We start from the raw sequence: 55,637 nt of genomic DNA, 5'->3' as shown, positions 1-55,637 counted from the left end.
CATATATTAATTAAATGACGTTCATTGAAAAATTTTTTATTTATATAAATATTTTCATTTAATTGAACAATATTCTGATATACCGAAGTATCTTATGTATATTAATAAAAATACACAAAATAGAAAAAAGCTTAAAATTTCTGATTTACTTTTATAGCCATATTTACTTTCTGTAAATCTCTATATGATTTTCATATAATCTATTTTTTCTAATGTATTAATTCTGTGGAATACGATGTGCGAATTACATATTCTATGGTATAGAATACTTAAATTATTTAATCTAGACTAGTAGATAACTTTTAATCCATTTCAAAATAGAAAATAATTTTTCCCCATTACAGCTAACACAAGCAGTGTTGAAATAAGTTTTATGAATCTTGTTAAGCTGGAGATTATGTGTTCCATTTGTAACTCGATGCGTTCAGCTTTTGACGATGTTTCGTCAGATGATGAGCTTATAGGTTTAATTACAAATACTCCTCAATTCAATATTCGATTATACAAAACCACACGATTAATTTTTCACGTGGATTTCATACTACTTAATTTTTACTCATATTTTTATGGTAATGATATTAAAGTTACATACTACTAACATTAGATTTCATATTACACATATTAAAGCGCCCCACAGTGGCCGAATAGTTAAGACCACTGAATACTGGCATTCGAACCCAGTCGAATGGGCTGATATCTGTCCCCTGTGGTAAATAGCCTTCGTATGCTTCGCCATATTCAAAATATAACGATATTTTAAATAAACGATACTAAAACACTTTTAAAGTATCGTTTTTAGGTGATTTTACGTTCATACATCGCCACAAAAACAGTTTAAAAAATGTGTTACTAATAACAAAACAAGATATAAAATAAATTGTTGGTAGTCCAATTTTCCCTACGGAAATATTGCACTGACGAATAATTCGTATTCATACGATAAATATTTATTTATCATTTAAATAGCAATAACAATGATGACAACAAACATCAATAACAATGACAAAAATCATCATAAAATATGAATTTAAAAAAGTTATCATAATTTCGCCGCTACACATCAGCTGTCGCGTAGAATATATCTCAGTGTGCTTATTTTTGAGAAGAAGAAAGAATATATGGATGTAATGAAATGGTATTGAAGCAGTCGAAAATGAAACTGCCAGCGATTTTTAAAAATAAATATGTATTCGGTTATTTTTTATTTTTACGGCCCCGTTTTTTAAATGCTTCCATAAAAAGAGATAAATCGCGAGTGACAGCCTCAACAAGATCACTTACTGGTCTACTCGCTTCCTTATTCACCGACAGGATTGGGAAGGCGAATCGTCGACCGTGAAGTTTGTGTCGTCTGCTGTTGTTGTCGACAATCGTCTACAGCAGGGGTTCTCAACCGGTGGTACGCAAGAGAAAAATAGGTGATATGCAAAGAAGCAAAGTTTTTTTAATTATTGAATTCTAAAATTAAAACCCCAACTTCCTGATTTAGTTTTTTCTCTAACACTCGTAAATTCATTCGATCTGGTGTGGTGTATTCAAGAGTGGTGGTGGTAGTAGCCTTTTGTAATGGTGGTACTAAAGGTTTTCAATTTTTTTAGATGGTATGCGTTAGTCAAAAAGTTGAAAACCACTAGTCTACAGTCATTTTTGCTTACTGTGCTTTCTGATTGGTGAACTATACTTGAGAAGTATTTAACTTGTGCCTGTCATGTGTTACATACTCTGAATTATAGACGTTGTTCATTTTCTATGAATACCGCTCATGCCAAAGCTTCTTAACCATTTTTGTTATTGCGAAGATGATAATTGAGATGAAGAAGCTGCCAAAATTTTCCTTTTTGCTTAAAGATATTGAGAGCTTAAACATAAGTTGCGTACTGGAGTTTATTGCTTTGATGGTTGAAGAAAATCTCGATTGTGATCAATTCAGAGATCCTGACAGATCGAATTTATTCAAGGAGACGTCAGTTGTTGCTGTTACTTCCTTAAATAAAGACCGGATTATTCCTACAAAAGTTTTCAAGAGGATATCAGTCTCTATGCTCTCCTGCGAATAACCAGTTTGAATCTTTAGATGTTGGCATTGCTGAAGATAATAAAAGGGATTGGCAAGATAAAATTATGAGTAATGAAAATGAACGCATCAGTGTTACGCTTATGACGTAACGTTAAATCTTAAAAAAGAAAGATTACCTCCGCTAATCTGCCCAAAACCAGAGATTACATGGAAAGAGTTACGAAGCCTTTTCTCTGAATGAATATGGAATACAAGGATACACTGGAACGCTCTCCAGAGATTTTTCGTTGACGCCAGTTGAAATCGAAATGCCGTACTTGGACTCTTTCTCAAGAACAGCATTCCTTTTAGTACTTTTACTAGAAAGGCGGATACTCCTATTAAGGTTGTTATCCGTGGTTTACCTTCTGACCCCAAAGAAATTGAGACGGAATAAATTGCGAAAGGATTCCCTGTGGTAAAGGCAAACAAAGAAACAGGGCAGTTAACAAAGAAAACTGAAGACACTGGGATGAATCTTCCTGCATTTTTCGTTTCGGTGAAAGAAAAGAAAAAGGCAAACGCAGCTACTCCCTGAAGACTGTTTTGGACCTGCATATCAAAGACGTTACAGAGAAGGTAAAAATGCCATGATTTGATTTCGTTGTTAGAGATTTGGCCGCAGTCTGCAACCATTTTAGAATGTATGAAGTATAGTCAGGGTCACCTGACTTATACATGTACTCTCCCTAAAGAATGAAACTACAGTACGTCCTTTCTAAACTGGATCATGTGGCCTTCTCGAAGAAATGTAAATTCTACACCAAATTCCGCATTAAGAAGGAAGACAAAACTCACGGAGACTGAAGAATCCTCCTAATAATGATTCTTAGAATCATAACAACCCAGAACCCGAAGATGTCGTTACACTTGCGCAGTGTTCGCTACAAATGAAAAGATTAAATCCCCTAAAAACTGAAGATCAACTTAAATTAAATGACTGGATGAAGAAGAATATAGGGAATTAAATAATTAATAATTTCTTCAGCAAAACAAATACAAATTGCCGGAAAATGTAAGAATATTAAAACCATTGTGTCACTTAGTATTGTAGACATGATTGCTGGAGCAGAATTTTAAGATTCTACTTCTTTGTTAGATGAATATTTTTTCGGACTTTCTTTTCCATCCTATCAGATCAGTGAACTTATTAATCATTCCACTGGAAAATTACTTAACGAACTTTTTACGCGATGTACTAAAATTGCATTGCTTTAAATAGCCGCAGCGATATTTGAATTCGCAGCGGTACTTCAACAAATAGATACATATTCGTCACGAGCGCTGTAAGTATCCACAAGTTAATGTAGTTTTCATTTCCAAAAATATGTTTAAAATGTTTGATTTAATTAGAAATAAAGAAGATACGAAGTCTTTCTTCGAAGAAACACTAATTTTTCTTCGCATTCGAATATACAAAAATGGGCATAGGATGGAACTATACATTAATGAAAGCAATTGAAAGCACAAAGTGAAAATTCGCAAGTGAGAAAAAAACATGCATTCTGACAATGGCTCCAGTATAACATTTGTAACAACGCTATGATTTATTTATTGTTAACAGAACTGACGTTGTTGTGAGTGGTGAGCAAAACAACTCAAGCTTTGCAAAAATACTTCTTAAAAAGAAGTAATATTTTCTGTACATTTAATTCGACAAACAAAAAAGCTAATAGGTGGCTCTGGGGAAATTTGTAAATCGACAAAAGTCTGTTCGTTCAGCGAAAAACAACGCCTACAGGGATAGATATTTAGAGGGAATGCCAAGAATTATGCGAAGAAATTGGTGAGGCCTTTTTTGCTCAAGTTAAAAATACTACACTCATGGCAAAAATCTAAGAGGGCTTGATCAAAAGCTAAATTAAGCAAGGTAATCTCACTTCATTTTGCGGATCTGGAAACGGCTGCTCATACACAAAATATTGAAAGATTAGCGCTCCTCTATGACGCGGAATAAAAATCAGTGAGGCACTACTCATCTTCGTATTGAGTCCTATATTGTGGAATTCATGTGGCGAAAGTCCTTGGGATTGGATTGGGTTCGAGGACGATCCGGTCCACCTTGTCAATGAAGGCGTTATAACCAATATAGGTCGTCTCGAGTCCTTGGGAAGAGAAAATGCTTTTGATTCCATATTAAAGGCAGTCGCCAAAATATGGAACCGAGGAACTGTATGTGAGAAGTAAACACGAAGGTGGTGATAACCTTGGCAGCATCATGATGGTGGCCATAAAGATTAAAGATAAGGAATTTCCTTTTTTCTTGAAAAGAAATCCTTAAGATAAAAAATATGATATGTACACCACATAACTTCCTTGTACGGAATATTAAATTATATGCATTGTTTCTTGCATTTCTTTTAAACTTCTTGGATTGAATTAAATCTACTTCGTCGATAGCGTATAAACCACAATAGAATAAATGCACTCTTTAAAATTCCCTATATCTCGCGCATACATTTTCGCTGCAATTTTTTACGGCCCTCGAAACGGAATAGTACCGGACTTTCTAAGGGAAAATGGCTCGTATACACGTTACACATGAGGAAAACCACGAAAACACCCATGCAGCCAGCCCATTCGTGGGATTCGAACCTCAATCTTTCTATATATATATTGAAACAACTTATATATTATATATGTATGAGTCATGCATCAACTCATGGCAATTGAAATTGAATTGTTAGTAAGCAATTAATGATAATAAGATGCATTACTGATGTATCTAATAAAATTTATTATTGATGACAGTATATGAAATTAATCAAAACTGCAAGATATCTGGTTAAAAGTTACTATTCTATTTTCGGAACCAGATTTTGTATTTTCTTTTATTATTAAAGTGTGTGCATTTTTCTGATAGGCCTTTTATAAACATAGATGAATTTTAGTTTAATAGGACCGAGGGCCAGACCACCAGCACCCGAGTGGTAAATTCGCTGAATACTAGATATTCAGTCCAGGGTTCAAATTTTGCCAAATGCGCTGGCTGCATGGGCGCTTTCCTCAAGTGCAATGTGTTTAAGAGCCAGTTTCCCTTTGAAAGTCCTCCATAAAAGCATCTCTCCTGTTAAGCAGATAGCACTCGAGTGCTTTGCATAATTAAATAAACCGAACCAAACCAAGGGCAAAAAATATCACTAAACCGAGGGCACTAAATCATGCTGCTTGGCCGGTCAAAGGGATAATATGCAAGAACTTAAAACAGTATTAAAATTAATACACTGCATTTTTGTGGATGTCAATTGCCTCGTATTTAGTACACATTTCTAATTAGCATCTATGTACCCCAAAGCCTTTTATCATTTGAGCAAAGGATCTTTTGTCAAACTTGGGACTATCATACATTTTTCTGGTGGATTTAAAACTGTGTAACTTCACGTTCCTTTAAGTCAGGGATGAATATTCCATAACATGTGAAGAAAACATATATTTAATTTCTCATATGTCGAACTTTGTTTCAGTATTATACTCAAATATAAGACTTCATACTATATTTAAAGTTTATATATATATATCAATATACCAGATTACATTAAAAAAAATCACATCACAGGATACGAAATTTGAGATTAACATTACATGATATTCAAATTTATATAATTTTAATTTCAGCTTCAACATTATTCATTTCCTAGATTAAATCTTAACATGGACTATTTAGATATGTTATGTCCTACACTTGGAAAACACTTCCTTCCCTGCAAAAAAAAGGGCCCACCAGCGTCAAGCGGTTAAGTCGCTGAACACTGGTAGTTCGGTCTGAGGTTCGAATCCCGCGAACAGGCTGGTTGCAAGGACGTTTTCATGGTTTCCCCCGTGTGTAACGTGTATATAAGCCAGTTGCCCTTAGAAAGTCCTCCATGAAGGCATCCCTCTGCTTAGGCAGATAGCCCTCGAGGCATTGCCATAAATTACATAAACCAAATCAAACCCTGTACAAAAGTTAGGAACAGATTATCATTTTAACACAGTAAACCTTTTCTTTGTGATCACTTCTGAAATTGACTTCTTCTCCTCAATATACAAATTCTGGTACTGAACATCTTTTTGAAATGACAAGCGCTACACAAAATTAAAATCATGTAGAACTGTTGGTGGTCATCTTAGAGAGGGTTCACTGTATTTATTAACGGTCAGAAATTTATTCAACTATTTCTAAAAATGCAAATTAATCAACACAATCTGGTATTAAGTACTTTGTTTCTGTAAGCATAATTAATAACAACTTCAGAGTTTGATTTAGTATGTATGATGACAGTTTATTACATTAGCGAATGTCATTTGCTTGACAAATATGAAGAATTTCTTTTGAGGAGCTGTTTTGCTTGGAAGGTTGGTTTGGTTTGTTTGATTATGGAAAGCATGCAAGGTCTACGTGGGAGGGATGTCTTTGTGGAGGATTTTCTAAGGGGAAAAACTCTCATATCCATGCTACGCATGTGGAAAACCAGGTAAGTGCTCATGCAGTCAGCCTGTCCAACTGGAATCAAACTCAAATCGAACTATCAGCGTTCCAGTCACTTTACCGCTCAGCCGCTGTTGGGCTGTGTGTGGAGGGTCATGAAGGTTAGGTTAGGTTAGGTTATTTAATTACGCCAAAGCCTCGAGAGCTATCTGCCTAAGGGGAGGGATGCCTTCGTGGAGGACTTTCTAAGGGAAACTGGCTCGTATACACGTTACACATGGGGAACACCACGTAAACACCAATGCGGCCAGCCCGTTCGCGGGATTCGAACCTCGGACCGAACTACCAGTGTTCAGCGACTTTACCGCTCGGCTGCTGGTGGGTTCGAGGGACATAAAGGAGAATAATTACATGCACTGAAAACTGAATTCTAAACTAAATGTATAAAGAAAGCAATGGAGATTCACTTATCAACACTAGTTCTTATTTAAATTAAAATACTGCATAAAATAAATTTATAAAGCTATCGAATGAAAATTTTCTGTTAACATATTTCAGACATGTGTAAGGAATAACAGATTAATTATTTCTAATATTATTAAGTAATTTTCTTATAAAGGACTTAAAAAATAAAAACAAGCAAAAGCTTCTTTAGAGAAATTATTCTACTATTAAAAATCATATGTTACTGGAATTAACATCCCACTTTATCCCAAATTAAATAAATGCATTTTTAAATGATAAATCAAGTTGTGCAGAAATATTAAATATGAATACAATCATCTTAATTATTTAAAAAAACTGAATGTGAAGATGTGAAAAATTAATAGAAAAAAGCTTTGTAGATTATTTGCTAGAAATCTGACATTCTGAAAAATGAATACACGCACACTCACTCATATTTATATGCATAAAACACACACATATTGATAGATATAATTCGCATATGATTAATTATATATTGAAAATAGAATACACACTCACGCATATAGTGAGACATTTTGTAAAGTTTGAGACATATATTTATATTCCTTTTGAGCCAGTAAGGAAATAATACTTTAAAGGAAAATTTTAAAAAATAATATCACTAGAACGAATTTACATTGCAAAGTAAAAATGTTTTTCATTCAAACAACGCACTTCTTAACGCCGAATAGCAGAATGTAAACAAACGTCAGAAATGTGACATCACTCATGTGGGCGGAGTTAATGGTGACCCTTATCTGGATTGTCATTGGCCAAACTCAAGCCGTTGTCCTAACAGTGTACATTTTGCTTATATGCATGCCGGAGCGCAAAAAAGGCACCTCGTTCTAACCTTTTTACATTGTGCATGAGAGAAAAAAAGTAACTGGGTTTCTACTTCCAAATAATTTTCGCAAAGTGTCTAAACCACATTTGGTGTTTTATCGCTTTCAACAAACATGCCAAATTTCAAAACGCACCAATATATGAATTCACGTATACCTTCGGAAATTCTGAATAAAGAACTTTAATTTTTTGCAGGTATGCTTAGAAATACGTTTACTTTAAGATGATAGCAAACATTTTATAGATTATAATTCAAATTTTTTCAAAAATTTATAAAAATTATTTAAAAATACAAATTTAAAAAATAAGTCATAAAAAATGAGTGAATTTTGTTCCGGATGAACCTAAATTTCGAAATGTGAAAGGAAGAATCAAATAGGTTTAATAAAAAAAGAAAGATTAATAAATATATACCAAATTCAATTCACATTGAGGAGCTAAAATTTTAAGAGCTTATTTTGTAAAAACTACTCGTGCGATTTTTACAAAACTTGTTAGTTTGGCGTAATTTGAGTCTTAGAATGGAAATATGGAAAAAAAATGGTATGTTATTTCAGAAAAAGTTCGATTTTGTGTCAAGATACCTATGTTAGAATAATGCTATATATAAACGTAATATATATATATCCTAAGTCGAGCTTTCGAGACTTGAAAAAAGCAAGCTGAATTTTGTCAGTCGGCCTAGTAGAACGAGAGGTATAGAACTGCCCTCCCCCTTTTTTTGCACAGTATACATGTGTGAAACGGCTTAGTGCCGACTGATACTGTCGCAATATAATTTTAACAATCTTGCTCCCATTTGAGCGACAGAGGAGAAGATTCAGCAATTTTATTCCCAGTTCAACGCGACTGAGAAATATCTTCTACATTTCTTTTAGCAAAGGAAAAGTAAAATGAAGTGTTTTCAATTATCTACCTTTTTTCTTTTAGGCATGGTCTATCATGTTGGAATATGATTGTAGACGAAAACAATATTGTGTAATAATTTTGTTCTGAGTGTTATTTTGGGGAAATTTTGTTCTGAGTGTTATTTTAGGGAAAGCTATAAGATATATTCTCCCTTCCTTTCCATGTGCCTTTGTGATGTATCTGGAAGCACACTCGGCGTGTATTCAGGAGGTCCGGAGTTCGAATCCTGGTGAAGGCATTGCGAATATCTTAAGCTTCCTGGCATACAAAATTTCTGCGAAATGACTCTGCGAAAAGGTGGTGGACGATAATTCGTCACCTCCAAGATTTGGCGATTGGGTTCCATCTCCCCAGTCGCCCTTTAAAAGACTGAGTATATAAGGTAGTTTCTTCTCTCCTTTTCTGTGTGCCTACGTGATGTAACTGGAAGCACACTCGACGAGTGTTCGGGAGGTTCAGGTTTCGAGTCTCAGCGAAGGCAGTACCCATGTTTCATATTCCTGCGTCGATATAACCTAATGACTCTACAAATTTATTTTAAGCGTTTAAGTATTTGACACACTGTCATAATTTTGGAGATATGATAGAGCTTTAATAAAGAAACAGCTTTTTTTAATTTCAAAAGTCAAGTTCTGAAAGCATTTCCGTTTTAGAAGTTCACTGTAAAAAACCATAAAAGAAACTTTAATTAGATGCCCATTTCAGAGTACATTACGTGAGAAAAAGTGACTACTCCCTGACTAAACTCTCCCACCTTTTACGTTTATATATAGGAGTAGCAAATAAAGGCTATTTCCAGTTATGGCTGAACTGGGAAAAAAATCGTCAAGACTGTTTTATGAAAAGCCTCATTTGGGACATTATAATGGAAAAGATTAAGGTTTGAAAAGTACAGCAGGTTTACTCAGAACTCGCTGCATTTTCTTTGTTGTCATAGAAGCTCGTGACATTAACATTTTCAAATTTACTCTTATTATTATTATTATGTATTCAATTTTTATTCATCCTTTCTGAGTGCAAACACTACCTTTAGAAATTAAGCCCGTAGTAATATAGAAATAAATATATCTTAAAAATAAACAAAGGTATAATTAAATAAGCAAACATGTTGATGGTAACAACAAAATTTATTTTGGGAAATATTTGTTATAGTAAATATGTGACATGAATTAATTTTTCATTTTATTTCCTCAAAAATAATACCAACCATAAAACTATTTAAAACATTAATGATATTACAAAATTCACACAATACGCCTACATATATATACATATACACACACATACACATACACATAACCACATATATTGAAAACGTAAGAAAATCTTTGATTTGTAGGTAAATATTCAATTCAAAATGGAATACGTTTAAATCTTCAAAATAAAAGTACAAATGTTGTAAATGAAACAAATTTATTAAATTCGAAACGAATTGCGACATCAGTAAAATATGCTTTGATTCCATAAAAAGACAAAGAAAAAATTCTTGCCTATTATTAACAAGTTATAAAACACCTGGTTGACACCCTTCTTGTTCGTATATATATATATATATATACGTTACATACGGACAAGAACAAGGCTTAGCGTCATTTTCTTAAATACCCATGCATATACTTCAGATACTAAGCTCCTTAGAACAAGGTATACTGTTTTTTAATAAACAATGTAAGATCTTTTATATTATCTCTGTAGAATAAAAAGTTAAAATATTTATTACATATTAATAAATGAAAGCAGAAGTTTCGATGTCTTTACACGCAAAATTTTTGGAAGAATTTAAGAATGAATTTGAAAATTCTGTCTTAGGTTTAGGAAAAAGTAAAAAAATAAAAACGGTTTGTTTTGGCGAATAAAAGTTCTGTACTGGCCGCATCAACACACCAAAATAGTTAACCATCCTTTATTTTGTTAATCACACAAAGATTAATTATGGCGTAAATGAAAGTCATAAAAAATTAAACTACAAATATTTTTCATTTTTAATTAAAGCAAATAATATTGGCTACGTGCTAATTCTGAAGCTCCCCCTTGGTTTCCGGAATGCGAATTTTTACAATTTTTTATAAGATCCTGGGAATAAAATCTACTTTGGATGGAAGGGAAAGAAAGAAAAGGGAGAAATATACTGATTTATTACACTTTCAATACAACCTACATAGAAATGCCTTTCACTTTATCTATTAGAACCGGAAACATTTTTCTAAACTGATATTTTATTTTTAGTAACATATAAACGCAAATACTTCGCTCTTCCGTTTAGATGTGACCCATGAATACGATAACCAAATTTAAAGTGAAATATCTTGGCGAATTTCGACGCCCAGTCGGTATAGTAATCAGGGAAGCTGACTGCGATGTCGAAGGGCCTGTGTTCGAATCCGGAGAAGGCCCGTCCCTTCATAGGAAAGGCGATGGTGGCCCACCTATTAGATGCCTCCATAATAAAGAAACCACCACATCCGGCCATTGTATAGATTAATGGACTGAGTTACATTTATAATTGTTCCCAATCTGCCATTGGGGAAAAAAAAAAAAATTTGGTGAATTTCTGTCGTACGGTATTCACAACTTTTGTATTTCATTTTTAATGGTATATTTAATTATGGCAAAGCACTCAAGGGCTATCTGCCTAAAGGAGAGATGCCTTCGTGGAGAATTTTAAGGAGACTGGCTTGCATACCATGAAAATGCCCATGCCACCAGCCCATTCGCCCGGACCGAACTATCAGTGTTCAGCGACTGTACCGCTCGGCCACTGGTTGACTATTTTTCGAATGAATACAGAATCTTCTTAAGCATAAGTAGCAGAACCGCGAACACGTGAAAAAAAGATATATTTCGTAATTTTTATAAAATTGAATTATTTTAATATAAAAATGCCAAAACATGAATATTTGAATCATTTAAATAATTTTTCTGACGGGGAAATATTTGTGTATGACCAATAATTAGGAAAATAAAGGCCAGTAAGAACGTTATCATACGCGATGTATACTGAATTAGTATCTGTTTCTGTGAAAGTATTAATTACAGATATCTCTGTAGTTTATTTTATTTTTTTTATTTCCAAATAAATGTCTTGTATACATTGTTTTATTTAGCTTAGTAAGACTTAACGAATATTTGACCATTTGGATATTTGCTCTGTGAGATCCTTAGGTAAAGTTCACCTGTAGTGCCATCTGATGTGGAGCAGATAATTTTTATAAAAAGTTCGATTATTATGTATTTACGAAATACTAGCACATCAGTGTTGAAACAATTCTCATAGAATTCACTGATATATTTTTGAGAAACTGTAATTTGAAGTACGTGCTTAGGAGTAAAAAATAAGGCCTGCAATCGCCATTTTCGAACATCCTGTGTATAAGTGCAGAAGCAATATTCAGAGTATGCTTTAGATTTCAGTTTTATCCACCTTTCCTTGATAAGAAAAGATGTTTCAGTCTTTCTTTTGACAAAACTTTTCTCTGACCTTCATTAAACACATGCTTCTTCTTCCTCAGGCAGTGGTCAGCAAATACATTGTTGATTCTTTATTTGCCTATAAAATATCCACTGAACTGTGAGCCATTTAAAATTTCCAGAGGAAATTTAGAAATGTTGTCTACGTTGACTGAAACATATTGGTTTACCTAAGGGGAAATTTTTTTATTACAATCATATTCATAAAATGCAAACTTACACAATATTTATTAGTCAATATATATAAAATCTTTAAAAAGTTCGATCAACATGTAACAATATATAAACAAGATTTATGACTTAGAAAAGCTAAAAAACATAATGTTCAGTAGATAAATGGGAATACATTGTGACCGTGATGAAACATAGATTTACCTAAACGACTGCCAAAGAAAAGTCTTCCTTATCGAAAATGAAAGGAGAAGAAATGCACAAACCTGGACAGTGATAAAACATAGGTTTACCTAAACGAAAAAAAATAAAGAAAGTATTTATTATCTATAACGAAGCACCGTACTTGAATTGTTTCACGACTTTACTTCGCAACTGTTATGTCAGCTACGTCGGACGGACTTCATGTCTTCCATAAGGCAAAATTCTGATGAAAATATGCATAGAGATTTCATGAGAATTTTGTCATAAGATCCTCTTTAACGTTTCTTCGGTAAATTATCGTTAAGTGTTTTCTATTCCAAAGGAGAAATCTCAGACACGACTGGAATAAGTAAGCCTCTTTATAAATCAAAATTAAATGTTGGATAAATTTTAATCAAATATTAATATTATTATATTTACAAGAACCAGCCTAAGTTGCGTAAATGTGCATATATATGATGTCGAAAGTTAAACAGAAGTTCTTTATTTAGCTGCAAGAGGGAAAAAAAGAAGCGAAAAACATGTACTCACCAGATAACAGCAGACAAAAATTTGAGGAAGTTCCAACAAAGGTATAATTGTGATCATTAACTAGCACTGAAAGAAATTTATGAATGTGAAATACCTAAGGAAATCTAATTTAATAACAAAAGATGTTTTCTGAGTAAGAGAACAAAAAGAGACAAAAAATGTGATTTTTTTTTTTTTTAACCAGCAATGTTACGAAAAGGAGCATTTATGTGTTTATGTTTTCCCTAACACATGCCACATAGTCCTTAGTGGGAAATTTCAAGGTTCTCCAAGTTTTACAATGTAAGCCACACTGGGAAGGAATACTATATGCACCCCCACATACTTCATATCCGAAATACAGTCTTTTTATATGGAACTACGAATTTTAATATTAGGGGGGAAAATGACATGAAAGTTAAACTTCTGTAAATATTGGCTCTGTAAATTCTTTTCCTCTTAGCCCAGTCAACTCTAATGAGAATAACTCGACTTCCCTTTCCCTCAACATTTGTCTAACGCGATTTGTTATTGTCTACGTTGTCTTATCCTCTTTATCATCAATATCCCTCTCATTCTTAGCCTCGTCCTCATCCTCATCATGACATACCTCATTCTCACTTTCATTCTCATCCTCCTCTTTCTGTTTTCTTCTTTCTCTTCATCATCATACTCATAATCCTCTTTATCATCCCTATTTGCATCCTCTTCATTTTTATCCTTCTCGCATATCTGTTCCTCAAACTCATTCTCATCCTTCCCTTCATTCTCAGCCTAATTTTTATCATCATCTTAAGCTTTATCGTCATCATCCTCAGCCTCCTTTTTCTCCTTCCACCTCCCCATCATACTTTCTGTTCTCCTCATCTTTTTACTCATCCTAATATTCATCTTCGATCTCACATCCTGGTCTGCAACCTTTTTATCTTCATCATTAATCTTTTTCGTTTTCTCCGTCCTCTGCTCACCTCCATCATTTTGTTCATACACCTCATTCACATCTCCATTCACATTATCTTACTACTGAATCTCATCCTCACCGTCCTGATGCTCATCCACATCAACATCCGAAACATCTTTTTTATATCCTCATCTTCCTCATCCTGCTTACCATCATGATCATCACTGCCATTCTTATTCTTCTTATCCTCACTTTCATCCATTTCCATCAACCTCATTCTTATCATAATCATTCTAACGTCGTTATTCTCATTCTCATTTTTTTCTGAACGTCATCATCCTCATCCTCTTATGCTTATCTTGATCCTCCTCACCCTAATCACTCACTCAAACACCTTGTCCCGGTCTCTTCATTATTTATTCTCATCATAGTTAAGTGAAAGCAAATCCATATATTCAGGAAAAGAAGACCAGGAAAGAAAGTATATTTATATGAAAACATTTGATCAAGTGCGCAAAACAAATTAGCTCTACATTATAAGGTATTTCTCCAGCTTTCTTAGCGCGCCTTCGTGGTGTGGTGGTCTGGACGCTGGGCGCGTATTCCATAGGTCTGTGGTTCGATTCCCGGCGAAAGCGCTGCTTCCAATTAACCTAATGTTTCTACAGTGCCCGAACTAAAAAGAGTGGTGGATGATGATCCTTCACATCCAGGATTTGGCGAATGGTAGTGGTCAGCATGCTCGACGCATATTCGAGAGGTCCGTGGTTCGATTCCCGGCGAAGGCGTTGCTCATTTTTCATCATTCCTTCTTCCAATTAACCTAATGTCTCTGCACCATATTAAAAGAAACAATTTACGAAATTATTAGGAGATCAACTTACAGAATCGCTATTGCAAGCGAAAGCAAGGTAACACATCCATTTTTAGTCCATTACCTGAAATGTGGACTTGACTCTACAGAATATCTCTCTTACGTAATTCGTTATACTCTACAGATGGAGAGATTATAATGATTGTTTCACAATCTGCTATATTTTCTTCATCACAGCTAATGAAAACAAATCTTTTTTTTAGATTTTTTTTTTTTTTTTTTTTTTTTTACATTTTAATTGTGTATCTCTCGTTTTCTGTTTGAATTACCCTTTAATCAGGTAAGGAACTTTGATCTTATTACAATAGTTGCTTATCATCAGTTAGGCTGGGTTTAGATGACAGGCAAATCTACTGTAGGTTTCTTCAACACGGCTAATGTAGACTAAAATTCTCAAACAGTGTCTGATAAACTTTAAAAGAAGTTAAGAGTTCTATATTTTTTAGTAGAATTTTCCATTTTGGCTATTTATCGCCAAATACTGAAAATAAAACTACCTCATATAAAACGGAACAAATAAATAAAAACCAGCTATTTACGTTTTATCGTTGGATCAATCAGTTTAACTGATAAACGCCTGAGGAGACATTTGTGTAATTTATTCAGATGCAAAGACTTCATTGTGAGAAGAGAATAAATCATGAGGGACTCTTCCATTTTTACTTTTAATCTCAATATTTGCCCCAATATTGAGTGTCCCAATATTTCAGATTTGCGTATCTCCTGAAAGAAACATTGAACAAAAACTGTCAAAATAACAGTTTCTTCTCCTGATTTACTCTCGGATTATACCATGCCCCTCTATTGCACATTATTTATAATGAAACCTCTTTTATATATTTAATTCGTGTAATTTTAAAACGGGTGTGCAATTATAATCTAACAATGGAAGAAAAGGTTGTAGAGACATTAGGTAATTTGGAAGCAGGAAAAGTGAAAAATGAGAAATGCCCTCGCCGGGACTCGAACCACGCACCTCTCGAATACCTGTCGAGCGTTTTGACCACTACACCACGAAGGCATGCTTAGAAGGCGGGAGAAATACCTTATATACTTCCCCCTTTTGAAGGGCAACTGGGAATTAGGGGACCCAGTCGCCGAATCCAGGTGGTGAAGAATTATCATTCACCACCTTTTAGTTTGGGCGCCACTGTAGAGACATTAGGTATTTTTTAAAAGCAGGAGACGTGAAAAACGAGCAATGCCCTCGCTCGCTGGGACTCGAACCACGGACCTCTCGAATACGCGTCGAGCGTGCTGACCACTACACCACGAAGGCATGCTCAGAAGGCGGGAGAAACACCTTATAAGGTTACTACTAAGTTCTTATAACCGCTCATTATGAGAGCCTGTTTATTGTACTGAGACGAGAATTTTAACTGCTAGATCTAAAATTCACAGTTAAAGAGATCATTCCCGATATGAACTTCTGGTGTCTACACTATTCTTGGCCAATACGGCTTAATATACATTAGTTCAAACTAAAAGAGGCTCGAAATTTCGTACTAAAGAGCACGGAACATACGCTAGGAAAAAAGAAAGAAGTACACACAATTACATTTCCAATTTCTCTAGTCAAAATTATTTAAAAACTCCGTTCGTAAATTAGATTTCTTAGAGGCCCTTTAACAGTCATAAAAATGTTCCAGTTCTAGTTAATAATCCCAAACATGCCACTTTGCCTTAAAGAAATTATTTCAGCTACTTTGTATAAATAGATGAAGTCAGGAGCTTCGTTTCCACTTCTTTAGCTAGGAATTTCCTGATTTTTTTTTTTTTCTTATTGTTATTGCTTTCCCTTCGCCAATTTTATTGTTGCAGCTGAAGAGGCAGATTATATTTAATCTTGGAAATAATGCCCTTGCAAATTTATGCAACTTAAGGTAATTCTTGTTATTGTAATATATTTAACATTTGTTCTTGAATTGTTATTTTTGTTATAAGAAAACTCATTTCAGTAAGAATTAGGTTTCCGTTCAAAATATATTTCCTCTTTCAAATAACTATGCTTCAATGACTTTCTCATATTAACAAGAAAATTTTAGTTCGCGCTTTGAATAATTTTGAATAAATCTAAACTTAATTTTAGATTTAAATAGAAAATTGTGTACCGATAAAACACAGGGATGTGCCGAAAGTCACTTTTTTTATTTTTTTTAATAGCTATAGCTCGGAAAAGTTGTTTACTGCCTAAATGAGCAAAATGATTTTTTTCATTTTTTTGCAAATAAAATTACGTTTTTTATTTGCGCATTGCACTCAGTTTTAAAAACGCAAAATTTGGACATTTTCCATCATTTCTGTATGGTTACTAAACTCAACTACTATCGAAACGCTATATAAATAAGCTCGAAACACTATATGAAAAATTAGGGGCATGAGAAATACGAAAAAGTTAAAATCTCTAAATTCAAATTATCTTGTGAAAAAGCTTAAAAAACATATATATATATTTGTAAAAATGGCAATTATTTAGTAATTTAGTGCTACAGACCTTTTTAAACAGTGACCTTATAAGGTATTTCTCCCGCTTTCCTAGCGTGCCTTCGTGGTGTAACGGTAGCACGTTGGGCCGGTATTCCAGACGTCCGTGGTTCGATTCCCGGCGAAGGCGGTTGTTAATTTTTCATCTCTACGGCTTCCAAAAATCCTAATGACTCTACAAGTGGCGCCTGAACTAAAAGGGTTGTGGATGATGATTCTCCGCACCCAGGATTTGGCGACTAGGTCCCCTAAAACCCTAGTCGCCCTTTAAAAAGGGAAATATATAAGGTATTTCTCCCACTTCCCTAGCGTGCCTTCGTGGTGTAAAGGTAGCACGCTGGGCCGGTATTCCAGAGGTCCGTGGTTCAATTCCCGGCGAAGGCGGTTGTTAATTTTTCATCTCTACGGCTTCCAAAAATCCTAATGGCTCTACAACCTTAATTATCAAATATTATACAATTATGTTGCATAATTGTAAATATTATGTAACTATGTATGTGATAACTAATTCAGACAATTTTCGCGTATTTGGCAAAAACAAAATAAGAAGAACCAATTAATATAAAAACAATTTAAAATCAATTTCTACTTAGGTCAACAAAAAAAATTTTTTTTAAATAAAAAAAATTTAAAATACAAAAAAAATTTAAATACAAAAAACAAATTCTTAATATATGAAAAAACTGCATTAACATCAAGTGTCATCAACTACAAGTTTAAAAAAATGTATTTGAACTTGAGTGGATGAATAAAAAACATTTTATTAACGATTGAAAATTAATTAATTAATAATTAATTAAATAAAAGAATTTAATGTCAAGTCCTACTTATGTCAACAACAAAAAATTAAATACAAAAAAAAAAAGTTTTTTAATTAAAAGATTTTTAAAAAATTTAACATGTAAAAAGACTGTATTAACATCAAATGTCATCCACTACAGGTTTAAAAAAATGTATTTGAACTTGAGTGGATGAATTAAAAGTATTTTTTTAACGACTGAAAATTTGAGCTAGAAGTAGGAATATAAAAAACATGTAACAGAAATGATTTCTAGAATGAAACTAATAAGGAAACAACGTGATCTGTACCAGATGGTAGAAAAGACGACACGATGGTTGTTTATGTACGCACTAATGTACACTAATCGAATCACGAATGTCGCTGCCTACGCATCTAACTATCCAACGACGTATCTAAATGCCACATCTAAATTTCTGCAAGCGGTGGTTCAGCTATAATTCTATGATCAAATACTCAATCTAGTTTTAAAAGGATTTATTAAATACTAAACAAATTAATCTAATCTAGAATCTAGAATCGAATCTAATGTTACATCGCAGGAGCAGCGTTCTAGCTGCGTCATAACAAATCGAAAGTCAAGTTCTCACTGTTGCCATTCTGAGGCAGAGAAAAGTTTGTTTATAATCAAACCGGAACATCGGCATAGTGAAAGTTTCTGGTCAAACCGGAACATCCCGGCCCCCGTTGGACAATTGTCCAACATCATTTGGAAATGGGAGTGGGGTGATATTGGAGACGGCTCGGCGAAAGATTCCATCTGAAGTTCTGACGTCTACGAGTCGTACTAGTCCATTTGCACCAGGAAAGGTCTCCTCGATGCGAGCTAGTGTCCACTTCATGGGTGCCTTGTTTTTATCCTTTAACAAGACTAGTTGTCCTGCCTTGAGATTGGATCTCACTTGATTCCATTTTGAGCGGTTCTGCAAATGATTAAGATATTCCACGCTCCAAAGGTTCCAGAAATTAGCTCTAAGTTTTTGAATTAAGTTCCATCTAGAAGACAAGGTCAAAGAATCTACAGAATCATTCGGTTCTGGTATCGACAAAAGTGGAGCTCCTATTAGAAAATGACCTGGAGTCAAAGGCTGAAGATCTGTTGGATCAGCCGAAATAGGTGACAGAGGTCGAGAGTTCAAGCAGGCTTCTATTTGCGTAATTAATGTATACAGCTCTTCAAAGTTCAAAATTGTCGTTTTCGCGACCTTTGTCAAAATTCTCTTCACTGATTTTATATTAGCCTCCCATAACCCGCCAAAATGCGGGGAGGAAGGAGGAATAAATCTCCATGTTATATCTTCTTCGGAACTAAAGCGCTGAATAGGATCCGATCTACAAATTCTAAAGAGTTTATCAAGAACATTCTTCGTTCCCTTGAAGTTCGTAGCATTATCACTCCAAACAATGGACGGTTTAGATCGTCTCGCAATAAACCTTCTAAGGCATGCTAGAAATGCTTCAGTAGACAAATCCGATACTACTTCTAGATGAATAGCCTTTGTACTGAAGCAAACAAATATCGCGATGTATGATTTTAACGTAACTCTAGATCTTTTCAAATTAGGCTTGGTGATAACTGGACCTGCAAAGTCCAGTCCTATTTTTTCGAATGGTCTAGTTATTACAACTCTATCTCTAGGTAAGTCTCCCATCATTTGGTTTGTGGTTTGGTCCCTTGTTCGAAAGCACGTCATGCATTTATTTATAACGCTTCTAACTCTATCTTGTCCAGAAGGTATTCAGTATAATTGTCTAATAAGAGAAAGTGTTGTTTGAACGCCCGAATGAAGAGATTTTTTATGATAATAATCTATGAGTAATTCAGTGAAATGATGTCTTTTGGGTAAAAGAAGTTGATGTTTGTGGTCTTCTGAAAGATTGGAGAAACGTAGTCTCCCACCAACTCGTAAAAGTTCATCTTCATCCAGAAATACATTTAAGGATAAAACCTTACTATTACTTGGAACTGATTTTCGACTGCAGGCACTTAATTTCAGGTTGAAATTCAGAATGTTGTACACATTTGACTAGCACCTTTGTTGCATTCTGTAGTTCAGAAGCACTCAAAAAACTTTCTTTTCTTAATGGTGGATTGGTTCTACAGTTGTTCGCAAACCTTAAACACCACGCAGTAGTTCTAATCAATTTGCTGAATGACGAATACCTTTTAATGAATTCGTTCTCAATGGAATTTTCACCTGTGACTGTTGAGTTCACTACAGCTCCCCTTCGAAAATCAAGCTCTTCGTGATCCTTAAAATCTCTTACTGATTCTGCAAGTTTAGGCTACGAATCGATGCTCTGTAACAGCCACTTAGGTCCATACCACCACATGCCACTGTTTCGTAGTTCAGATAACGTTATTCCTTTCGTGGAATTTGTCTTTGTTCCTCTCAGCATATCAGCCGGATTTTCATCTCCAGGGCAATAATTCCAGGACTCAGGTGATGTTTTCTCTCGTATTTCCATTACTCGATGTTGGATGAATGGCTTCCATTTATTTAAATCGCCCTTTATCCAATGTAACGTAACAGAAGAGTCTGACCAAAAATATACATTCATCTGGAGTCTTTTCTCTAACTGTTCTTTCACATTCGAGGCTAATCTTGCTCCGATGAGCGCCCCCATCAGCTCTAATCTTGGAAGGGACAGCTTCTTCAGTGGAGCTACTCTGGTTTTGGAAATGACAAAACTACTTCCTATTTCACTGTCCGTCGTGACGTATCGCAGGTATATCACAGCTCCATATGCTTTCTGACTTGCGTCGGTAAAGCAATGCATTTGAATATCTCTCAATTCAGACTTGTTAGTCTTTCGGAAGTAATGTCGTGGAATGTTTACATCCTGAATCACTGACAGTTCATTAATCCATTTTTTCGTTCTTTTTCAAAGTCCAATGGTAACGGATCATCCCAATCTACTCCAAGTTGCCAAATTTCCTGCATTAGTATTTTTGCCCTTATAGTGAATGGACTTATAAATACAATGGGATCGTAAAGCTTTCCAATGGTTTTAAGAACTTCTCTTTTTGTCATTAACTTTGTTTTCCCTTGATTAGTTAGATTTTGTGATTCTATCTTCAGAAGGTCTTTCTTGTAATTTCATTTATATCCCAATACCTTCTGTTCCAGAACTTTCTGGATGTCACCATTTTCGTATTCGTCAAAAACTTCCTGCAGATTCCCACAATTTGTTTTCCATTTTGACATGTTGAAACCAGCAGCCTTCAATATATATCTAATATCTTCATATATGAGTTTGGCTTCGTTTTCGTCTTCATCCCCACCTATTAAATCGTCTACGTATAAACATTCGTTCAATAGTTTAAATGCTTTCTGATTTGTTTCTTTAAAGGTATTTATGTGATGTTTGATAGTAGCGGCAAGCAAAAATGGGCTGGATGTAGCTCCAAACAAAACGCGAGTCATCCTAAGTATTTTTGTGTTAGGTTTCCCATCCTTATCTGTAAGGTTATTTCCCCACAAAAATCTTACAGCATCCCTATCTTCAGGTGACAGAGAAATCTGGAGAAAGGCTTGTTCAATGTCGGCAGTAAATGCTATGCTATGTGTACGAAATTGTATTAATATCTCTAACAATGGAGGATTTAAATTAGGACCGGAATAGAGACAATCGTTTAAAGAGTATTCATTTTTCGAATGGCTGGATGCATCAAATACAACTCTCACGGGTTTGTCAGGTCGAATAACTGGCTGGTGAGGCATGTAATAAATTCTTCCTGTTTCTTCAGAACTTGGATCAATTTCCTCAGCTATACCCATTTTTAAATGCTGTTCTATAACTGAGTGATACTGCTGATGAAGCAGTGGATCATTTCTCAACCTTTTAACCAGTTTATTAAAGCGAACTTCTGCATTTACGTAATTCGTTTTTTAATTCAGACGAATGTTCATTCCAAGGGAGTTTAACCTCATATCGCTTTTCTTTAAATTTGATAGTTCTGTTAAATTCTCTAAAATGTCATTATCTATTTTACTAATTTCCTTCCCTTGTTCTATTTCCAATGTTTCTAATTCCCAAAACTGCTTTAACTGTGTTGAGACCAATTTGTCGTCACCAATAATGTCCATGTTTAACAATTCACCGTTAGAATCAGTCCGGCCTTGAAGGCACCATCCAAATATTGTTTTGGAAGCTATAAGTTTATTTTTAAAACGTTTAAGTCTACCAGTTATTACTTCATGATAGTAATCTGCTCCGATCAAAACAGCAATATTTTTATCACTGAATTGACAAGAATCAGCTAATTGTAATCCTATTAACTCTTTGTTAATTTGGGAAACTGGGATTTTCTATATTTAGGGATGGTTTACTTCTATTTTCTAGTTTAACTTTCACAACATTGTAAGTTTAATTGGAAGATGAAAGATGAGAAGTTGCCTGGTTAACCCCAAAGGCAAATACGGACAAAGTCTCCTTTCGAATAACAGGTAATTTACACTTCTCTGAAATGTCCCGAATTATAAAACTTCTCATCGATCCATTGTCCAATAGAATACGAACTGGTTCTAAATTATCCTTCTCAGAAAACGGACGTATCATCACAGTACACGTTTGTAGCAATGCACTGCGGAAAGTTTCGGTTTTTAATTGACTAATCTGAACATCTTCTTTACTGGATGGAATTGTCGACACGACCTTGTTTTTCTCCGATTTGGTTTCGAGTTGGAAACAAATAGACCTATTGTGTTTTTTATTACATATTTCGCACATTTTTCTTTCCTTACACTGCTTAATTTTATGCTGAGATTTTAGGCACAAAAAACATCCGGCTTGAGATTAAAATATTTCTTTTCTCCTCCACAGTTTTAATTTCGCAGCGCTCCGAATCGTGTAGTTCGTCACAATATATGCATTTACTGCTAGCGACTGGAGCAACATATTCATACGTTTTAGGCGAACTTCTTTCAAACTGTTTACTGCGCTTGTTGTTTACATTATCGTGAGCGGAGTGGAGACGATCGTTTGATTTATGCCTCCAGTTATGAATCATTTCCGCTCGGTGTTTTGTTCTTGTTTCTCTACTTTCATTTAACTGCGTAGCTCTTTCGCGGCTCGGACTGAACATCAAATTAATTTCTTCCCAACATGATATTACGCAATCGGAATCAACAACTGCCGGTATTGGGAGAATAAAGAACTAAATAACTGTGTTTTAATTGTAATTTTCAACAGACGGCGTTAAATAAAAACAGAATCATTCTTCGCTTGGGTTCATAGACCCCAGAACCTTTAGTCCTATTCAATTTCTTTACGAATAAATTCCATTAATTCGTTAACGTTCCATGTTTGGTCACTGTTTTACTGCGACTGTATTCTACTCTCATGGAATTAATTTTAACAATATTGGACAAAGTAAACTACCGTAAGTTTCTGATACCACGTTCACTGACTTTAAGCATCTAATTAGAGTTTCACACTGATCATATAAATTCCTAAGATTTTTTATATCCCTTACATTTCTAACAGGGAAAAGATTTAACAGTTTATCCATGTGAGCATTTATTACCAAATCTTTTCTCCCAAACCTGTTAATTAACAATTCTATAGCTGAATCGTAGTTCTCATTTGTAAGCGAGAGTCCGGAAACGGCATTATAAGCTACCCCACCTAGTAATGACTTTAAGTAACTGAACTCATTTACTTTTGATAATGAGTCATTGTTATGGATAGCTGCCTCGAATTGACTCCAAAATTCCTGCCAATTGCTAGAATCACCAAAAAATTTAGCGATGGTCAATTTTGGAAGACGAATAATTTAATTATTTTCAAGTTTGGAATCTATAGCGGTTTCATTAGGATCCGAATTTTCGAGTTTGTGTAATTCCCTCCATTTTTTTCTTGCTCTAAATTGCCACAGTTGGATTTTTTCTTCATATTCTAAAGCGGATGAAACTTCACGTTCAAATTCATCCTCTGGGACCTTCAAATCCTGTTCTGTTTGAGTGTTTAAATCACTCAGAGTTAAATCACTTTTCGTTTAATATGTCTAAAGTTTCTTCTATTACATTTATACTATCTTTTGTTTAATTCTGTCATCTTTGTTTAATTCTGTCTCAATTTTCTTTAGTACCTTGGACACTGCGGTCCTTAATACTTTGCGTTTCGATTTAAGCTTAGCGACAGGATCTTCCATAATTACACTTTAAATAGAAAACTTATCCTACCTTTGCAGGCTTCGCACACTTCACCGTGATAATCCATATTTACGAATCCATATTTCGAATATTAGCCGACTTCCCGGCATATAGCACCAAAAAATGTTTTAATACGCACTAATGTACACTAACTGAATCACGAATGTCGCTGCCTACGCATCTAACTATCCAACGACGTATCTAAATGCCACATCTAAATTTCTGCAAGCGGTGGTTCAGCTATAATTCTATGATCAAATACTCAATCTAGTTTTAAAACGATTTATTAAATACTAAACAAATTAATCTAATCTAGAATCTAGAATCGAATCTAATGTTACATCGCAGGAGCAGCGTTCTAGCTGCGTCATAACAAATCGAAAGTCAAGTTCTCACTGTTGCCATTCTGAGGCAGAGAAAAGTTTGTTTCTAATCAAACCGGAACATCGGCATAGTGAAAGTTTCTAGTCAAACCGGAACAATGGTAATTAAAAAAAAAAAAAAAATCTTTCGAAGAATTTTCGAAGAACTGAAAACGAGAACCATTATTCTCTATCAAATATGCGTTACGTTATACACCCAAAATAAATACACGAATATAGACGTAGCGTATAAACGTGCCCAGTCTTTGTATACCCATAAATATACACATATTTTTCGACCTATGCTGCCTTGAACTTATTTACTTTAGGTCATTATAATGATATTTGCAGTACCTTAACATGCAAACATAAAACATTTAAATTCATGTCTTCTCAATTTTTAGTCCATATATTTTTAAATATAGACAAAAGAATATAATGTAACCATACTTGCAAATATAAGATTCCATTTGCTGCTACTGTCATCCTTTTCCCAGGTTCTTGAGGTGTTAAAGTCTCTATACTCCTGAAAAAAGAAATATTTTGAGTAAAAAGTCAATAAAACAATTTTATACGTTGAGATCTTTGTGGTGGTATTGGAGGATTCAAATATTTCCTGTTAAATTGTTGAAATTTCAAACACAATTTTCATTTCAATTTTTTTATAAACTTCTTATATTGTAGATATAAGCAGAGTTAATAAACTTTTAGTATATAACCAGTTGTAAAATATTCAGTCCACTTTTGTATACGTGTGTTACCTTTAGAGCGTTTCTTTAGAATTTCCGTTACACAGCCTTGCGCGCTGGAGATAAAAATGTTCTTTTTTCGTACAGTGTTACCATTGTTCACTTTGAAATCGTTAAATTTGCTAATAAAAAATTCATTCGTTAAAAATTCGTTAAAGTTTTACAAAATCTGAAATAGATAGTAAAACAAATTCCAAATTTGGGCTTCCAGATTCATATATTCAAGTGGAGGACTACATAATTCAAAATTTAATGTCTGTAGGTACCGTTGTTTTATTACAATGCGAGAAACATACATACATTTTATGTAAATTCTTCATTATTTAATTTCTTAAAATATAATGCAGGTCTTTAATATTTGGTGGCAACAAGTTGAAAAGTGAAACGCCGTTTACAGTGAACCAACGCAAAATGCCAAAACGAAATTAATAGGCCTACTGGGCTAACGCCATTTGGGGTGAAAAATTAAGGAAACACATTTAGAAAGCATTAATAAAATATGTGTAAAGTAAATAAGTTCAAGGCAGCATAGGTCGAAAAATATGTGTTTTCATGAATATTTAAAAGAAGTTCAAATAAACGATGTAAAAGAAGTGCGACAGTATGCTCGGCAAGTATGTAACCTCCATAATAGATTACGAGGAAAAATAATTACAGGAAAAAGAATACAGGCCTATCCTTATTTGTAGTTTATCCCTTTCAGGGGCGCAATGTTATGATTTTTCAAAAGTTATGAAAAAGTAAGCATAATGACATGCAATGGTCCTATAGACAACATAAATGAGTTTGAAAAAATTTTTTCGTCCCCCTTTATGGAAAGGGGACCGGTTTCGCCTTGCAACCAGCGCCTCTCTAGAACATTTAAGACTAAACATTTGCTTATTTATCTTTACTTTGCTGAAAAGTATCTGAACGTAACCCAAACTGCAGATTATACTAGTAAATTACTGAACAACTAATGAAGTAATATTTGCATAAACACGCATTTTTAATTATAAATAAAAAATTTAAAACAGGAAACAAAAAGGTATGAGACAAAAAGTAACTAATAATGCACTAAATTACTTACATAAAACTACGAAATATTTTTAAAAATTATGTTAAAAACTAAGAAAATTATATGTAAAAATAAAATAAATTAGAATGCATACAATTATTTTACTATGAACTAGAACCATGAGAAAAGCGACCGCTAAGAGAAGCATAATAGAAACGCAACTGTGAGGGTTTTTCAGTGTGCTCTCTGTCTCTGTAAAAAATAAGAAATGTTTTCCCTCTCACAAAAGCTCCATAAATCCTCATCTTTGAAGCCACTCAAATGAAGATATGGTGCAACTGTTTACAGCAGTCATCCGAAAGCAATAAACACAACTGCAAAAAATCTCGCGACTGCGTCATCTGATCTTTTCTTCGATGTCTCAGAGGGGCCATGAAACCATTCAAAATTAAAAGGATTCCATTACTTTTTTTGTGAACTAAGGACATTTCATTACTCATTGATGCCTGCTTATAAAATATATTGTGCAAAAATTAAAAATTTTCGGGTTTTTTGTTTTTAAAATGGGGCAAAAAGAATAGTGTGGAAAAGAAGCTATTTTTGAATGATTCGTATCAATTAATGGATGCCCAGAAAGATTTGGTGCTGCCATCTCTTATCAGCTTTAAGTAGTAATTTAATTTTAGCAGCGGTTTTGAGGGGGGAAAAAAAAATTTTCTAAATTAAAAAAAATGTTGAAAATGCGGTTTCAAGGCGAAACCACCGCCCCTGAAAGGGTTACTGCATAACCATAACAAGTACTATAACCATAACAAGTTTCCTAAACAGATTAAAAAAAAAAAACTAAGAGAAACAATTATATAGTAATAAACATTATAGCATTAATTTATTACCAAAAAGATTTAAAGAAGTTTCATAAAAAATATATATTTTTGGTTTTGCTTTTGTTGAAGATAAATAAATTATTGGTTTTAGCGTAAACGAACTGAAAGAAAATAACTTTGGTGCAATGAAATAAAGATTAGATTAGCGTGTGTTTACTTTTAAGGCATATGCTTTAATAAAAATACACCTTGGTTTTTTTTTCTAAACAAAAACTCTTTGTTATAAACGGATAAAAATAATTTTGGATAATCAAATGAAAACAAGATAAATGCATGCTTACTTTTAACATTAACTAAACACATAGTAATCTTGTTTTACTAATCTTATCGTTTTAACAAAAATAGCCAAAACTGTTTGTCCTAAATGAATAAAAAAATAATTTTGGTGTAATAATATAAAAACAAGATTAATATGCGTATAATTTTAAGACATTAAAATCAATACACTCTAATATTGCTTATCTGAACAGTGATTCGACGCAAAATGCCGTTTCGAGACTAAATAAGCCTTCCGGGCAAATAAATAAAGAACTACAAAAAGAGTTTAGGATACAGTGAAGCTTTCATTATATCGATTTCAGTTACCTATAATTCTCTTGTTTATCTTCTAAGCCCATTCAAAATTAAGCTTTTAATTAATTTGTTTTTAATTTTCCTATCAATTTAAATAACATTCTGCATAGCTTTCGCTGTTATCTGCGGTTTCAGGTATCCGCGATAAGTTCGGGAACAAAATTGTAAATTGTGCCCTTTTTGCTTTAAAAATGATTGAATTATGTTGTTCTTATCTTCTTGTTAAACGTTTTCATGCCTTTCGTAAATCTACATGCAATATTTGTAGAATTATCAACAATTTAAAAGTTGTTTAACTGCGGCTAAGCCTAATTATTTTTTTTATGGCGGCCATGTGTGTTTACATTTGAAACTTAGCAGAATAGCAGATTTGTTGCCAATCTAAAGAAACTAAGCTTCGCAACAACAAACATAACGTCCTCTTTTGTTATTAGGAATTAAATCATGCTTAATCCATTCTGGAATTTATTCAAGGAAATAAGTGTTTAAGATTTACTTTGCAATTTTTAATATAGATATTTTGAGTTATGTTTTTTTGCCTTGTCGCGAAGTGAGAACTGAATTAATTGAATAAGAAATACTGAATCGTCTCTGATAAACTGTTTCTTTTCTTTTCTTTTTGTTTGCTTAATTTCTTTTATGCATCGTTTTAGATTTATTAGTGTTTGAACAGAACACGTGGCAACGATTAGGTAATTCTTCAAATGATATAAATTTATATGCATTCTGAGTTATAATATGGAGGAAATGTAGCGCTTTTAAATCAACCTAGCGCCAGAGTGTCGCTATAGTAAACAAATATAGTGACTTTTAAAGAGTGCATTTATTCTATTGTGGTTTATGCTCCATCGACGAAATACATTTATTCAATCCAGTAAGTTTAAATGAAATGCAAGATAAAATGCGTGTAATTTAACTTTCCGTACAAGAAAGTCATGTGGTGTACACATCAGATTTCCCATGAATTTAAATAACATTTTGCATAACTTTCGCTGTTATGTGTGGTTCCACGTGTTCGCGATAAGTTTGGGAACAAAATATCATGGATACGGAGGCATTGCTGTGTTTATATCTTGATTCCGGATAATTGGAGCGGTATTTCACAAGATTAAATGCATTTGCCCTAAATTTGATCAAGTTTATAACTTACATATTTCCCTGACAGTTAGATTCGATGCAAATAAGAACGGAGAAGAGTCTATCTCTAGGTGAGAGATTCCCATTTTTCTGAGACAAAGCCTCCACATGCATTCTCACGAAGAAATTATAAAATCCAGAATAAGGAGCGAAGAACTTTCCAAAACTGGGTAGAGAATTTCTAGTGTTCCGGTTCATACTGCCAGCTCTGGAAGACTGAAAAAAAAAATAAATAATAATAATAATAATAATAATCAGATTACAATAAATGGAATTAGAAAACTGATAAAGCCATTATGAAACATGTCCACAAAAATCCTTATCCTTAATTAGTTTTCTATTTATTTCATATTTTATACAAGTTGAATGAATTTTCGATTAATAAACTCAAGGATTTAAAAGCAGATTGTTGCCTCTCGGCAAAAACCTAAGATATTTACGTTTTAAATTTAATTAACAAATTCATCGATTTAAAAAAGAAGTCATTTGCGACTGTTCGAAATATAAAACTTTTGTCTTCCCCTCGCCAGTGTCTTGCCATTCAGAAAAGTGTAAGATATTTAATTTTTCTTTGAAATTTAACCTCTCTATTATAAATTAACAAAGTAAGCGATTCCAAAGAGTTAAATCTAGTTCTACTTATGTATTATTATTAAATACTAAATGGCGCCTTTGAAATAACACAAGCTGGACTCATAAAAATCGTTATATATTTTATCTGTTTTTATAACAACTATTTTATGCTACTACCGCGAAAGAGGTTAGCATCTAAAATAAATACAACTTGCTAACTGCTTTTCTTCATCGCATAGTAATTTTAATGATTTGGAGGGTATTTTCGGAATGTAGGACATCTAATGTTATGCTTCGGTTAATTTTTGATGGTTTCATTCCGTTCAACTTTTTATGATTATTACATGCTTGAGTTCGTTAAACAAAAATTCGTTAAAGTTTAAAAATATGAAATCTCTACATATAATAAAAGAAAGAGTCTGTCTGTGTGTGTGTGTCTTTCGTTCGCGTTGCGCGTAAGCTAATAGACCCACGGCTACGAAATTTGGTACATAGGTGCATTTAGACAAAAGCCAGTGCACCTCGAAGCGATTTTTTCGAAATTAGAATTAGAATTTTTTTTTATTTTATGTTTTGTGACGAAATCGCATCATTTTGAGACATAATGGGCTATAGGAAAGCGAGATTTTACTCTACGCACTCCATTTTCACATCGTCATGAAACGTAGGCACTTAGCTATTTTACGAACTTAAAATAAATTTCGTGTTTCAATAAATCGATTAAGTACGAATTTCTTTAACAAAGGGAGCTTAACACCTTTTCAACGGGATTTTTTCTAAAAAAGTTTATTTTTAAAAATGTACAAATTATTTTTCTTTGATTTTTGGCCACCTTAAACTTTCATCCTTGCGACTGCTTTTGCAAAAAGAATTTTGAAAAAATGATAATATTTTGTATTTTTAAAAAAAAATTTTAATGAAGCTTCCGAGTACACTTCTCACATCTCACATCTTTAAAAATATGATTTTGGCAACAATTTTCCTTTCTTATTGTTGACAGATTTTTGATGAAATCGCATTATTTTGAATAGTTTCATTCTTTTGGTTTTTGGGTTTGGCAAAAATTTTTCATCGTATTTCTTATGTCACTGTTTTTAAGAGATTGGCATATTTCATTGTCATTTTTTATATATATAATACATTTTTATTTATTTTATTTTTTATTTTTATTTTTATTTTATTTATTTATTTATTTATTTATTTATTTTTCGATAAAGTTGTTCTGTAGAGTAAAATTCTGTGCGGAATTTTTTTTTTTTTTTTTTTTTTTTTTTTTTTTTTTTTTTTTTTTGAGTTTCTTCCCTGTTATTTTTTGCTTATTTCACTATTTGTAAGATATTGAAAGGTTTTGCAGATTTTTTTTCTTCAATGGAAAGTTGGTTAATTTTTTTATTAGGATAACTAATATTTGTATTAAGGGATATATCTTATTTCATTGTAATTTTTTTCTCTTGAAAATATAAGGTAAAATATCATTAATTATACTTTGCTTTTCAGAATTTTTTGTTTTTTGTATTCTTTTATGTTATTTATTGCTCATTTCACCGTTTTTGAGATATTTAAAAGTTTTGAGTGATTTTTTTAGGAAACGAAGTTCTTAATCCCCTTTATACCATTTGAGTTCTTAAGATTTTGCAAAGGGAAGTTGGTTAATTTATTTATTAGGATAATTAATGTTTGTATTAAGGGATATTGTAATATTTCATTGTAATTTTGTTATACGTAATAACTTCGTTTTTATGAAGTTGTTCTGCAGAGTAAAATTCTATGCAGTTTTTAAATTTAACGTTTGGTGTTCCCTTCAGCCATTTTTTCGGTACATTTAAAAGCCAGACGAAGGCTGGCAGCAAAGCTGCTAGTAGATAATAAAACAAACTCCAGATTCCAAATGTGGGCCTGCTGATGCCCATATCCGATTGGAGGACTATGTTATTCAAATCGGAGGACTATGTTATTCAAAACTGGATTTCCGATTGGAGGACTATGTTATTCAAAACTGGATGTCTTGAGGTACAATTGTTGTTTCACAGCGCGAGAAAACGTTCATATACTCATGCAGATTCTTCATTATTTTATTTTTTAAATATAATGCAGGACTCTAATATTTAGTGGCAACAATTTGAAATGCGAAACGCTGTTTTACAGCGGACGATGCAAAATGCCAAAACGAAATTAAAAGCCCATCTGGGCAAATTGCCCCTTTTTTAAAAATTCGGGTTTCGAGGTGCAGATGTTCCAGTAAAAGACTATATATGCTCGAAATTTGGACACTGCCGCCGTTTTTCCACAATGTGATAAACAATAAAACATGCACACATACATACAGATTCTTGATTACTTAATAATCAGTGTAGAAGGAGAGGGAAACTAATACTTACTGGATGAAATGCATCCAACTCGATGCGAGTTTGACTGGGCAACATGTGAGGCTTTATTTCCCACATGAAAGCAACATTCACTTTAGGTAGGAGAGCACCTTCATCATCGAGGAAGGAGGGTATTTGAAGTACAGGATCCGTTTTGTTGCTTTCCAAGTCTGGACCGCAAACTTCTTTGCACTGAAATAAAAAATGGCAGTGAGAAATATATTTGCGCAGACCTAAAAGTCAGAATATAGACCTTGAATTCCAACCATAAAAGCTGAAATTTTATGGTTGGAATGTTCGAAATGGTTAACCAAAAGAAAATATTGCTGTTAATTATTTGTATGTATTTTAATACTTTTTAAGTGTATTTTTGTTTTGCTGTATTGTTGTGGTATTTTATATTGCTTTACTTTTACTTAGTTATTATTTTTAGAATGGTAATATTAGGGTTTATTTTATGGTTAGTCTAATTTTTGACCCCATGTCTTGTATTTAATTGCTGCTTAGAAAACCAGATCTTTAAATTCTGAGTGCAGCGGTGTTATAATTAGAAATATAGCTCGATAGTTCGATAGCGAGATATACGTAACTTCGTTTCTAAGAGGTTTTGGGGACATTCGAACAATATCTCACCAACGAGGCGACTTTCTGGAAGATTCGCGAAAACGCATTTTCAAAGCCCTACGATCGACTCTTCCAGAAGTTTCCAAAGTCCATGCTGCAGGGTATAAATATGGACCAGAGAGTTAGGAAATTCATTTGTGCATCAATTGTGAAATTTAGTGGGTAGATGAACAACTACAAGTCTGGTTAGGTTTGGTTTACTTAATTCTGGCAAAACACTCGAGGGTTATCTGTCTAAAGAGAGGAATGCCTTCGTGGAGTACTTTCTAAAGTAAACTGTCTCATATACATGTTAGACATGGGGAAAATCGCGAAAACGGCCATGCAGCCAGCTTGTTTGCGGGATTCGAATCTTGGATCGAACTACCAGTGTTCAGCGACTTATATTACGAGTTAGGGTTCACCAACGAGCAATGAATTAGAAAGAGAGGCCTTGATCGGTTTCTCTTACTCAGCTGTTTGACGCAGTTGACATACCCCCTTGTTTATAAAACATTCAGTGATTTACTATAGATTTTAATCATTACTGGTGTGCCACTGCAGACAGTTCTTTGTCTAGGATCAGTAGGTATAGGGTCTTTATTTAGGGTATTTCTAAGGTCTAGGGTCTTGCATGGAGATAAGAAAGGAAGGAGTCGCCAAACGGCACTACAAGTGAAGCACTGCTCTGAATCTTCGGTCACCAGATGGGGTGATTTTTGTTTACATTCAGAAGCTCGCTTGACAGCGCTCTGATAGTATTTCGACACACGACAGTTCCATACAAATCGAAGAACGGGACACTTCCGCATAAAAGAAACATTCATACTGTGATGGATAATGGCAATTTGTATAGTTTAGTGACTACACAAAATTCACATCTTGGTTATTTTTCGATAACTAACATCAGCGATTTTGATTATGAATTTGTTTTATAAAATTCTAAGCTATTGAACTACAGAAATATAGATTTTAGCAAAAATGTTATCCTTAAAGAATGAAAAATATTTATACATATTTCTTATGTAAAACTTACGGGTATATGTTAAGTTAGTGTAAATTACTTTACTCGAAAAATATAGTGAATGCACAGAAACTAAAGATTTGCACATGCCGGAAATGAAAATATGAAATATGTATGGGTATTTATGCATGTGCTTGGAAAAAGCATGTATCCGCCTTTAACAAAATACGTAAATATTTATTAAATTATTTATAAATGTACTTGAAATAAAAGATTTATTCATTCATAAACAACTGTGAAAGTTACTATGAAGAAATCTAATTATTAAATGTATCTAAATTTATAATGATTATAAATATTATCTAAATAAATAATAACCTTAACATTGAATTGTAAACATAAATTGAAATCCTGTTGACAAATATGAAATTGTTCTTACTGGAAAGCAATCTGTTAAAAGGTATTGTAAAGCACATTCTATGAGATGCGTACTTAAGAAAGTAATACAGAAGAGTTTGGAATATGTGTTGTTGAAATTAAGGATAAAAAAATATGATAAATATAATTCCACTTACATTTTATAATAACTCACTTACTAGTTTTAAATAATATTAAAAAAATCCTTATTTTATTCCCTTTCAGAAATATTCCGAGAAAGTTAAGTACTATTTAAAGTATTTCGTTATTAAAAGAAAAGGTGCTCTAATTTGAAATGGACCAGATAGAGCATTAATTGTAAATTGACTTATATTTTTCGATTTAAAAGATGCCTCAGAAGCTAAAAAAATCATGCCATATTTGAGAAAGTATTTTAGGGAAAAGCTCTATAAATAGAAAAGAAATAATGCATAATTTTAATATTAATAATACAATAAACTTTGATTTTAATTTTTGTAATCCTTAACGAAATAAAATCGAATTACCTTTAAATTTTTTTCTAATGCAATTAACGAAAACTTGAGAAAATATTTCATTCAAATTAAACCATTCTGATCAAAATGTTCTGTGAAAAGTATAACATTTAATTCCGTTCAGAATGAAATGCTGTTTAAAAATGTATTCTTTTCCTATACTTAGGACTCTGAAGTATTGTAGAAAAAGAAAATGTATATTTACGACGTAATTACAAAATATTTACATCTGATCGTGTCAAAACCTATTGAACCTTAATGGTAAATTACTCAGTGTTTTGGTCACCACGAAGGGATTATCAGTGCCTCAAAGCAGGATATGGCGAAAACCGTCTAGGACCATTCCATTTTACTTTTTACCTCCATGGGTCTAGGGTAGGACTGCAGTCAGTTCTTTGTCTAATGTCAGTAGGTCTAGGGTCTAGAATACTTTAAAATTACATCATGGTCTGAAAAGTAGAGCAACACGAGCCAACGTGAAATTTTACATTAAAATTGATAGATCAGCCATGAAAGGTATTGAACATCGTCAGCAAGTTTAGGGCTATGAAGCTATGGGTGGTATGCAGGATTTCGAATGACACTGGCTTTCGAAGGACGAAGAACATCTCTTTAAGACGATATGTGACCTTCAAGACCTTCTATAAGAATTATTGCCATAAGTGTGAAACGAAATTGGAATTTTCGCATGCGGAACGTTGGGGGAAGATCAGCAGCTTTGCAAACCTTTGTTATTGTGGCAATCATACAGGTCAAACCTAACATCTTCAATAGGCGATCTGCACGTTGGATTCTCTACTATCGTCACTGAACGCTGTCATCCCCGAAAAAGTGGAAAAACGTATGTACGGACCGTGGAGGACAATCAACGAAAGAACAGACATTGTTCCTGGAGTAAAACACACAGAAACGCAAAACTTGTGCTCATGCGTATGAGAAAAGCCTCAAAATGATAAATGGGAAAAAAATGGATTCTTAACTAAATTGGAGTTCCAAAATTAAAAGTTAATTTTAAAATGATTTTTTTCCTTGTGTACTTGCCGCCTTCAGAAGCAAGTAAATTCATTTAAAACTGTTACTTGATATGAATTTAAAGCAAAATGGTAGAAAAATACTAAACATTATAATGGTTAGAATTATTATTTTGATAATAAATACCTACGTTGCTTAGGAAGTTTTAGTTACAGCACATAGTGAGTATGTTTATGGATAAAAAAGTTAAGACTCGGACGTTTCTTGCATAGAATATTAAATGAAAGGGATTAGGATGTCTGGTAGAGACTAATTACAACGTGCTTTGAATTTGATAAATTAATTTTGCCGTGTGATGTAAAGAGTATCAAATCCTCTTTCCCAAATTTAATATTCAACATTTGAAAAAAAAAAAAGGTTGAAATAAGATTATAATACACCTGCAATATGCATATTTTTCTGCTACTTACTGAATTTCTCATTTAAAAGAAATTAATCAAATACTCACTTTCGGATCTGCACCTCGGATAACTTTTCTTCTTACTAATTCTGAAAATATTAATAAAAATATTTGTAACAAGTGAAACACATAGAAATATATTAATTATGTTCTACGGAATTCTTTAGCAGCAATCAAACTGAAAACTTTAGTTGTATATACATGTTAAAAAAGTTTTTCGATGGTATGATAAAATTTCACCAAAATAAAATAAGGACTATTAATTAATTTCAAAAGGAAAAGACAGAACTAAGTTACCTCGAAATATGCACGGTATCCACAAAAGTCCTTACCTGACACTTACTACCCACTAACGAGTGAGCGGTAAAGTCACTGAACGCTAGTAATTCACTTCGGATGGTTCAATGGCTTCAATGGTTCTTCATGTTTTCCCCCCATGTGTAACATGCATACGACGATTAAGTTTCCCTTAGAAGGTCCTTTACGAAAGCATGTCTCACTTTAGGTAGGTAGCCTTCGAGTACTTTGCCATAATCAAACAAATCAAACCAAACTCTAGCGTTTGTTTTCTAAACCATTGATCGTAGTATTTGAGTTCCAAACACAAAAATGTTTTTAATAAAGTAAATATTCATGTTTCGGTGTTTTTAAATTAAAAGAAAATCAGTTTTGCAAAAATGCACCTAGCTTTTTATATGTCATTCGGCCTTCTAAACTTATATTTTGAAACACTTTATACCGATTACAAAATAAAAAAACAAAACGTTTGACTTCGACAAATATTTACCAAAATGTTTAATTTCAAAATCGGGGATGCTCGACATCAGTTTTATCTTGCCTTGATTTGTCGATTAATAAATAAATTAGGTTAATACCAGGTTAATTTTGATAAAATTTTTTAATTGCTTGTAACACTTATAACTTATTTTTACGCCGCTTATAAGTCAAGGACGGTTATAATGCTAAAAAATATCCTGTTGTCGAAAGTTTGTTTTTTGAACGATATAGGCTCAAAGGCTTATATCGTATGCAACTTTTCCTCAGTTTTGCGGTATATAACTTATTTTTATAAAGTTTCTAATGCCTATAACTTGTTTTTATAAAGCTTAAAAAAATCATTTCTTAGCTTCCCATTTCGCGTCGAATCACTTTTACGGTTACCTTTTGAAATCTTATTTTTATTTCAAACCCTCTCATGCGACGTTAAATTCTGAAACCTTTCAGTTATTTTTTTTTTTTTAATTACTGCGCCGTCTTATCTTATCGTCTTCATAGCTTCATAAACATTGAAACTTAACTATTAGAACTGACGACAATATGAAACGATTAATATTATAAACGCACTGTTTAGAGACATATATATATTAAATTTTATAAACGTATTATCTACATACTAATTCAGAAGTCAAACAACAAAAATCAGCGTTATGTTTACAAAATTTTCACAGGACTAATTTCGATGGTTTTACCGAACCACCATCCTCAGCTGCAAAACCGCAAATGAACAAGATAGGAAATAATGATTAGATAAGATAAGAAAGCCTGGACAAGAATAAGCAAGTGGCGCCATCTGTTGGTGAAACCAGAACTAAAACATAATTTCTTTAAAGGCCGAAGGCAAAGTTGGATTGGAATTAGGATCGTTAATTAGATAATTGATGAGCTGTCCGATGATCCATCAAATATTGTTTTTTCCATTTAGTCCACAATTGCCTAACCAATAAATCTTGATAAATCTTTCTTTTGGTCAGAGAGGACTTGGTACAGCCATCTTTAACAATGGAATTAAAGCTGATAGGTAATGTAGAATCTTTGTTTCCAAAGATCAAAAAATTGACTGGCTTCAGTGGCAACAATTCCTTGTGGTCATTGTACACATATGTCAAAGGACGAGAATTCAAAACAGCTTCCACTTGTGCTAAAACTGTTGACAATTCCTCAAACGTTAGTAAAGCTTTACCGAGAATTTTTCTTAAGCACTCTTTTACTGATTTTACTAATCTCTCGTAGAAGCCTCCCCACCAAGCCCCTCTTTCTATTATAAACTTCCAACTGATTCTATCATTCGAAAGAAAATCTTGGAATTTCTCATTTGACAATAGTTTAGAGAAATGTTCGAGTTCCTTTTTTGCAACTGCTGTGCACACAAATTCATAAATATCATTAATATTCTTGCGGTATTCTAATTCTTTTTCAATGACAGGTTTCTCTTCATTCTTTCGCGGCGACAACTCAGACTACATTCTAAGCCATTCTGGTCCTTGAAACCAGATAGGATTGTTTTTTAACTCAGGAAGTTTAGCTCCTCTAATCAAGGAAGCCAAATCAGCGGGATTACATTTACCGGGGCAATAATGCCAATTTTCTGGGAATGTCAAATTTTGTATTTCCTGAATACGATTTTTAACGAAAAGCTTAAATTTCTTTGCGCAGTGTTTTATCCAGAAAAGTGTGATTTTCGAATCAGTCCAGAAAAAACGAGAAAGTTGTAACTTCAAAACTTTAGTGATGCTAGTGCCCAGTTTGGCTGATAAAAGAGCTCCCATTAGTTCCAACCTAGGTAAAGTGAGCGGTTTTAAAGGCGCTACTCTAGTCTTTGAAACAACAAAAGCCGTAAACATTTGTTCATTCCTAGAAATTATACGCAGATACGCTACTGTACCATACGCCCTTTTGCTAGCGTCAGAAAAACAATGCAGTTCGATCCTTTTCACATCACTATTACCGATTGCAGAAAAATAATATCGTGGAATACCGATTTCGTCCAAATTGGAAACTTCTTTGCACCATGTTTTCCAAACAGAACATAAATTTTCTGGTAATTCATCATCCCAATCTAAAGCAAGTGTCCAAATTTATTGCAATATGATTTTGACTCTAAGTACAAACGGTGATAATAGACCTATAGGATCAAAAATTCGTCCTATTGCCTGTAGGACAAAACGTTTAGTATTAACTTGTTTTGAGAGAAATGTTATCAAATTTTTTTACATCAAAGTAAATTATGTCACTTTGGTTATCCCAAGCGATTCCTAACACTTTTAATGGAGGATTTCTAGCTTCCAAAACATGACTAGATTCCTCGGATTCAAAACCTTCTTTAATCCATAATTCGCGCAGTTCTTGAGAATTGGTGTGCCATTTATGTAGAATCATACTAGCATCTCTAAAAATGCTAACGCATTCTAAACTGGTATTGAAAGCAAGTTCAACGTTTTGGTGTCCTCCAATGATGTCATCTGCATAAATGTGATCATTTAGAAATTCGCAAGTGGCAGAGTAGGTTTTCTCATATTGCTTCAAATGGTGTTTAATGGTTGCAGCCAGTAAAAATGGACTGCTATTTACGCCGAATAACACACGTGTGAATCGATAAGTTATAAAATTTTGTGGATCATCGAATGGGTTTTTAGTAAACAGAAAACGCGTTACATCTCTGTCCTTTTCATCTACTTCTATCTGAAGAAAAGCCTGCTTTATGTCACTTGTAAATGCTACAGGATGAAGCCTGAAGGCCAACAGAAGTTCAAGAATGTCAGGATACAAATTTGGACCAATATGCAAGCAGTCATTTAACGAGATTTCACCAGGTCCATGTGAAGACGCGTCGAATACGATACGTAGTTTACTAGTAGTTCGATCACTACGAACGATTTCTCTGTGATGCAAATAAAATGTGATTTGAGATTCACTATCAACAGTGTCTGGAACTGGTTCAATGATGTTTTGTTGTAAATAATCTTGTAGAACTGTTTGATACGAATAAAAGAGTTCAGGGTTATTCTGAAATCGCTTTACAAGTTTCTCAAATCGTTTCAGCGCAATCGCTTTATTGTCATGTGACTCATATTTTCTATCAGACTTCCATGGTAGCCTAACCTTGTAACGAGAATTTTTGTATAGAATTTCCGATTCGAATTTTTCCATTATGGTATTGTCTAATGGGTCGGATGATTCATTTATAGGTTTTTCCTAAACTTTCAAGCTCCCAAAATTTCTTTATCTGATCAGATATTATATCTTCCTCAACTATGATATTAAAGGCTGTGGACGTGTGTGCTGTACCTCTAGTGTAACCTAGCAGAGACCAACCGAATAACTTTTCAGCAGCTACTAAATGTTTGTTTAAACGCTTAAGTTTCCCAGTTACTACATCATAAAAATGATCAGCTCCTATCAAAAGAGTAATTTTTTCTTTGCAATCCCAAGAATCTGCGAGTTGTAAACCTTCTAACTGTTTGCCTAAAATGTGTCTATCAAGATTAGGAGGTGGTAAATCAGAACTTGAAATTTGTTCAGTCACGAGAGCTTCAATTTCAATTTTCAAATTCGGTGTTTCCTTGTTCTGTAATTTTATCTTAACAACGTCAAATGTTTTTCTAATCGATGTTTTATTCCTAAAAGTAAATACCGAAAGAGTCTCTGTTCGAATAACAGGAAGCTTCAATTTATCCGCGATTTCTTTTCTTAGGAAGGAACGCATACTACCTGAATCCAGTAGAGCTCTAATTAAAACCGACTGCTTATTCATTCGAAGTGTTACGCAACACGTTTGAAGGGAAATAGTTTTAATTTTGCTGCGTGAGAATGCTGAAAGAACATGCGAATCTTCTATACTTTTATTTTTTTCATTTAGTTCTTTCTCAGCGCGAAAGCATACTGAACGGTTACGTCGATCTTTGCACTTGGAGCAGACGAGATCGCTTCGACACTGCTTTAGGCGGTGGTTTAATTTCAGACAAAGGTAACATCTGGCATGTTTATGTAATAAATTTCTCTTCCCATCAACTGTCAGTGATTCACAGTCTTCAGTAACATGTTTGGATGTATTACAAAACAAACAGCAATTAGTAGTTTTGTTTTCTTTAACCGGCGCCAGCAGCTGCTGAGTGGAATGGAGTTCCCTCCCTTCTCTTTATAAACACAGGAAGTGATTTCTGATTTATGAGTGGAGAGCAAAAGATGGCTTCTCTCGCGACTTTCCAATTCTAAACAAACAAATTGCAATAATTCGTCAACATTAAAAAAAAGATGACGAATCCGTTTTACGATTGAATTCTAACGGCAGACGGCAGAGTTTTCATTATGGCTGGAATCAACATATAACTGTATTTATCCGGTGTGACTTCTAATGATTTCAAGCTGCGTATTTCAGTTTCTATAATGTCACAAAGTTTGCGAAGTTTTACAGTGTCACTGGATTTGGTTACTGGGGTAAGATTCAGGAGTTTTTGCATGTGTGAGTTTATATCTTTTCTGCCAAACCTGTTTTTAAGTATTTCGACAACTTCATCGTAATTTGGTTCCGAAATGCAAAATCCTTCTATCGCGTTTGCAGCGTTGCTGCATAAGTACGATTTTAAATAATTAAATTTTTCGATCTTTGTTAAAGATTCATTATCGTGGATTGCTACCTTGAAAGAGTTCCAAAAACTTGTCCACTGGGTATAATCTCCATAGAATTTAGCGATGGTTAACTTGGCAGACGCGTACATTTATTGCTTTCGATTTTAGAATTAGTTTCGTTAAGAGAGTTTTTATTATCCGAATTTGTCACTTTATTTAATTCTTTCAATTTTTTATTTGCTCTGAATTGCCATAACTGAATTTTCTCTTCGTATTCGATACAAGGTAGAATTTCTGTTTCAAACTCTTCCGCCTCTGATTTCAAGTCACGCTCTATCTGAGCATCTAACTCACTCAGAGCTCTCGATTTCGTGATTAATTGATCTAAATTTTCTTCTAATGTACTTGTATCAATTTCTTCTTTATTCAATTCCGATTCGATTTTTTTTTAGAATCTTGGACACGGTGGTCCTGATAACTTTGCGTTTCGATTTTAATTTAACAACAGACTCTTCTGCCATTGTTACTCTACAAATTAGAAAATTTAGCCTTACCTTTTGCTGACTTCGCACACTTGCAACGCGCTAAATCCAATTCTTGACGGCCTAATGCACCAGCTGTTTCAAAATATTCTACGATCTATAAATCGACATCAATCACTTTTAAAATGTAACTTTTAATCTGTACAATATTTACAGATCATTGATCAAAATGTGGTGGTTCAGTTGACAAACAAATCTATATGCTTTCATAATCGAAAATCGAAATCAAATAGGAACCGAAGTGTTCCTAATCAAATAGTGTGCGAACCATCAGACATCCATCTATCGAGCTGCCGGTTGAGAGTGTATGGAAATTCAGAAAGCACGTCGCGTCGCGTTACCACGCAACGCTAGCGCCATCTATCAATTAATCAAAATAATTTCCACAACGACTCAAATTACGCCAAACTACCAAGTTTTGTAAAAATCGCACAAGTAGTTTTTAAAAAATTAGCTCTTAAAATTTTAGCTCCTCAATGTTAATTGAGTTTGGTATGTATTTATTAATCACTCTTTTTTCATTAAACTTACTTGATTCTTCCTTTCATATTTCAAAAATCAGGTTCATTGCAAACAAAATTCACCCATTTTTTATGATTTATTTTTAAAATTTGAATAAAATTTTTAAAAAATTTTAATTATAGTCTAGAATATTTTACCATCATCTTAAAGCAGACGTATTCCTAAGCATACCTGCAAAAAATTACAATTTTTTATTCAAAATTTCCGAAGATATATGAGAATTTATACATTGGCGCGTTTTGAAATTTGGCATATTTGTTGAAAGCCATAAAACATCAAATGTGGTTTAGATACTTTGCTAAAATTATTTGAAAGTAAGAACGATGTGACCTTTTCCGCTTATGCACAATGTTAAAAAAGGTAGGAACGAGGTACCTTTTTTTCCTCTCCGGCAGGGAAAAAAAAGGGAAAGGAAAATTGGTTGCCGTATATTAAAGATGTTCGCCAAGTGAATTATTCTTGGCACAAACTGAAAAAATTGCGCCAAGATAAATATTTGAATTTCTTCGTAAATTTCGTAGCAAATGTTACAAAATTTAATATCTAGGCATAATTTGAGTCGTAGAATCGAAATATAGAAAAAAAATTGGTATGTTACTTCTGAAAAAGTCCGATTTTGTGTCAAAATACCGATGTTAGAGCAATGCTATATATAAATCTAATATATATCTTAAGTCGCGCTTTCAAGACATGATAAACGCAATTTGAGTTTTGTCCATCGGTCCAGTAGAACGTGAGATATAGAACTGTCCCCCCTTTTTTTTCGCGGTGTATATATATTACTAAGGTTTAAGTGAAAAACAAAAAAGGACTTTTTCCTCATACTTACCATGGATCATTTTCTCAAATTCGTCGAACATTTCTTCTTTGGTAATACAAGCACCTTTAGGTCCTCGCGGCCCTGGTGGTCCTCTGGGACCAGGTGGCCCTCTTTTAGGATTCTATATTAAAAAAAAATAATTGCCAACAATGAGCTTGCAAATTATATATGTACAGGAATTGTTGCTTAATGTTATAATAATTAAAGTTATCATTCAAATACTGTCATCGAATTGTTGATAAGAAGCTTTATGATCAATAGATAATTTTTCAAAATCCCAAGTCAAAATTGTAATCGTAATCAAGTCGTGTAACGCCACTAATGCAAAAAAAATAAGCGACAAACGCTAAAAGAAAAGGTACGAATATAAAAAGGGGAATTAAAACATACAATTTATGTATGAGATAGAGGTTGCATAGCAGAATGCAAATAGGCAACCAAAACTAGCATAAAATGCAACCCCGCAAACACATCCCAACGCCTTAAAAAGGGGCATGCCGGACTTAATCGTCAGCTCGCAAGCAACTATGTTCCGTGTAATCCGAGATGATCAAAGCGAAAAGCATGAGCCGAAAACACCATTTCCATGATGAAATGCGTTGGAGGGCTCTCCGAATGTTGCAAGTGGGGTGTCTTGGCAAATGCGGTCAACAGCAGGAGACTGACGTTAATTACGGAAGGGGAAAGTAAACGGCTGTGTCGGGGATCATAAGGGGAGATATATTTTTAAAAAAAGTGTTTTTAGGTTTCATTCAGTATCATTATATCATTAACGTAATTAATAAAAGCTATTTGAAACCAAAATAGGATTTGCATTAGTAAATTATAATTAAGAATAATGGCCCCCATTGTTCTGTTTATTACTGGAATAATTTAAAGATTAAATCCGATAGTATCTTAAGATGTTTTTGCAGTTGGAAAAACAAGAATATAACTCATTTTGATTCACCTTTCTTTTCTTTATGAATGACGAATATCTGTTTGCCATACACGTGATCAAATAGGGAATAAGTGTTTAATCCGTAAGATTATAAGTATTGATTAACATTTCCTATAACTACTTCTAATTGAGGCTTTCTAAGAGCAACCCCCTTAATTTTGACTTTCAGCTTTTAATTTTAGACTAAAATATGAGCATAGAATCTAACTTTAAACAATGCGTGTTTTTTTTTAAACACTGTGGCATGAGAGTGCCTAGTAATAATAGTTTTAGCGTCGCTAAGAATCATTTTCTGGATTCTCATATTGATTTTTTTCCAAAAAATATTAAAAGCTGCAATTGACGTGTATGAGCAATGCATAATACATACATATATAACGTAAGCATACCATAAAGAAAAATGAACCCCCAACAAAAGCTGATCGACTGCTATTGAACTCTAAAAAGGGGTTTATCAGAGGGAAAATGGCAATTAAAATCAATTAAAATTCCATTTAATTGATTTTAATTATTTATTTACTGTATCGATATATTACTTATTGTAATGGATTGGAATATTTGAATATGAATTAGCTGAATACTTAAGAAAAATATTATGACTGCGAGAATCGAAAAAAACAAACAAACATTTCTTGAATATTTGCTTTCTTATAGAATGCAGATGAATTCATTTTTACTCAACGAAAATCATAGTAGCTAATTAATCTGTCTTATATCGAGCACTTTAGTTCAGTGATCCGTATTAATGTGCGCTTTTTTTTTTTTTTTTAATTTAAATGCTTCAAGAATAATTAGAAAAGGGCATAATTCTCTTCTTACCCTTAAATTCTTCAATAAAAAAATTGCATTTTCAGCTATAACCAAGTGAAATAATTTTCTAAATATAATTTAGCGTAGAAAAAAATAAGATACATAAAGGTCTAGGAAATGGAATCAGCGTTGCGATTCTCTTTAAGAAATATGGTGAAGCTTAGCAAAAAGAGTACGAAGTGAAGTAATTCCGTAGAATATTTTCTCTTTATGATTAAATTGCACTCAATTATACTTTATATACGACATGTAAATACTATTTAATGTATATGTGTGGATGTGTGTGTGTGTGTGGCTCACTAGCGGCTGAGCTGTAAAACCGTTGATTTCTGGCAGGTCGATCCGGGGTCGAATCCGGATCGACGGGGATGGCTGTATTGGCGTTTTCGAGGTTTTCCCCACGTGTAATGTGCATAAGAGTCAGTTTTGCTTAGAAAGTTCTCCATGAGGCACCCTTACCCTTAGGCAAATAACCGTCGAATGCTTTGCTATAATCAAACAAACCAGACCAAACAATAGATATATAAATAAGTAGCTTAAAAACTGCCATATTTTACGTATACTTATCAATAATATTTTATATATATATATATCATGATTAAAATATTTCAATATATATATCATGATTAAAAGAAAGGAAAAGTAGGATCCTAACTGATTGTATATAATGTAATCCCTATGAAGACCCTAACAATTCTTTCTCACTTAAAGTCGTAACCCAAAAAGAGAACAAATTAAACTTCAGATACGTATACAATACTGAATCTAATACAAAAAATACAAAATATAAAAATAAATTATATATGTACGAAACCTAACTAACTATTTATATTGATATTACGTAAATATACGTATGGTAATGAACATTGTATAATAAAGATATTTTATACCTTGTTCTATATTTGGTTCCATTTATATATACCTATACACAGGGCTAAAGGAAGAGAAGGGCTTGGTCATCCCTTTGAGAAGAACGATGCCGACACGAACCCCTCTTGGGGAGTATACCGGGTGTTATGTGACGTCACTGGGTTCGTCCCGTCGTCGACTGACCAGAGCATCAGTGCGAAAGATTGAATCTTTAGTTCTTGGATTCTCTTTCTTTAGCTCTGTTTATTTCAGAGAAAGGTATTTTATATATATATATATATATATATATATATACTTTAAAGTTATAAGTGATGATACTTTTAAAGGGATTTTGTATTTAGAAATTCTTGTAATAAGAAATAACTGAAAAAATGGTATCGTGTGCCGTTGCTACCAGTAGCAATACGTATCATAATCATAATACGAAAGAAACTAGCGTGGTATTTCATAGATTTCCGTACAAAAATATTCAGTTAACGAAAGAATGGTTGCATAGGTGTCGGAGAGCGGATATTGTTAACACAAAGAGTGCTCGAATATGCAGCAATCACTTCACTGAATCTGATTATGAGGCTGATATGAAAAATAGGTTGCTAGGATTACCGACAAAAAAGATACTGAAGTCAACTGCTATTCCAACTGCTTGTATTCCTGAATTAATTATTTATCAGAATACACCAAGGCAGCAAAGGCAACAAAAAAGAAAAAATTTACAAAGTGCATTTGAAAAAATTCAGTATTTAAGCCCTAAAAAGGCATGTCTGGAACTTCAAAACGATAACAATAATAGCTATGAGGAGCTCACTGAAAATAATATTACTTAGCAATGTTGTAACTGTTCCAACTTCCTGAAAAATGTGAATGATTTAATCACAAAATTATCAGCTCTTGAGAATAAGGTTTCTGTTTTACAGACTGAGAGAAAGCAGCATTTAAAAACTATCTCCCAGCAAAGAAAAAGATTTAAAAGGAATAGAAAACTAATATTAGAAAAAGTTCAGAAACTGAGGAAAGACATTAAAAAAGTGAATCAAGAAAATGAAAAACTAAGAAAAATGAAAACGTATATTCAAAACATATTTACCGAAACTCAAATAAATGCATTAATGAAAAAAAAAAAAAAAAAGTGAATAAAATGGTCCCCAGACGACATTTCAAAAAGCATAGTAATCAGATCGTTATCCGTCAAGTCATACGACTTCTGGAAAGAAAAAATGTGTATTCCGCTTCCAAGTGCAACTACACTGAAAAGATGGTGCTCAAGATTCAGTTGCATTCCTGGCATTTTAAATCATGTACTGTTATTGATAAAAAAACTTGCCAAAATGCAACTGACGAAGAAAGATTATGCGTATTAAGTTTCGATGAAATTCATATAGATTCAAGACTCTGTTATGATTCAAAATTAGATCAGATATTAGCTCCTTTTAAAAAGACTCAATTTGAATTGGTTTGAGGACTCATTTCGCAATGGAAACAGCCCATTTATTTTGATTTTGATCGTCAAATGAAGGAAAATCCATTTTAATTGTACTTGAATCGTCTGGGCTTCGAGTCAAAGCAATTGTATCTGACATGGGAGGTAGTCAGACCCTTTGGAAAGAATTACAAATTTCAACAGATAAATCTTTCTTTTACATTCCCAAGTCCCAAGTTCCCAAGTACAATTAAAATGGAAGACAAAATCTGTCTTCCATTTTAATTGTACTTGAATCGTTTGGGCTTCGAGTCAAAGCAATTGTATCTGACATGGGAGGTAGTCAGACCCTTTGGAAAGAATTACAAATTTCAACAGATAAATCTTTCTTTTACATTCCCAAGTCCAACACCAAAATATGGGTTTTCGCTGATATGCCGCATTGCATAAAGCTTTTGAGAAACCATTTTCTTGATAAAGGTTTTATGCTCGGAAATGGTAAAATTGTAAACAAAGACGTTATATGTGAAGTACTCAATAAAGATATAGGAGAAATTAAACTGTGCTATAAACTGAAACCCCAATTTTTATCTGTAAAAGGGAAGGAGAGACAGAAAGTAGCACCAGCAAAAGCATTATTTTCCTCCACAACGGCTAAAGCAATTATGCATTTGACTGGTAATGCTGCAACAAGTAATTTTTTTTCAATGGTTGATGATTTTTTTGACATTATGAATAGTAGTGTACCATTACCCTCTAGCAATAAGCCTTTAAAAGCTGCTTTCGGCCTAGAAAGCTATTATGAAGTACAAAAAGAAAAATTAAATGAGATTAAGCAAATGATTTTTGATCTCAGAGTATGCGGAAAGAAGACAATGCTACCTTTTCAGAAAGGTATTATCATATCGATAAATTCGCTTTTCGGTTTATTTGACGTCGTAAAATCTATAAATGTGAACTATATTTTAACATCCAGACTGACTCAAGATGTATTAGAAAGCTTGTTCAGCCAGATTCGGGGTCTAGGGCGTTTTAATGACCATCCGTCTCCATCAGACGTAATAATTCGCCTGAAAAGTTTTCTATTGGCAAACAAATTGCCTAAACTGTCGTTAAAGACAAATGCTAATGACTGTGAAGATGTGAAGAAAGTTGAAGCATATTTGGTGTGGTGGTGTATTTAATTATGGCAAAGCACACTTGGGCTATCTGCCTAAGGGGAGGGATGCCTTTCGTGGAGGACTTTCTAAGGGAAACTGGCTCGTATACAAGTTACACATGGGGAAAACCACGAAAACGCCCATGCAGCCAACCCGTTCGCGGTATTCGAACCTCTGACCGAACTACCAGTGTTCAGCGACTTTACAGCTCGGCCGCTGGTGGGCCGAAGCATATTTGACAAAAGAGCTGTTAGAAACAGCTTTTTCTTCAAATGAAAAAGCACAAATGTTTGAGTCTTCCTTATACAAAGATGATTTAATTAATTACGAAGACATCTGTGATGAATGTACATCACTTCCTTGGGAAACCGAAATTTATGATTCAACGAAAGATATACCTGCATATGAACAAGAATCGCTCGCTTATGTGGCAGGTTATACTGCATATCGTGTGAAAGATAAAGATCCTACTTTGGGTGAAATATCAAACAAATTCGTAGATATTCCTAACGACTCAAATTGGGTATTTTTATTATCTAAAGGAGGATTAACTGTACCATCACCAGTTTGGATGGAAACGATGATGAAAATGGAAAATGTTTTCCGTTCTATTCATAGCAGTTCTTTTCGAAAAGGCAGAGGTGTAATTCAGAATCTCATTTCTGAACTTGAGAAACGTTTTCCCTCCGCGAATAAGAGTGCAATTCGTGTATTTTGCCGTTTACGAACATTTATAAGGTTTCGGCACTTGAATAGGAATGCAACCCTTGTATCGGCAAGAAAAGCTGACCAGAAAGCAAATAAATGGTTGAAGAGTAATAGAGGATTATCGAACCAAACTATATAGAAAAAAAATCATGTAAGTTGATTCATATTATTCCTTCCAAAAATAATAATTTGAATCATTACTTTGTTTATTATTCACTTAATTTGTGACCTAATTTATGCACGTTTCAGTTAATTATTTGGACTACTATATAAAATATTATATATTATTATATACTAATTTAGACTGCTAAATTTTACTATATAAAATAAACCATGAAATTCTGCATAAACATAAATTAGTATCAGAGCATATACTTTTAAAATGTAAGAATACATGCTATTATTCCAAAATATATAAATACTATTTTAAAATATTTTCATTATTTTTTGAGTAATTGACGTTAAATAATAATACTGATGTTCCATAATAATGCTTTCATAATAGACATTGCGAAAGCTTACAAAATTCTACTACTCATTATCAACGCTAATTGAAAAGCAAAAATGGAAGAAGTGAAATTTGTTTCGTTTTAATGTGTTATGAAATCTATTATTAGCATTAACTAATGATTAATTAGATAGATGTGTAATGTCTTCAGCATGTATTCTCAAAATGTATTTGCATATTTTTATTTAATATTTCTATAATGCAAATTACTTTGCGACTAACTTATATTTTAACGCAAAAAGAATTCTTCGTAAATGTAGAAATTTACGTGTTATCGGTGGGTTACTATTAACATATATTTAGAAAGATGATTATGAAAAAGAATTACTACATTTAATGTACAGTCGACCTAAAAAGATTAGTTATGTTTACGCATCTGTGTTAATTAAAAAATAGTTATGTTTATGCATGTTTTACTTACGTTTTACGCATATTAAGAGTTTAATTTGGTATGACGTAAATACATTTCTAGTTCATATATAGATGCATGTATATTGCAATTTCATGCGCTAAAATCTCGGCTCATATTGGTTTTTAAACTATTTTTCAAAGCATTTTGATTCTCAAGCAAATGCTTAAGAAACTGAACAGAACTGACCAAGCGAACCCAACTACGTCATCAGTCTCTTCTTTCGGTTTCAGCCGCGAGAAGCTGATGAACTAGCCCTTTAGCCCTGACCTATACATAGATATACATAATTTAAGGATTCCATTTAAGGATTATAGTAGTAGTTAATATTACTACATATAAAACACAAAAGTGCATCAATAACGTATTTTTCAGTATTATTTAACTTCCTTTCTTAAGAATTTTCTGCAGTCTAGTTTGCGTTATTTTATTCATAAGTCTCAATAAAAACAACTATTGTTTATATATCATTAGAAAATTAACCAAAAAGCAGCGACCACAATGTAATTGAGAAACAGTCCTTAGCCGTGAAAAGGTTGAAAGCCATTCGGTTATGACTATTATCTCACATACTCAGCTACTTCGCATACATGGAACATAGCATTCGAAATGAAAAACTCAATATTTACTACAAATTCATTTGTGTAACAAATATCTGTCTTTGTACACCTATGGCTTTAAAAAAAGATGTTATTTATCTTACAGTTTATCATTAAGTAATACATTTTCATAGTACAAAATTGCATTCATTCGAAGAATTCAATTTGTATTTTCCTCTGTATAAAACTGAATGTAGAGAAGTTAGATGTTTAAACGACCCCCAAGACCACGAGCAAGATTATTCCCTACTTTTCAGCCCCCCCTCTGTGAAAAAAGAGGTTCTAAATTTACGACCTGACCGCATATAAGGGTATTTCGCGAGTGGCACATCCTGTTGCGAGACAATCCGCTGTTGCAAAAAGCTAAATGTGCATCCTAATGGTATCAACAGGCTGTGGAACTGTTATCAATGGCATCAAAACCTCAGTAGAAGACGCGAATCTAGACACCACCGTAGGATTATCACAAAGGCAGACGGTCGCTTTTTGTTGCTATGTGCAAGACGCTGAAGATCACTAACAGCACGACAGTTGACGTCGCATATCTCTGCTGCTTCAGGATGATCCATCCCGCCAAACTGTTTCTCAGCGATTGCTTAAAGATGCACTGCACGCCTGACGCCCTGTGGGTTTATGTTATTTTGCTCCCAACGCGGTTGAATTCCGTCCGTGAATATCGCAGTTGGACAGCAGAGCAATGGGACCACGTACTCTTTACGGGTGAGTCTCAATTTAACATCAAAAACAATTCCTGAAGGTTATTGCAATGACGAAGCCACGGACACGCAAAACTTCGTCATAAAGAGACCATTACGGAGGAGGCTTACTTGTAAGGACTGGGATAGCAACGAACTGCCGCCCCGACCTCTACATGATTCATGGTGGTTCTGTCATAGCCGTCCGATGTCGCGACGAAATTCTGCATCCTCTTGTGTTTCCTTTTATCTTCTGCAATGGGTACTGGCGCGATAATTATAGACGGTAACACCCTCCTGCATAGAGCTTGAGTAATGCCGGGTTATCTGGAGAGTGAAACCATTCCACATCTACCGTCTCCCTGCTAGATCATCGAACCTGAATTCCATGTAGCATGTGTGGGACATGTTTTGGCCACGGATAATAGGTCGTAGTGTGCCACCAGGCGCCTTCAACGAGTTCCGACATACATTATTACAGGAACAGGCGCTGTTGCTACAATAAGCGAGCAAGGACTCTATTCCCAGCTTGACACGCCGTTGTCAAGCATGCGTTTCAGCTAAGAGGGGATCGTACCCGTCATTAGTGTGATGTTTCCATTGCGCATTCTTCTGATCCATTTGGTTTTTCAGGATGTGATGTTCGTAATGCATGTGTTTTTGTATGTCTTTACTTTATTATTTGCTATGTGGTCTAGTAATGCCACACCAACCTCTTGGATTTCATGCATATCCTTTGAATAATTTTTGTTTTCTTCCGTGTTTTGCCTTTGTTGTTATTTTTTGAGCAGAAGCATATATTTAGCAATCGGGGATTTTTTTTATTTCTCGTTTTCGATCATGAGATTCATTCGTGTTCCTTGACGCGAAATTTTACGCTCTCTTTTTAGTTAATTTTACGAATACTTAGTTAATTAGTTAATATTTTAATTAATTTTACTAAATTTTACGCTCTTTTTTTACCCGTATACATGTATAATTTGAAGCCCGAATTTGCATTCTGAATTTGTTTTTTACTTATTTTGCCTTTTGTACCAAGCTATTGAAATTTTGCTAAACAATCTCAGTGTTTTAAAAGCAGTTTACTACCATTCAGCAAACTGTCAGTGATTTGCTATTAATTTTAATTTATACATACACACACATTAATAATTTGATATATATATATAAAATTCTTAATCAAAAATTTAAATGAATAATTTAGTAAAAATAGATTAAACCATCTTAGCAAACTTCTAAAATCTTTTTTAAATAAACTTATTAAGATTATTAAATAAACCTATTAATAAAGTAATAGTAATTAGTAAATAAACCTATTAAATTAATACATGAGGCAGAAGTTAAGACGATCCCCAAATTCCTGTTTTGGATTTTTTTTTTTAATTTAGTATCTAAAATTATAAATCATATTCAAATCGTAGAATACATTTAAAATTATTCATATATTCATGCTCCAGACCGACGTTTCAAACGGTAATAATCTAAAACATTAAAATCCAAACAATCCTAGAGAGCTGAATCATGTTTCGTTCCGCAGTACCAGAAAGTTTGCGATTACCCCAAAGTGAAACAGTCTCACGCAAATAAATACAAAATTAAAAAAAATATAAATTAATATTAGAAATATAAATCGCACTTTCAGAGAAAACCTAGTTAAATAACATGTCGAATTACATTGAAATTATAACGGTGAATTTAACTGTAAAGTTTAAACTTATTTTACACATAATAACTTTTGCAATTTTCGTGGTATATATATATAGAGAGAGAGACCTAAAGATAGATAATATAGATAGAGAGATAGATATAGAGACAGAAGGAATTTGTAAGTTTCATTTCATTTCCGACTCAAAAAATGCAACTAATTTTCGTGAGTTAGGAAGTATGGGAAATTCTTCGCTTACCGAAAAAACATTTTGCCCGGGTACCTCCTTAAGCTGCTTCTTAGCCTGTTCTTTTTTCTTCTTTTCTTGTTTTTCTCTTTCATCATTTTGTTTATTGAAGAAATTCCATGATTCCTTCGGATGTACTGAGAGTGACTGTAATTGAAAAATCAATTAAAGGAAATGCAGTTAACATATACATTTCCTATTTAACTGAAAAAAATATGTTAGTAATTTAATTAATGGTGCACATTTCCTTGAAAGACAGTTTACCAAAAAATACATTTAGAACTAAACTTTAACTATGAAGAAAGTGGTTATACAGAGGCTGTAATCAGATTTTTAGACGATTTTCATTGAATTTACAAAAATATTTTACCAATTTTTTTTTTTTTTTTTAATGTTCTGTTTGATAACCCTTATTTCTTCACTATCTTCTTACAGCGGAATTTCCAACACGCCTTTAGTACCGGAAGAGGTATTTTATCCCATTCCTCTTGAACAGCTTTCCAAACTTCAAGGGCGGTTGTACAGTCTATCCCTAGCATGGTTTATGCTTGACGCATGCGTAACACGCATATTTTCAGCACAGCGACCTTCTTCGCTTAGCCAAAGAACATCTACGTATGTTTCGCTTGCCGATGAATTCACAATTCAGACTTCAGCGATACGCAAATGAAGTGCTTCTGAATGTGTGAAATTTGTTCACTTTGCGCCCAATTATAAGAAAAATTATTTACTGGGGACTCAAAAAAGCGTATCGAGAAAATAGACTCTATTCTTTTTTCACTCGTGTTGATGTTTATGAACTGCTTAAATGAAGGCTGTGGGTTTTTGTAACGTCCGTTACAATCCGCGCAATAATCAATTAACTTAACCGTATTTTACATTTATTTCCAAATGTATTTTTGTTTGATATTTCATCTTATACTTCCTGTTATCATAAAATTTCTTTTCAAATTCATGCTTTCCACAAAGGCATGTCTTATCCTAGGCAAATAATTCTTGAGAGCCTAACATAATCAATCAATTTAACCTGATTTTACAAATTTGTTTTTGATTTCATATTTGCATTTATCATAATCAATAAATTTGCATTTATTATAATATCAATAAGTTCATCTTTTAACAGGCATTTAACAAAATAACATACTTTGCTACTCTCTTTTCGTATTCTTGATTACATTATCTTACTTTAGTGGTAATCCAAAAGGTAATCGAAAATAGGTCTTCGAACATTCCAAACATAGAAAATTACCTTTCATACTAATCACGCTAAATACAAGAAATCAGAAGCAGCTTAACTTTTTCAATGCTTCAAGCTTCTTATTCAGGCTTAATTTCTGCAACGTGACAAAATTTAATGGAATAACAGCATGTCTTTAATTGCCAATCACATGATACACCGTCAATTCTGTATAACGGACGTCAGCCAATAACACCAACGAAGCTTGTCATTGCCCATGCGTGTAGCATAAATAATACTAGTGCTAGACGCTACTGTCTGTCTATCGTAAGAAAAGCTCTCGCCAATTAGTCTGCAGCTGCCTGTTGCCGTAGAAACGAGCCTTGACATATTTTCCGTAGTGGTGTGTTGAAGACAAATGACAAACTCTTCTCTCCTCAGCCAACAGTCGCAAAATAACAATAATAAATAACAAAATAACACTAAAGCAACCCTTGGTTCCCTCCTATTTGAAATATACTAGCCCTGTTGCTATAGCGACCGCCACTCGCCAATGTTCTTCTCGTAGACATATAGTAGATCGACGTTTGTACAATCCACTTTTAAAAAATTCCAAAAGCACAAAAATTCATGGGTGATACATCAAAAGATTTAGCAGAAATATGAGTGAAGGGTAGGACCTTGATACCTGCTTCTTGTACCATTTTGCCCATGAAATAATACTATGGGGGGCACTTGTCGTATTTCAGCATTGGCCATTCCTAAGACAATAAATGGCGGCCATTTTACTATGGAGGCGCATAGTAGGCTGCCACCATTGCCTCCTATGAAGGGACGGGCAGTTACAGCTAAACCTTCACAGGGATTCGAACTCCGGCCTTTCGGTACCGCAGTCGGCATGGGTATTTTTACAGCGTTATATCCAAGACGCCTTTAGTAGTATCGTAGTACGTAGCCTTTTGTGGTAGCTTTTGCTGCATTCTTGAACAGGTGACTACCATATCGTCTGGGCAGCTTGTTCAGGAAATTAACAGTAGATTTTCACATGCTTGATCTTGATGCAGTTCATCTGATTTATGGCACTGGGGGTAAAGATAAGATATTTGATATTTGACAATTCTATATTAAATATGTTTCTTAATAGTGTCGAGCTTAACATTTTTCTCCACTCTCTTTATTTTTTATTCACCACTAAGGGAAAAAACCAGCAACAATCATAAATCCCTTTGGAAAACTTTCTTAGACTTTTTTCAAACCATGTTTTAAGATTTCCTTTCTCTTCTATGATGATAATAAATGGATCTCCTTTTACTGCAGTCATTTAAATACGCGCAAGCTTCATCTGTTGTGACAATATTTTTCTATTTATCTTTGGATAAATGATTGCCTCGGTAACTTTTCTTTTAATATCAAAAATC

The 55,637-nt window shown here is 33.5% G+C and overlaps 1 protein-coding gene across 1 annotated transcript; it reads right to left on the bottom strand.

Moving 5' to 3' along the window:
* Window positions 1-18,657: 18,657 nt before the first annotated feature.
* Window positions 18,658-47,538, bottom strand: LOC146998094 (uncharacterized). The gene is made up of 8 exons (XM_085812447.1): window positions 47,467-47,538; window positions 43,044-43,155; window positions 35,853-35,893; window positions 31,907-32,086; window positions 28,969-29,171; window positions 25,066-25,141; window positions 21,456-21,907; window positions 18,658-19,097 (listed from the first exon to the last, which is right to left on the bottom strand). The coding sequence occupies exons 1-8, from the start codon at window positions 47,536-47,538 to the stop codon at window positions 18,758-18,760; spliced, it is 1,476 nt and encodes a 491-aa protein (XP_085668573.1). The 3' UTR covers window positions 18,658-18,757.
* Between the last annotated feature and the right edge of the window lie 8,099 nt (window positions 47,539-55,637).

The sequence above is a fragment of the Stegodyphus dumicola genome, chromosome 3 (genome assembly GCF_044657685.1).
Source record: "Stegodyphus dumicola isolate Sdum_Otavi_A_Nest chromosome 3, ASM4465768v1".
NCBI lineage: Eukaryota > Metazoa > Arthropoda > Arachnida > Araneae > Eresidae > Stegodyphus > Stegodyphus dumicola.
Note: the sequence above shows the minus strand (reverse complement) of the source record. Positions and strands in the feature narration are given on the sequence as shown.

Bases quoted from the DNA above. Each gene is read 5' to 3' on its own strand.
- LOC146998094 (XM_085812447.1), bottom strand. From the start codon at position 47,538: ATGGTTTCTCAAAAGCTTTATGCAATGCGGCATATCAGCGAAAACCCA. The intron at 32,087-35,852 runs GTGAGTATTTGA...TTTTTATTTCAG, and splicing joins TCCGAGGTGCAGATCCGAAA to TGCAAAGAAGTTTGCGGTCC. The intron at 19,098-21,455 runs AAATACCTTTAA...TTTGACCTTGTC, and splicing joins GCTACTATCAAACATCACAT to TTCTAGATGGAACTTAATTC.